A 72,089-nucleotide genomic window follows, 5' to 3' on the forward strand; every position below is an offset into this window, starting at 1 on the left:
GCTGGATGGATGGCTTGATGGATGGATGGCTGGATGGATGGCTGGCTGGAGGGACGGATGGATGGCTGGATGGATGGTGGGATGGATGGATGGCTGGATGGATGGTTGGCAGGAGGGATAGATGGATGGATGGATGGCTGGATGGATGGTGGATGGATGGATGGCTGGATGGAGGGATGGCTGGTTGGTTGGCTGGCTGGAGGGATGGATGGATGGATGGATGGCTGGATGTAAGGCTGGCTGGAGAGATGGATGTATGGTTGGATGGCTGGATGGATGTCTGGATGGAGGGCTGGCAGGATGAATGTCTGGCTGGAGGGATGGATGGATGGATGGATGGCTGGATGGGTGGCTGGATGGATGGATGGCTGGATGGATGGCTGGCTGCAGGGAAGGATGGATGGATGGATGGCTGGATGGATGGCTGTATGGATGGATGGCTGAATGGATGGCTGGCTGGAGGGAAGGATGGATGGATGGATGGCTGGATGGATGGTTGGATGGATGGATGGCTGGATGGATGGCTTGCAGGAGGGATAGATGGATGGATGGATGGCTGGATGGATGGCTGGATGGATGGATGGCTGGATGGATGGCTGGCAGGAGGGATGGATGGATGGATGTCTGGATGGATGGCCGAATGGATGGATGGCTGAAGGGATGGATGGATGGATGGATGGCTGAATGGATGGCTGGATGGACGGATGGCTGGATTAGTGGCTGGCTGGAGGGATGGATGAATGGATGGATGGCTGGATGGATGACTGGATGGCTGGATGGCTGGATGGATGGCTGGCTGGGCGGGTGGATTGATGGATGGATGGCTGGATGGATGGATGGCTGGATGGATGGCTGGCTGGAGGGATGGATGGATGGATGGATGCATGGATGAATGGCTGGATGGATGGATGGATGGCTGGATGGATGGCTGGATGAATGGCTGGATGGATGGATGGGCGGATGGATGGATGGCTGGATGGATGGCGGATGGATGGATGGCTGGATGGATGGCTGGCTGGAGGGATGGATGGATGGATGGCTGGCTGGAGGGATGGATGGATGGATGGCTTGATGGATGGCTGGATAGTTGGATGGCTGGATGGCTGGCTGGCTGGAGAGATGGATGAATGGATGGGTGGCTGAATGGATGGCTGGATGGATGGATGTCCGGATGGATGGCTGGCTGGAGGGTTAGATGGTTGGATGGATGGCTGGATGGATGTCTGGATGGATGGATGGCTGGATGGATGGCTGGCTGAAGGGATGGATGGATGGATGGATGGCTGGATGGATGGCTGGCTGGAGGGATGGATGGATGGATGGCTGGATGGATGGCTGGATGGATGGCTGGATGGATTGCTGGCTGGAGGAATGGATGGATTAATGAATGGCTGGACGGATGGCTGGATGGATGGAAAGCTGGATGGATGACTGGCTGGAGGGATAGATGGTTGGATGGATGGCTGGATGGATGTCTGGATGGATGGATGGCTGGATGGATGGCTGGCTGAAGGGATGGATGGATGGATGGATGGCTGGATGGATGGCTGGCTGGAGGGATGGATGGATGGATGGCTGGATGGATGGCTGGATGGATGGCTGGATGGATTGCTGGCTGGTGGAATGGATGGATTAATGAATGGCTGGACGGATGGCTGGATGGATGGAAAGCTGGATGGCTGGCTGGCTGGAGGAATGGATGGATGTCTGGCTGAATGGATGGCAAGATCGATGGCTGGCTGGATGGATGGCTGGCTGGAGGAATGGAGTCATGGATGGATGGCCGGATGGACGGCTGGATGGAAGGATGGCTGGATGCATGGCTGGCTGGAGGGATGGATTGATGGATGGTTGTCTGGATGGCTGGCTGGATGGATGGATGGATCGATGGATGGCTGGATGGAGGGATGGCTGGATGGTTGGCTGGCTGGAGGGATGGATGGATGGCTGGATGGATGGCTGGATGGAGGGATGGCTGGATGGATGGCTGGCTGGAGGGATGGATGGATGGATTATTGGCTGGATGGATGGCTGGATGGAGGGATGGCTGGATGGGCGGCTGGCTGGAGGGATGGTTGGATGGCTGGATGGATGGCTGGATGGAGGGATGACTGGCTGGAGTGACGGATGGATGGATGGCTGGATGGATGGCTGTATGGAGGGATGGCTGGATGGAAGGCTGGCTGGATGGATGGATGGCTGGATGGATGGATGGATGGACGGATGGATGGAGGGATGGCCTGATGGATATCTGGCTGGAGGGATGGATGGATGGATGGCTGGATGGATGGCTGCATGGAGGAATGGTTGGATGGGTGGATTGCTGGAGGGATGGATGGCTGGATGGATGGCTGGATGGATGGCTGGATGGATGGACGGCTGGATGGGCGATTGGCTGGAGGGATGGATGGATGGATGGCTGGATGGATGGCTGGATGGATGGCTGGATGGATGGATGGCTGGATGGATGGATGGCTGGAGTGATGGATGGGTGGATGGTTCGATGGATGGGTAGCTGGATGGATGGCTGGATGGATGGCTGGCTGGAGGGATTGAAGGATGGTTGGATGGCTGGATGGATGGCTGGATGGATGGCTGGATGGACGGATGGATTGATGGATGGCTGGATGGATGGATGGATGGATGGATGGATGGATGGATGGATGGCTGGATGGATGGCTGGATGTATGGATGGCTGGATGGATGGCTGGCTGGAGGGATAGATGGATGGATGGCTGGCTGGAGGGATGGCTGAATGGATGGCTGGATGGATGGCTAGATAGATGGATGGCTGGCTGGCTGGCTGGAGAAATGGATGGATGGGTGGGTGGCGGGGTGGATGGCTGGATGGATGGATGTCCGGATGGTTGGCTGGCTGGAGGGATGGATGGATGGATGGATGGCTGGATGGATGTCTGGATGGATGGATGGCTGGATGGATGGCTGGCTGGTGGGATGGATGGATGGATGGATGGCTGGATGGATGGCTGGATGGATGGATGGCTGGATGGATGGCTGGCTGGAGGGATGGATGGATGGATGGCTGGATGGATGGCTGGATGGATGGCTGGATGGATTGTTTGCTGGAGGAATGGATGGATTAATGAATGGCTGGACGGATGGCTTGATGGATGGAAGGCTGGATGGATGGCTGGCTGGAGGGATGGATGGATGGCTGGCTGAATGGATGGCTAGATCGAAGGATGGTTGGATGGATGGCTGGCTGGAGGAATGGAGTCATGGATGGATGGCCGGATGGACGGCTGGATGGAAGGATGGCTGGATGCATGGCTGGCTGGAGGGATGGATTGATGGATGGATGGCTGGATGGCTGGCTGCATGGATGGATGGCTCGATGGACGGCTGGCTGGAGGGATGGATGGATGGCTGGATGTATGGCTGGATGGAGGGATGGCTGGATGGTTGGCTGGCTGGAGGGATGGATGGATGGCTGGACTGATGGCTGGATGGTGGGGTGGCTGGATGGATGGCTGGCTGGAGGGATGGATGGATGGATTATTGGCTGGATGGATGGCTGGATGGAGGGATGGCTGTATGGGTGGCTGGCTGTAGCGATGGATGGATGGCTGGATGGACGGCTGGATGGAGGGATGGCTGGCTGGATGGCTGGCTGGAGGGATGGATGGATGGATGGATGGCTGGATGGATGGCTGGATGGAGGGATGGCTGGATGGATGGCTGGCTGGAGGGATGGATGGATGGATGAATGGCCGAATGGATGGCTGGATGGATGGCTGGCTGGAGGGATGGAAGGATGGATGGAAGGCTGGATGGACGGCTGGATGGATGGCTGGATGTCTGGATGGCTGGCTGGATGGATGGATGGCTGGTTGGCTGGATGGATGGATGGAAGGCTGGATGGATGGATGGATGGACGGATGGATGGAGGGATGAATGGATGGATGGATGGCTGGATGGATGGCTGGATGGATGGATGGCTGGATGGATGGATGGATGGATGGATGCATGGATATATGGCTGGCTGGATGGATGGATGGATGGCTGGATGGATGGCTGGATGGATGGCAGGATGGATGGATGGACGGATGGATGGATGGCTGGATGGATGGCGGGATGGATGGATGGCTGGATGGATGGATGGCTGGCTGGAGGAATGGATGGATGGATGGCTGGCTGGAGGGATGGATGGATGGATGGCTGGATGGATGGCTGGATAGATGGATGGCTGGATGGCTGGCTGGCTGGAGAGATGGATGGATGGATGGGTGGCTGAATGGATGGCTGAATGGATGGATGCCCGGAGGGATGGCTGGCTGGAGGGATAGATGGATGGACGGATGGCTGGATGGATGGCTGGCTGGAGGGATGGATGGATGGATGGATGGCTGGATGGATGGCTGGATGGATGGCTGGATGGATTGCTGGCTGGAGGAATGGATGGATTAATGAATGGCTGGACGGATGGCTGGATGGATGGAAGGCTGGATGGATGGCTGGCTGGAGGGATGGATGGATGGCTGGCTGAATGGATGGCTAGATCGATGGATGGCTGGATGGATGGCTGGCTGGAGGAATGGAGTCATGGATGGATGGCCGGATGGACGGCTGGATGGAAGGATGGCTGGATGCATGGCTGGCTGGAGGGATGGATTGATGGATGGTTGTCTGGATGGCTGGCTGGATGGATGGATGGCTCGATGGATGGCTGGCTGGAGGGATGGATGGATGGATGGATGGCTGGATGGATGGCTGGATGGAGGGATGGCTGGATGGTTGGCTGGCTGGAGGGATGAATGGATGGCTGGATGGATGGCTGGATGGAGGGATGGCTGGAGGAATGGCTGGCTGGAGGGATGGATGGATGGATTATTGGCTGGATGGATGGCTGGATGGAGGGATGGCTGGATGGGTGGCTGGCTGGAGGGATGGATGGATGGCTGGATGGATGGCTGGATGGAGGGATGACTGGCTGGAGTGACGGATGGATGGATGGTTGGATGGATGGCTGTATGGAGGGATGGCTGGATGGAAGGCTGGCTGGATGGATGGATGGCTGGATGGATGGATGGATGGACGGATGGATGGAGGGATGGCTGGATGGATATCTGGCTGGAGGGATGGATGGAATGATGGATGGCTGGATGGATGGCTGGATGGAGGAATGGTTGGATGGATGGATTGCTGGAGGGATGGATGGCTGGATGGATGGATTGATGGATGGATGGCTGGATGGATGGCTGGATGGATGGATGGCTGGATGGATGGCAGGCTGAAGGGATGGATGGATGGATCGATGGCTGGATGGACGGCTGGTTGGATAGATGGCTGGATGGAAGGATGGCTGGATGTATGAGTGGCTGGAGAGATGGATGAATGGTTGGATGGCTGGATGGATGGCTGGATGGAGGGATGGCAGGATGGATGACTGGCTGGAGGGTTGGATGGATGGATGGTTGGCTGGATGGGTGGCTGGATGGATGGATGGCTGGATGGATGGCTGGCTGGAGCGAAGGATGGATGGATGGATGGCTGGATGGATGGCTTGATGGATGGATGGCTGGATGGATGGCTGGCTGGAGGGACGGATGGATGGCTGGATGGATGGTTGGATGGATGGATGGCTGGATGGATGGCTGGCAGGAGGGATAGATGGATGGATGGATGGCTGGATGGATGGCTGGATGGATGGATGGCTGGATTGAGGGAAGGCTGGTTGGTTGGCTGGCTGGAGGGATGGATGGATGGATGGCTGGATTTAAGGCTGGCTGGAGAGATGTCTGGATGGAGGGCTGGCAGGATGAATGTCTGGCTGGAGGGATGGATGGATGGATGGCTGGATGGGTGGCTGGATGGATGGATGGCTGGATGGATGGCTGGCTGCAGGGAAGGATGGATGGATGGATGGCTGAATGGATGGCTGGCTGTATGGATGGATGGCTGAATGGATGGCTGGCTGGAGGGAAGGATGGATGGATGGATGGCTGGATGGATGGTTGAATGGATGGCTGGATGGATGGCTGGCAGGAGGGATAGATGGATGGATTGATGGCTGGATGGATGGCTGGATGGATGGATGGCTGGATGGAGGGATGGATGGATGTCTGGATGGATGGCCGAATGGATGGCTGGCGGAAAGGATGGATGGATGGATGGATGGCTGAATGGATGGCTGGATGGATGGATGGCTGGATTGGTGGCTGGCTGGAGGGATGGATGAATGGATGGATGGCTGGATGGATGACTGGATGGCTGGATGGCTGGATGGATGGCTGGCTGGGCGGGTGGATTGATGGATGGATGGCTGGATGGATGGATGGCTGGATGGATGGCTGGCTGGAGGGATGGATGGATGGATGGATGCATGGATGAATGGTTGGATGGATGGATGGATGGCTGGATGGATGGCTGGATGGATGGATGGATGGATGGATGGACGGATGGATGGATGGCTGGATGGATGGCGGATGGATGGATGGCTGGATGGATGGCTGGCTGGAGGGATGGATGGATGGATGGCTGGCTGGAGGGATGGATGGATGGATGGCTGGATGGATGGATGGATAGATGGATGGCTGGATGGCTGGCTGGCTGGAGAGATGGATGAATGGATGGGTGGCTGAATGGATGGCTGGATGGATGGATGTCCGGATGGATGGCTGGCTGGAGGGATAGATGGTTGGATGGATGGCTGGCTGGATGTCTGGATGGATGGATGGCTGGATGGATGCTGGCTGAAGGGATGGATGGATGGATGGATGGCTGGATGGATGGCTGGCTGGAGGGATGGATGGATGGATGGCTGGATGGATGGCTGGATGGATGGCTGGATGGATTGCTGGCTGGAGGAATGGATGGATTAATGAATGGCTGGACGGATGGCTGGATGGATGGAAGGCTGGATGGATGGCTGGCTGGAGGGATGGATGGATGTCTGGCTGAATGGATGGCAAGATCGATGGATGGCTGGATGGATGGCTGGCTGGAGGAATGGAGTCATGGATGGATGGCCGGATGGACGGCTGGATGGAAGGATGGCTGGATGCATGGCTGGCTGGAGGGATGGATTGATGGATGGTTGTCTGGATGGCTGGCTGGATGGATGGATGGGTCGATGGATGGCTGGCTGGAGGGATGGATGGATGGATGGATGGATGGCTGGATGGATGGCTGGATGGAGGGATGGCTGGATGGTTGGCTGGCTGGAGGGATGGATGGATGGCTGGAGGGATGGCTGGTTGGATGGCTGGCTGGAGGGATGGATGGATGGATTATTGGCTGGATGGATGGCTGGATGGAGGGATGGCTGGATGGGCGGCTGGCTGGAGGGATGGATGGATGGCTGGATGGATGGCTGGATGGAGGGATGACTGGCTGGAGTGACGGATGGATGGATGGCTGGATGAATGGCTGTATGGAGGGATGGCTGGATGGAAGGCTGGCTGGATGGATGGATGGCTGGATGGATGGATGGATGGACGGATGGATGGAGGGATGGCTTGATGGATATCTGGCTGGAGGGATGGATGGATGGATGGATGGCTGGATGGATGGCTGCATGGAGGAATGGTTGGATGGGTGGATTGCTGGAGGGATGGATGGCTGGATGGATGGCTGGATGGATGGCTGGATGGATGGACGGCTGGATGGGCGATTGGCTGGAGGGATGGATGGATGGATGGTTGGATGGATGGCTGGCTGGAGTAATGGACGGATGGATGGATGGATGGCTGGATGGATGGCTGGATGGATGGATGGCTGGATGGATGGATGGCTGGAGTGATGGATGGGTGGATGGTTCGATGGATGGCTGGCTGGTTGGATGGCTGGATGGATGGCTGGCTGGAGGGATTGAAGGATGGATGGATGGCTGGATGGATGGCTGGATGGATGGCTGGATGGACGGATGGATGGATGGATGGATGGCTGGATGGACGGATGGCTGGATGGATGGAAGGCTGGATGGATGGCTGGCTGGAGGGATGGATGGATGGATGGCTGAATGGATGGCTAGATCGAAGGATGGTTGGATGGATGGCTGGCTGGAGGAATGGAGTCATGGATGGATGGCTGGATGGCCGGCTGCATGGATGGATGGCTCGATGGACGGCTGGCTGGAGGGATGGATGGGTGGCTGGATGGATGGCTGGATGGAGGGATGGCTGGATGGTTGGCTGGCTGGAGGGATGGATGGATGGCTGGATTGATGGCTGGATGGTGGGGTGGCTGGATGGATGGCTGGCTGGAGGGATGGATGGATGGATTATTGGCTGGATGGATGGCTGGATGGAGGGATGGCTGTATGGGTGGCTGGCTGGAGGGATGGATGGATGGCTGGATGGACGGCTGGATGGTGGGATGGCTGGCTGGATGGCTGGCTTAAGGGATGGATGGATGGATGGATAGCTGGATGGATGGCTGGATGGAGGGATGGCTGGATGGATGGCTGGCTGGAGGGATGGATGGATGGATGGATGGATGGATGGCTGGATGGACGGATGGCTGGATGGATGGAAGGCTGGATGGATGGCTGGCTGGAGGGATGGATGGATGGATGGCTGAATGGATGGCTAGATCGAAGGATGGTTGGATGGATGGCTGGCTGGAGGAATGGAGTCATGGATGGATGGCTGGATGGCTGGCTGCATGGATGGATGGCTCGATGGACGGCTGGCTGGAGGGATGGATGGATGGCTGGATGGATGGCTGGATGGAGGGATGGCTGGATGGATGGCTGGCTGGAGGGATTGAAGGATGGATGGATGGCTGGATGGACGGCTGGATGGATGGCTGGATGGACGGATGAATGGATGGATGGCTGGATGGATGGCTGGATGGATGGATGGATGGATGGATGGATGGCTGGATGGATGGCTGGATGGATGGATGGCTGGATGGATGGCTGGCTGGAGGGATAGATGGATGGATGGCTGGCTGGAGGGATGGCTGGATTGATGGCTGGATGGATGGCTAGATAGATGGATGGCTGGATGGCTGGCTGGCTGGAGAGATGGATGGATGGGTGGGTGGCTGGGTGGATGGCTGGATGGATGGATGTCCGGATGGTTGGCTGGCTGGAGGGATGGATGGATGGTTGGATGGCTGGATGGATGTCTGGATGGATGGATGGCTGGATGGATGGCTGGCTGGTGGGATGGATGGATGGATGGATGGCTGGATGGATGGCTGGATGGATGGATGGCTGGATGGATGGCTGGCTGGAGGGATGGATGGATGGATGGCTGGATGGATGGCTGGATGGATGGCTGGATGGATTGTTTGCTGGAGGAATGGATGGATTAATGAATGGCTGGACGGATGGCTGGATGGATGGAAGGCTGGATGGATGGCTGGCTGGAGGGATGGATGGATGGATGGCTCAATGGATGGCTAGATCGAAGGGTGGTTGGATGGATGGCTGGCTGGAGGAATGGAGTAATGGATGGATGGCCGGATGGACGGCTGGATGGAAGGATGGCTGGATGCATGGCTGGCTGGAGGGATGGCTGGATGGTTGGCTGGCTGGAGGGATGGATGGATGGATGGATGGCTCGATGGACGGCTGGCTGGAGGGATGGATGGGTGGCTGGATGGATGGATGGATTATTGGCTGGATGGTTGGCTGGCTGGAGGGATGGATGGATGGCTGGATTGATGGCTGGATGGTGGGGTGGCTGGATGGATGGCTGGCTGGAGGGATGGATGGATGGATTATTGGCTGGATGGATGGCTGGATGGAGGGATGGCTGTATGGGTGGCTGGCTGGAGGGATGGATGGATGGCTGGATGGACGGCTGGATGGAGGGATGGCTGGCTGGATGGCTGGCTTAAGGGATGGATGGATGGATGGATAGCTGGATGGATGGCTGGATGGAGGGATGGCTGGATGGATGGCTGGCTGGAGGGATGGATGGATGGATGAATGGCCGAATGGATGGTTGGATGGATGGCTGGCTGGAGGGATGGAAGGATGGATGGAACGCTGGATGGACGGCTGGGTGGATGGCTGGATGTCTGGATGGCTGGCTGGATGGATGGATGGCTGGTTGGCTGGATGGATGGATGGAAGGCTGGATGGATGGATGGATGGACGGAAGGATGGAGGGATGGATGGATGGATGGATGGCTGGATGGATGGCTGGATGGATGGATGGCTGGATGGATGGATGGATGGATGGATGCATGGATATATGGCTGGCTGGATGGATGGATGGATGGCTGGATGGATGACTGGATGGATGGCTGGATGGATGGATGGACGGATGGATGGATGGATGGCTGGATGGATGGCGGGATGGATGGATGGCTGGATGGATGGCTGGCTGGAGGGATGGATGGATGGATGGCTGGCTGGAGGGATGGATGGATGGATGGCTGGATGGATGGCTGGATAGATGGATGGCTGGATGGCTGGCTGGCTGGAGAGATGGATGGAAGGATGGGTGGCTGAATGGATGGCTGAATGGATGGATGTCCGGAGGGATGGCTGGCTGGAGGGATAGATGGTTGGATGGATGGCTGGATAGATGTCTAAATGGATGGATGGCTGGATGGATGGCTGGCTGGAGGGATGGATGGATGGATGGATGGCTGGATGGATGGCTGGCTGGAGGGATGGATGGATGGATGGATGGCTGGATGGATGGCTGGATGGATGGCTGGATGGATTGCTGGCTGGAGGAATGGATGGATTAATGAATGGCTGGACGGATGGCTGGATGGATGGAAGGCTGGATGGATGGCTGGCTGGAGGGATGGATGGATGGCTGGCTGAATGGATGGCTAGATCGATGGATGGCTGGATGGATGGCTGGCTGGAGGAATGGAGTCAAGGATGGATGGCCGGATGGACGGCTGGATGGAAGGATGGCTGGATGCATGGCTGGCTGGAGGGATGGATTGATGGATGGTTGTCTGGATGGCTGGCTGGATGGATGGATGGCTCGATGGATGGCTGGCTGGAGGGATGGATGGATGGATGGAAGGATGGCTGGATGGATGGCTGGATGGAGGGATGGCTGGATGGTTGGCTGGCTGGAGGGATGGATGGATGGCTGGATGGATGGCTGGATGGAGGGATGGCTGGATGGATGGCTGGCTGGAGGGATGGATGGATGGATTATTGGCTGGATGGATGGCTGGATGGAGGGATGGCTGGATGGGTGGCTGGCTGGAGGGATGGATGGATGGCTGGATGGATGGCTGGATGGAGGGATGACTGGCTGGAGTGACGGATGGATGGATGGCTGGATGGATGGCTGTATGGAGGGATGGCTGGATGGAAGGCTGGCTGGATGGATGGATGGCTGGATGGATGGATGGATGGACGGATGGATGGTGGGATGGCTGGATGGATATCTGGCTGGAGAGATGGATGGAATGATGGATGGCTGGATGGATGGCTGGATGTAGGAATGGTTGGATGGATGGATTGCTGGAGGGATGGATGGCTGGATGGATGGATTGATGGATGGATGGCTGCATGGATGGCTGGATGGATGGATGGCTGGATGGATGGCAGGCTGAAGGGATGGATGGATGGATCGATGGCTGGATGGACGGCTGGTTGGATAGATGGCTGGATGGATGGCTGGCTGGAGGGATTGATTGATGGATGGATGGCTGGATGGATAGCTGGATGGATGGCTGGATGGATGGCTGGCTGGTGGGATGGATGGATGGATGGATGGCTGGATGGAGGGAAGGCTGGTTGGTTGGCTGGCTGGAGGGATGGATGGATGGATGGATGGATGGATGGCTGGATGGATGGCTGGATGGAGGGATGGCTGGATGGATGGCTGGCTGGATGGATGGATGGCTGGATGGATGGCTGGATGGTTGGATGGATGCATGGATGGCTTAATGACTGGCTGGCTGGACGGATGGATGGATGGATGGATGGCTGGATGGATGGCTGGATGGAAGGATGGCTGGATGTATGGGTGGCTGGAGAGTTGGATGAATGGTTGGATGGCTGGATGGATGGCTGGATGCAGGGATGGCAGGATGGATGACTGGCTGGAGGGTTGGATGGATGGATGGTTGGCTGGATGGGTGGCTGGATGGATGGAAGGCTGGATGGATGGCTGGCTGGAGCGAAGGATGGATGGATGGATGGCTGGATGGATGGCTTGATGGATGGATGGCTGGATGGATGGCTGGCTGGAGGGACGGATGGATGGCTGGATGGATGGTTGGATGGATGGATGGCTGGATGGATGGCTGGCAGGAGGGATAGATGGATGGATGGATGGCTGGATGGATGGCTGGATGGATGGATGGCTGGATTGAGGGATGGCTGGTTGGTTGGCTGGCTGGAGGGATGGATGGATGGCTGGATTTAAGGCTGGCTGGAGAGATGGATGAATGGTTGGATGGCTGGATGGATGTCTGGATGGAGGGCTGGCAGGATGAATGTCTGGCTGGAGGGATGGATGGATGGATGGATGGCTGGATGGGTGGCTGGATGGATGGATGGCTGGATGGATGGCTGGCTGCAGGGAAGGATGGATGAATGGATGGCTGAATGGATGGCTGTATGGATGGATGGCTGAATGGATGGCTGGCTGGAGGGAAGGATGGATGGATGGATGGCTGGATGGATGGTTGGATGGATGGCTGGATGGATGGCTGGCAGGAGGGATTGATGGATGGATGGCTGGATGGATGGATGGCTGGATGGTTGGCTGGCTGGAGGGATGGATGGATGGATGTCTGGATGGATGGCCGAATGGATGGCTGGCTGAAGGGATGGATGGATGGATGGATGGCTGAATGGATGGCTGGATGGATGGATGGCTGGATTGGTGGCTGGCTGGAGGGATGGATAAATGGATGGATGGCTGGATGGATGACTGGATGGCTGGATGGCTGGATGGTTGGCTGGCTGGGCGGGTGGATTGATGGATGGATGGCTGGATGGATGGATGGCTGGATGGATGGCTGGCTGGAGGGATGGATGGATGGATGCATGGATGAATGGCTGGATGGATGGATGGATGGCTGGATGGATGGCTGGATGGATGGATGGATGGATGGACGGATGGATGGATGGCTGGATGGATGGCGGATGGATGGATGGCTGGATGGATGGCTGGCTGGAGGGATGGATGGATGGATGGCTGGCTGGAGGGATGGATGGATGGATGGCTGGATGGATGGCTGGATAGATGGATGGCTGGATGGCTGGCTGGCTGGAGAGATGGATGAATGGATGGGTGGCTGAATGGATGGCTGGATGGATGGATGTCCGGATGGATGGCTGGCTGGAGGGATAGATGGTTGGATGGATGGCTGGATGGATGTCTGGATGGATTGATGGCTGGATGGATGGCTGGCTGAAGGGATGGATGGATGGATGGATGGATGGCTGGATGGATGGCTGGCTGGAGGGATGGATGGATGGATGGCTGGATGGATGGCTGGATGGATGGCTGGATGGATTGCTGGCTGGAGGAATGGATGGATTAATGAATGGCTGGACGGATGGCTGGATGGATGGAAGGCTGGATGGATGGCTGGCTGGAGGGATGGATGGATGTCTGGCTGAATGGATGGCAAGATCGATGGATGGCTGGATGGATGGCTGGCTGGAGGAATGGAGTCATGGATGGATGGCCGGATGGACGGCTGGATGGAAGGATGGCTGGATGCATGGCTGGCTGGAGGTATGGATTGATGGATGGTTGTCTGGATGGCTGGCTGGATGGATGAATGGATCGATGGATGGCTGGCTGGAGGGATGGATGGATGGATGGATGGCTGGATGGATGGCTGGATGGAGGGATGGCTGGATGGTTGGCTGGCTGGAGGGATGGATGGATGGCTGGATGGATGGCTGGATGGAGGGATGGCTGGATGGATGGCTGGCTGGAGGGATGGATGGATGGATTATTGGCTGGATGGATGGCTGGATGGAGGGATGGCTGGATGGGCGGCTGGCTGGAGGGATGGATGGATGGCTGGATGGATGGCTGGATGGAGGGATGACTGGCTGGAGTGACGGATGGATGGATGGCTGGATGGATGGCTGTATGGAGGGATGGCTGGATGGAAGGCTGGCTGGATGGATGGATGGCTGGATGGATGGATGGATGGACGGATGGATGGAGGGATGGCTTGATGGATATCTGGCTGGAGGGATGGATGGATGGATGGATGGCTGGATGGATGGCTGCATGGAGGAATGGTTGGATGGGTGGATTGCTGGAGGGATGGATGGCTGGATGGATGGCTGGATGGATGGCTGGATGGATGGACGGCTGGATGGGCGATTGGCTGGAGGGATGGATGGATGGATGGCTGGATGGATGGCTGGCTGGAGGGATGGATGGATGGATGGATGGATGGCTGGATGGATGGCTGGATGGATGGATGGCTAGATGGATGGCTGGCTGAAGGGATGGATGGATGGATGGATGGATGGCTGGATGGATGGCTGGCTGGAGGGATGGATGGATGGATGGCTGGATGGATGGCTGGATGGATGGCTGGATGGATTGCTGGCTGGAGGAATGGATGGATTAATGAATGGCTGGACGGATGGCTGGATGGATGGAAGGCTGGATGGATGGCTGGCTGGAGGGATGGATGGATATCTGGCTGAATGGACGGCAAGATCGATGGATGGCTGGATGGATGGCTGGCTGGAGGAATGGAGTCATGGATGGATGGCCGGATGTACGGCTGGATGGAAGGATGGCTGGATGCATGGCTGGCTGGAGGGATGGATTGATGGATGGTTGTCTAGATGGCTGGCTGGATGGATGGATGGATCGATGGATGGCTGGCTGGAGGGATGGATGGATGGATGGATGGATGGCTGGATGGATGGCTGGATGGAGGGATGGCTGGATGGTTGGCTGGCTGGAGGGATGGATGGATGGCTGGATGGATGGCTGGATGGAGGGATGGCTGGATGGATGGCTGGCTGGAGGGATGGATGGATGGATTATTGGCTGGATGGATGGCTGGATGGAGGGATGGCTGGATGGGCGGCTGGCTGGAGGGATGGATGGATGGCTGGATGGATGGCTGGATGGAGGGATGACTGGCTGGAGTGACGGATGGATGGATGGCTGGATGGATGGCTGTATGGAGGGATGGCTGGATGGAAGGCTGGCTGGATGGATGGATGGCTGGATGGATGGATGGATGGACGGATGGATGGAGGGATGGCTTGATGGATATCTGGCTGGAGGGATGGATGGATGGATGGATGGCTGGATGGATGGCTGCATGGAGGAATGGTTGGATGGGTGGATTGCTGGAGGGATGGATGGCTGGATGGATGGCTGGATGGATGGCTGGATGGATGGACGGCTGGATGGGCGATTAGCTGGAGGGATGGATGGATGGATGGCTGGATGGATGGCTGGCTGGAGGGATGGATGGATGGATGGATGGATGGCTGGATGGATGGCTGGATGAATGGATGGCTGGAAGGATGGATGGCTGGAGGGATTGAAGGATGGATGGATGGCTGGATGGATGGCTGGATGGATGGCTGGATGGACGGATGGATGGATGGATGGCTGGATGGATGGCTGGATGGATGGATGGATGGATGGATGGATGGCTGGATGGATGGCTGGATGGATGGATGGCTGGATGGATGGCTGGCTGGAGGGATAGATGGATGGATGGCTGGCTGGAGGGATGGCTGGATGGATGGCTGGATGGATGGCTAGATAGATGGATGGCTGGATGGCTGGCTGGCTGGAGAGATGGATGGATGGGTGGGTGGCTGGGTGGATGGCTGGATGGATGGATGTCCGGATGGTTGGCTGGCTGGAGGGATGGATGGATGGATGGGTGGCTGGATGGATGTCTGGATGGATGGATGGCTTGATGGATGGATGGCTGGATGGATGGCTGGCTGGAGGGATGGATGGATGGATGGCTGGATGGATGGCTGGATGGATGGCTGGATGGATTGTTTGCTGGAGGAATGGTTGGATTAATGAATGGCTGGACGGATGGCTGGATGGATGGAAGGCTGGATGGATGGCTGGCTGGAGGGATGGATGGATGGATGGCTGAATGGATGGCTAGATCGAAGGATGGTTTGATGGATGGCTGGCTGGAGGAATGGAGTCATGGATGGATGGCCGGATGGACGGCTGGATGGAAGGATGGCTGTATGCATGGCTGGCTGGAGGGATGGATTGATGGATGGATGGCTGGATGGCTGGCTGCATGGATGGATGGCTCGATGGACGGCTGGCTGGAGGGATGGATGGATGGCTGGATGGATGGCTGGATGGAGGGATGGCTGGATGGTTGGCAGGCTGGAGGGATGGATGGATGGCTGGATTGATGGCTGGATCGTGGGGTGGCTGGATGGATGGCTGGCTGGAGGGATGGATGGATGGATTATTGGCTGGATGGATGGCTGGATGGAGGGATGGCTGTATGGGTGGCTGGCTGGAGGGATGGATGGATGGCTGGATGGACGGCTGGATGGAGGGATGGCTGGCTGGATGGCTGGCTGGAGGGATGGATGGATGGATGGATGGCTGGATGGATGGCTGGTTGGAGGGATGGCTGGATGGATGGCTGGCTGGAGGGATGGATGGATGGATGAATGGCCGAATGGATGGCTGGATGGATGGCTGGCTGGAGGGATGGAAGGATGGATGGAAGGCTGAATGGACGGCTGGATGGATGGCTGGATATCTGGATGGCTGGCTGGATGGATGGATGGCTGGTTGGCTGGATGGATGGATGGAAGGCTGGATGGATGGATGGATGGACGGATGGATGGAGGGATGGATGGATGGATGGCTGGATGGATGGCTGGATGGATGGATGGCTGGATGGATGGATGGATGGATGGATGCATGGATATATGGCTGGCTGGATGGATGGATGGATGGCTGGATGGATGGCTGGATGGATAGCTGGATGGATGGATGGACGGATGGATGGATGGCTGGATGGATGGCGGGATGGATGGATGGCTGGATGGATGGCTGGCTGGAGGGATGGATGGATGGATGGCTGGCTGGAGGGATGGATGGATGGATGGCTGGATGGATGGCTGGATAGATGGATGGCTGGATGGCTGGCTGGCTGGAGAGATGGATGGATGGATGGGTGGCTGAATGGATGGCTGAATGGATGGATGTCCGGAGGGATGGCTGGCTGGAGGGATAGATGGTTGGATGGATGGCTGGATGGATGTCTGAATGGATGGATGGCTGGATGGATGGCTGGCTGGAGGGATGGATGGATGGATGGATGGCTGGATGGATGGCTGGCTGGAGGGATGGATGGATGGATGGATGGCTGGATGGATGGCTGGATGGATGGCTGGATGGATTGCTGGCTGGAGGAATGGATGGATTAATGAATGGCTGGACGGATGGCTGGATGGATGGAAATCTGGATGGATGGCTGACTGGAGGGATGGATGGATGGCTGGCTGAATGGATGGCTAGATCGATGGATGGCTGGATGGATGGCTGGCTGGAGGAATGGAGTCATGGATGGATGGCCGGATGGACGGCTGGATGGAAGGATGGCTGGATGCATGGCTGGCTGGAGGGATGGATTGATGGATGGTTGTCTGGATGGCTGGCTGGATGGATGGATGGCTCGATGGATGGCTGGATGGAGGGATGGCTGGATGGTTGGCTGGCTGGAGGGATGGATGGATGGCTGGATGGATGGCTGGATGGAGGGATGGCTGGATGGATGGCTGGCTGGAGGGATGGATGGATGGATTATTGGCTGGATGGATGGCTGGATGGAGGGATGGCTGGATGGGTGGCTGGCTGGAGGGATGGATGGATGGCTGGATGGATGGCTGGATGGAGGGATGACTGGCTGGAGTGACGGATGGATGATTGGCTGGATGGATGGCTGTATGGAGGGATGGCTGGATGGAAGGCTGGCTGGATGGATCGATGGCTGGATGGATGGATGGATGGACGGATGGATGGAGGGATGGCTGGATGGATATCTGGCTGGAGGGATGGATGGAATGCTGGATGGCTGGATGGATGGCTGGATGGAGGAATGGTTGGATGGATGGATTGCTGGAGGGATGGATGGCTGGATGGATGGCTGGATGGATGGCTGGATGGATGGACGGCTGGATGGGCGATTGGCTGGAGGGTTGGATGGATGGAAGACTGAATGGATGGCTGGCTAAAGGGATAGATGGATGGATGGATGGATGGCTGGATCGATGGCTGGATGGATGGATGGCTGGATGGATGGATGGCTGGAGTGATGGATGGGTGGATGGTTCGATGGATGGCGGGTTGGATGGATGGCTGGATGGATGGCTGGCTGGAGGGATTGAAGGTTGGATGGATGGCTGGATGGATGGCTGGATGGATGGCTGGATGGACGGATGGATGGATGGATGGCTGGATGGATGGCTGGATGGATGGATGGATGGATGGCTGGCTGGAGGGATAGATGGATGGATGGCTGGCTGGAGGGATGGCTGGATGGATGGCTGGATGGATGGCTGGATAGATGGATGGCTGGATGGCTGGCTGGCTGGAGAGATGGATGGATGGATGGGTGGCTGGGTGGATGGCTGGATGGATGGATGTCCGGATAGTTGGCTGGCTGGAAGGATGGATGGATGGATTGCTGGATTGGTGTCTGGATGGATGGATGGCTGGATGGATGGCTGGCTGGAGGGATGGATGGATGGATGGATGGCTGGATGGATGGCTGGATGGATGGATGGATTGGTGGATGGCTGGCTGGAGGGATGGATGGATGGATGGATGGATGGATGGCTGGATGGATGGCTTGCTGGAGGGATGGATGGATGGATGGATGGATGGCTGGATGGATGGCTGGATGGATGGCTGGATGGATGGATGGCAGGATGAATGGCTGGCTGGAGGGATGGATGGATGGCTGAATGGATGGCTGGATGGATGGATGGCTGGATGGATGACTCGCTGGATGGATGGGTTAATGGATGGATGGCTGGATGGATGGCTGGATGGTTGGATGGATGGATGGATGGATGGATGGATGGATGGATGGATGGATGGATGGCTGGATGGCTGGAAGTCTGGATGGATGGATGGCTGGATGGATGGCTGGATGGATGGACGGATGGATGGAGGGATGGCTGGATGGATGGCTGGCTGGAGGGATGGATGGATGGCTGGATGGATGTCTGGATGGAGGAATGGCTGGATGGATGGCTGGCTGGAGAGATGGATCGATGGATGGATGGCTGGATGGATGGCTGGATGGATGGCTGGCTGGATGGACGATTGGCTGGAGGGATGTATGGATGGATGGCTGGATGGATGGCTGGCTGGAGGGAAGGATGGATGGTTGGATGGATGGCTGTATGGATGGCTGGATGGATGACTCGCTGGATGGATGACTCGCTGGATGGATGGCTTAAAGTGTGGATGGCTGGATGGATGGCTGGATGGTTGGATGGATGGATGGATGGATGGATGGCTGGATGTATGGATGGCTGGATGGCTGGAAGTCTGGATGGATGGATGGCTGGATGGATGGCTGGATGGATGGCTGGCTGGAGGGATGGATTGATGGATGGATGGCTGGATGGATGGCTGGATGGATGGATGGCTGGATGGATGGCTGGCTGGAGGGATGGATGGATGGATGGCTGGATGGAGGGATGTCTGGATGGTTGGCTGGCTAGAGGGAGGGATGAATGAATGGATGGCTGGATGGATGGCTGGCTGGAGGGATGCATGGATGGATGGATGGCTGGATGGACGGCTGGTTTGGATGGATGGCTGGATGGACGGCTGGCTGGAGGGATGGATTGATGGATGGATGAATGGTTGGATGGCTGGATGGATGGATTGCTGGATGGATAGCTGGCTGGAGGGATGGATGGATGGGTGGATGGCTGGATGGAGGGATGGCTGGATGGTTGGCTGGCTGGATGGATGGATGGATGGATGGCTGGATGGATGGCTGGATGGAGGGATTGCTGAATGGATGGCTGGCTGGAGCGATGGATGGATGGCTGGATGGATGGCTGGATGGATGGATGGCTTAATGGCTGGCTGGCTGGAGGGATGGATGGCTGGATGGATGGCTGGATGGATGGATGGATGGATGGCTGGCTGGAGGTATGGATGGATGGATGTTTGGCTGGATGGATGGCTGGATGGAGAGATGGATGAATGCATGGATGGCTGGATGGATGGCTGGATGGAGGGATGGCTGGATGGATGGCTTGCTGGAGGGATGGATGGATGGATGGTTGGCTGGATTGATGGCTGGATGGCTGGATGGCTGGATGGATGGCTTGCTGGAGGGATGGATGGATGGCTGAATGGATGGCTGGATGGATGGATGGCTGGATGGATGACTCGCCGAATGGATGGCTTAATGGATGGATGGCTGGATGGATGGCTGGATGGTTGGATGGATGGATGGATGGATGGATGGATGGATGGATGGATGGCTGGATGGATGGCTGGATGGATGGATGGCTGGATGAATGGCTGGCTGGAGGGATGGATGGATGGCTGAATGGATGGCTGGATGGATGGATGGCTGGATGGATGACTCGCCGAATGGATGGCTTAATGGATGGATGGCTGGATGGATGGCTGGATGGTTGGATGGATGGATGGATGGATGGATGGCTGGATGGATGGATGGCTGGATGGCTGGAAGTCTGGATGGATGGATGGCTGGATGGATGGCTGGATAGATGGACGGATGGATGGAGGGATGGCTGGATGGATGGCTGGCTGGAGGGATGGATGGATGGCTGGATGGATGTCTGGATGGAGGAATGGCTGGATGGATGGCTGGCTGGAGAGATGGATCGATGGATGGATGGCTGGATGGATGGCTGGATGGATGGATGGCTGGATGGACGATTGGCTGGAGGGATGTATGGATGGATGGCTGGATGGATGGCTGGCTGGAGTGAAGGATGGATGGATGGATGGATGGCTGTATGGATGGCTGGATGGATAGATGGCTGGATGGATGGCTGGCTGGAGTGATGGATGCGTGTATGGTTGGATGGATGGCTAGTTGGATTGATGGCTGGATGGATGGCTGGCTGGAGGGATGGAAGGATGGATGGATGGCTGGATGGATGGCTGGATGGATGGCTGGATGTCTTGATGGCTGGCTGGATGGATGGATGACTGGTTGGCTGGATGTATGGATGTATGGCTGGATGGATGGCTGGATGGATGGATGGATGAATGGATGGATGGCTGGATGGATGGATGGATGGATGTATGGCTGGATGGATGGCTGGCTGGAGGGATGGATGGATGTCTGGCTGAATGGATGGCAAGATCGATGGATGGCTGGATGGATGGCTGGCTGGAGGAATGGAGTCATGGATGGATGGCCGGATGGACGGCTGGATGGAATGCTGGCTGGATGCATGGCTGGCTGGAGGGATGGATTGATGGATGGTTGTCTGGATGGCTGGCTGGATGGATGGATGGATCGATGGATGGCTGGCTGGAGGGATGGATGGATGGATGGATGGATGGCTGGATGGATGGCTGGATGGAGGGATGGCTGGATGGTTGGCTGGCTGGAGGGATGGATGGATGGCTGGATGGATGGCTGGATGGAGGGATGGCTGGATGGATAGCTGGCTGGAGGGATGGATGGATGGATTATTGGCTGGATGGATGGCTGGATGGAGGGATGGCTGGATGGGCGGCTGGCTGGAGGGATGGATGGATGGCTGGATGGATGGCTGGATGGAGGGATGACTGGCTGGAGTGACGGATGGATGGATGGCTGGATGGATGGCTGTATGGAGGGATGGCTGGATGGAAGGCTGGCTGGATGGATGGATGGCTGGATGGATGGATGGATGGACGGATGGATGGAGGGATGGCTTGATGGATATCTGGCTGGAGGGATGGATGGATGGATGGATGGCTGGATGGATGGCTGCATGGAGGAATGGTTGGATGGGTGGATTGCTGGAGGGATGGATGGCTGGATGGATGGCTGGATGGATGGCTGGATGGATGGACGGCTGGATGGGCGATTGGCTGGAGGGATGGATGGATGGATGGCTGGATGGATGGCTGGCTGGAGGGATGGATGGATGGATGGATGGATGGCTGGATGGATGGCTGGATGGATGGATGGCTGGAAGGATGGATGGCTGGAGGGATTGAAGGATGGATGGATGGCTGGATGGATGGCTGGATGGATGGCTGGATGGACGGATGGATGGATGGATGGCTGGATGGATGGCTGGATGGATGGATGGATGGATGGATGGATGGCTGGATGGATGGCTGGATGGATGGTTGGCTGGATGGATGGCTGGCTGGAGGGATAGATGGATGGATGGCTGGCTGGAGGGATGGCTGGATGGATGGCTGGATGGATGGCTAGATAGATGGATGGCTGGATGGCTGGCTGGCTGGAGAGATGGATGAATGTGTGGGTGGCTGGGTGGATGGCTGGATGGATGGATGTCCGGATGGTTGGCTGGCTGGAGGGATGGATGGATGGATGGGTGGCTGGATGGATGTCTGGATGGATGGATGGCTTGATGGATGGCTGGCTGGTGGGATGGATGGATGGATGGATGGCTGCATGGATGGCTGGCTGGAGGGATGGATGGATGGATGGCTGGATGGATGGCTGGATGGATGGCTGGATGGATTGTTTGCTGGAGGAATGGTTGGATTAATGAATGGCTGGACGGATGGCTGGATGGATGGAAGGCTGGATGCATGGCTGGCTGGAGGGATGGATGGATGGATGGCTGAATGGATGGCTAGATCGAAGGATGGTTTGATGGATGGCTGGCTGGAGGAATGGAGTCATGGATGGATGGCCGGATGGACGGCTGGATGGAAGGATGGCTGGATGCATGGCTGGCTGGAGGGATGGATTGATGGATGGATGGCTGGATGGCTGGCAGGCTGGAGGGATGGATGGATGGCTGGATTGATGGCTGGATGGTGGGGTGGCTGGATGGATAGCTGGCTGGAGGGATGGATGGATGGATTATTGGCTGGATGGATGGCTGGATAGAGGGATGGCTGTATGGGTGGCTGGCTGGAGGGATGGATGGATGGCTGGATGGACGGCTGGCTGGAGGGATGTCTGGCTGGATGGCTGGCTGGAGGGATGGATGGATGAATGGATGGCTGGATGGATGGCTGGATGGAGGGATGGCTGGATGGATGGCTGGCTGGAGGGATGGATGGATGGATGAATGGCCGAATGGATGGCTGGATGGATGGCTGGCTGGAGGGATGGAAGGATGGATGGAAGGCTGGATGGACGGCTGGATGGATGGCTGGATGTCTGGATGCCTGGCTGGATGGATGGATGGCTGGTTGGCTGGATGGATGGATGGAAGGCTGGATGGATGGATGGATGGACGGATGGATGGAGGGATGGATGGATGGATGGCTGGATGGATGGCTGGATGGATGGATGGCTGGATTGATGGATGGATGGATGGATGCATGGATATATGGCTGGCTGGATGGATGGATGGATGGCTGGATGGATGGCTGGATGGATGGCTGGATGGATGGATGGACGGATGGATGGATGGCTGGATGGATGGCGGGATGGATGGATGGCTGGATGGATGGCTGAGTGGAGGGATGGATGGATGGATGGCTGTCTGGAGGGATGGATGGATGGATGGCTAGATGGATGGCTGGATAGATGGATGGCTGGATGGCTGGCTGGCTGGAGAGATGGATGGATGGATGGGTGGCTGAATGGATGGCTGAATGGATGGATGTCCGGAGGGATGGCTGGCTGGAGGGATAGATGGTTGGATGGATGGCTGGATGGATGTCTGAATGGATGGATGGCTGGATGGATGGCTGGCTGGAGGGATGGATGGATGGATGGATGGCTGGATGGATGGCTGGCTGGAGGGATGGATGGATGGATGGATGGCTGGATGGATGGCTGGATGGATGGCTGGATGGATTGCTGGCTGGTGGAATGGATGGATTAATGAATGGCTGGACGGATGGCTGGATGGATGGAAGGCTGGATGGATGGCTGACTGGAGTGATGGATGGATGGCTGGCTGAATGGATGGCTAGATCGATGGATGGCTGGATGGATGGCTGGCTGGAGGAATGGAGTCATGGATGGATGGCCGGATGGACGGCTGGATGGAATGATGGCTGGATGCATGGCTGGCTGGAGGGATGGATTGATGGATGGTTGTCTGGATGGCTGGCTGGATGGATGGATGGCTCGATGGATGGCTGGCTGGAGGGATGGATGGATGGATGGATGGATGGCTGGATGGATGGCTGGATGGAGGGATGGCTGGATGGTTGGCTGGCTGGAGGGATGGATGGATGGCTGGTTGGATGGCTGGATGGAGGGATGGCTGGATGGATGGCTGGCTGGAGGGATGGATGGATGGATTATTGGCTGGATGGATGGCTGGATGGAGGGATGGCTGGATGAGTGGCTGGCTGGAGGGATGGATGGATGGCTGGATGGATGGCTGGATGGAGGGATGACTGGCTGGAGTGACGGATGGATGAATGGCTGGATGGATGGCTGTATGGAGGGATGGCTGGATGGAAGGCTGGCTGGATGGATGGATGGCTGGATGGATGGATGGATGGACGGATGGATGGAGGGATGGCTGGATGGATATCTGGCTGGAGGGATGGATGGAATGCTGGATGGCTGGATGGATGGCTGGATGGAGGAATGGTTGGATGGATGGATTGCTGGAGGGATGGATGGCTGGATGGATGGCTGGATGGATGGCTGGATGGATGGACGGCTGGATGGGCGATTGGCTGGAGGGTTGGATGGATGGAAGACTGGATGGATGGCTGGCTGGAGGGATGGATGGATGGATGGATGGATGGCTGGATGGATGGCTGGATGGATGGATGGCTGGATGGATGGATGGCTGGAGTGATGGATGGGTGGATGGTTCGATGGATGGCGGGTTGGATGGATGGCTGGATGGATGGCTGGCTGGAGGGATTGAAGGTTGGATGGATGGCTGGATGGATGGCTGGATGGATGGCTGGATCTACGGATGGATGGATGGATGGCTGGATGGATGGCTGGATGGATGGATGGATGAATGGCTGGCTGGAGGGATAGATGGATGGATGGCTGGCTGGAGGGATGGCTGGATGGATGGCTGGATGGATGGATGGCTGGATGGATGGCTGGCTGGATGGATGGCTGGCTGGAGGGATGGATGGATGGATGTCTGGATGGATGGATGGCCGAATGGATGGCTGGCTGAAGGGATGGATGGATGGCTGAAAGGATGGCTGGATGGATGGATGGCTGGATGGATGGCTGGCTGGAGGGATGGATGAATGGATGGATGGCAGGATGGATGGCTGGATGGCAGGATGACTGGATGGATGGCTGGCTGGGCGGGTGGATTAATGGATGGATGGCTGGATGGATGGCTGGATGGATGGATGGATGGATGGCTGGCTGGCTGGAGGTATGGTTGGATGGATGAATGGCAGGATGGATGGCTGGATGGAGAGATGGATGAATGCATGGATGGTTGGATGGATGGCTAGTTGGATTGATGGCTGGATGGATGGCTGGCTGGAGGGATGGAAGGATGGATGGATGGCTGGATGGATGGCTGGATGGATGGCTGGATGTCTTGATGGCTGGCTGGATGGATGGATGACTGGTTGGCTGGATGTATGGATGTATGGCTGGATGGATGGCTGGATGGATGGATGGATGAATGGATGGATGGCTGGATGGATGGATGGATGGATGTATGGCTGGATGGATGGCTGGCTGGAGGTATGGATGGATGTCTGGCTGAATGGATGGCAAGATCGATGGATGGCTGGATGGATGGCTGGCTGGAGGAATGGAGTCATGGATGGATGGCCGGATGGACGGCTGGATGGAATGCTGGCTGGATGCATGGCTGGCTGGAGGGATGGATTGATGGATGGTTGTCTGGATGGCTGGCTGGCTGGATGGATGGATCGATGGATGGCTGGCTGGAGGGATGGATGGATGGATGGATGGATGGCTGGATGGATGGCTGGATGGAGGGATGGCTGGATGGTTGGCTGGCTGGAGGGATGGATGGATGGCTGGATGGATGGCTGGATGGAGGGATGGCTGGATGGATAGCTGGCTGGAGGGATGGATGGATGGATTATTGGCTGGATGGATGGCTGGATGGAGGGATGGCTGGATGGGCGGCTGGCTGGAGGGATGGATGGATGGCTGGATGGATGGCTGGATGGAGGGATGACTGGCTGGAGTAACGGATGGATGGATGGCTGGATGGATGGCTGTATGGAGGGATGGCTGGATGGAAGGCTGGCTGGATGGATGGATGGCTGGATGGATGGATGGATGGACGGATGGATGGAGGGATGGCTTGATGGATATCTGGCTGGAGGGATGGATGGATGGATGGATGGCTGGATGGATGGCTGCATGGAGGAATGGTTGGATGGGTGGATTGCTGGAGGGATGGATGGCTGGATGGATGGCTGGATGGTTGGCTGGATGGATGGACGGCTGGATGGGCGATTGGCTGGAGGGATGGATGGATGGATGGCTGGATGGATGGCTGGCTGGAGGGATGGATGGATGGATGGATGGATGGCTGGATGGATGGCTGGATGGATGGATGGCTGGAAGGATGGATGGCTGGAGGGATTGAAGGATGGATGGATGGCTGGATGGATGGCTGGATGGATGGCTGGATGGACGGATGGATGGATGGATGGCTGGATGGATGGCTGGATGGATGGATGGATGGATGGATGGATGGCTGGATGGATGGCTGGATGGATGGTTGGCTGGATGGATGGCTGGCTGGAGGGATAGATGGATGGATGGCTGGCTGGAGGGATGGCTGGAAGGATGGCTGGATGGATGGCTAGATAGATGGATGGCTGGATGGCTGGCTGGCTGGAGAGATGGATGAATGTGTGGGTGGCTGGTTGGATGGCTGGATGGATGGATGTCCGGATGGTTGGCTGGCTGGAGGGATGAATGGATGGATGGGTGGCTGGATGGATGTCTGGATGGATGGATGGCTTGATGGATGGCTGGCTGGTGGGATGGATGGATGGATGGATGGCTGCATGGATGGCTGGCTGGAGGGATGGATGGATGGATGGCTGGATGGATGGCTGGATGGATGGCTGGATGGATTGTTTGCTGGAGGAATGGTTGGATTAATGAATGGCTGGACGGATGGCTGGATGGATGGAAGGCTGGATGGATGGCTGGCTGGAGGGATGGATGGATGGATGGCTGAATGGATGGCTAGATCGAAGGATGGTTTGATGGATGGCTGGCTGGAGGAATGGAGTCATGGATGGATGGCCGGATGGACGGCTGGATGGAAGGATGGCTGGATGCATGGCTGGCTGGAGGGATGGATTGATGGATGGATGGCTGGATGGCTGGCAGGCTGGAGGGATGGATGGATGGCTGGATTGATGGCTGGATGGTGGGGTGGCTGGATGGATGGCTGGCTGGAGGGATGGATGGATGGATTATTGGCTGGATGGATGGCTGGATGGAGGGATGGCTGTATGCGTGGCTGGCTGGAGGGGTGGATGGATGGCTGGATGGACGGCTGGATGGAGGGATGGCTGGCTGGATGGCTGGCTGGAGGGATGGAAGGATGAATGGATGGCTGGATGGATGGCTGGATGGAGGGATGGCTGGATGGATGGCTGGCTGGAGGGATGGATGGATGGATGAATGGCCGAATGGATGGCTGGATGGATGGCTGGCTGGAGGGATGGAAGGATGGATGGAAGGCTGGATGGACGGCTGGATGGATGGCTGGATGTCTGGATGGCTGGCTGGATGGATTGATGGCTGGTTGGCTGGATGGATGGATGGAAGGCTGGATGGATGGATGGATGGACGGATGGATGGAGGGATGGATGGATGGATGGCTGGATGGATGGCTGGATGGATGGATGGCTGGATGGATGGATGGATGCATGGATGCATGGATATATGGCTGGCTGGATGGATGGATGGATGGCTGGATGGATGGCTGGATGGATGGATGGACGGATGGATGGATGGCTGGATGGATGGCGGGATGGATGGATGGCTGGTTGGATGGCTGGCTGGAGGGATGGATGGATGGATGGCTGGCTGGAGGGATGGATGGATGGATGGCTAGATGGATGGCTGGATAGATGGATGGCTGGATGGCTGGCTGGCTGGAGAGATGGATGGTTGGATGGGTGGCTGAATGGATGGCTGAATGGATGGATGTCCGGAGGGATGGCTGGCTGGAGGGATAGATGGTTGGATGGATGGCTGGATGGATGTCTGAATGGATGGATGGATGGATGGATGGATGGCTGGATGGATGGCTGGCTGGAGGGATGGATGGATGGATGGATGGCTGGATGGATGGCTGGATGGATGGCTGGATGGATTGCTGGCTGGAGGGATGGATGGATGGATGGATGGCTGGATGGATGGCTGGCTGGAGGGATGGATGGATGGATGGATGGCTGGATGGATGGCTGGATGGATGGCTGGATGGATTGCTGGCTGGAGGAATGGATGGATTAATGAATGGCTGGACGGATGGCTGGATGGATGGAAGGCTGGATGGATGGCTGACTGGAGGGATGGATGGATGGCTGGCTGAATGGATGGCTAGATCGATGGATGGCTGGATGGATGGCTGGCTGGAGGAATGGAGTCATGGATGGATGGCCGGATGGACGGCTGGATGGAAGGATGGCTGGATGCATGGCTGGCTGGAGGGATGGATTGATGGATGGTTGTCTGGATGGCTGGCTGGATGGATGGATGGCTCGATGGATGGCTGGCTGGAGGGATGGATGGATGGATGGATGTATGGCTGGATGGATGGCTGGATGGAGGGATGGCTGGATGGTTGGCTGGCTGGAGGGATGGATGGATGGCTGGATGGATGGCTGGATGGAGGGATGGCTGGATGGATGGCTGGCTGGAGGGATGGATGGATGGATTATTGGCTGGATGGATGGCTGGATGGAGGGATGGCTGGATGGGTGGCTGGCTGGAGGGATGGATGGATGGCTGGATGGATGGCTGGATGGAGGGATGACTGGCTGGAGTGACGGATGGATGAATGGCTGGATGGATGGCTGTATGGAGGGATGGCTGGATGGAAGGCTGGCTGGATGGATGGATGGCTGGATGGATGGATGGATGGACGGATGGATGGAGGGATGGCTGGATGGATATCTGGCTGGAGGGATGGATGGAATGCTGGATGGCTGGATGGATGGCTGGATGGAGGAATGGTTGGATGGATGGATTGCTGGAGGGATGGATGGCTGGATGGATGGCTGGATGGATGGCTGGATGGATGGACGGCTGGATGGGCGATTGGCTGGAGGGTTGGATGGATGGAAGACTGGATGGATGGCTGGCTGGAGGGATGGATGGATGGATGGATGGATGGCTGGATGGATGGCTGGATGGATGGATGGCTGGATGGATGGATGGCTGGAGTGATGGATGGGTGGATGGTTCGATGGATGGCGGGTTGGATGGATGGCTGGATGGATGGCTGGCTGGAGGGATTGAAGGTTGGATGGATGGCTGGATGGATGGCTGGATGGATGGCTGGATCTACGGATGGATGGATGGATGGCTGGATGGATGGCTGGATGGATGGATGGATGGATGGCTGGCTGGAGGGATAGATGGATGGATGGCTGGCTGGAGGGATGGCTGGATGGATGGCTGGATGGATGGATGGCTGGATGGATGGCTGGCTGGATGGATGGCTGGCTGGAGGGATGGATGGATGGATGTCTGGATGGATGGATGGCCGAATGGATGGCTGGCTGAAGGGATGGATGGATGGCTGAAAGGATGGCTGGATGGATGGATGGCTGGATGGATGGCTGGCTGGAGGGATGGATGAATGGATGGATGGCAGGATGGATGGCTGGATGGCAGGATGACTGGATGGATGGCTGGCTGGGCGGGTGGATTAATGGATGGATGGCTGGATGGATGGCTGGCTGGATGGATGGATGGATGGCTGGCTGGCTGGAGGTATGGTTGGATGGATGAATGGCAGGATGGATGGCTGGATGGAGAGATGGATGAATGCATGGATGGCTGGATGGATGGCTGGATGGAGGGATGGCTGGATGGATGGCTGGCTGGAGGGATGGATGGATGGACGGGTGGCTGGATGGCTGGCTGAATGGATGGATGGCTTGCTGGAGGGATGGATGGATGGATGGATGGATGGCTGGATGGATGGCTGGATGGATGGATGGCTGGATGAATGGCTGGCTGGATGGATGGCTGGAAGGATGGATGGCTGGATGGATGACTCGCTGGCGGGATGGATGGATGGATGGACGGCTGAATGGATGGCTGGATGGATGGATGCCTGGATGGATGGCTGGATGGATGGATGGATGGATGGATTGCTGGATGGATGGATGGCTGTATGGATGGATGGCTGGATGGATGGCTGGATGGATGGATGGATGGATGGATGGATGGCTGGATGGATGGCTGGATGGAGAGATGGATGAATGCATGGATGGCTGGATGGATGGCTGGATGGAGGGATAGCTGGAGGGACGGATGGATGGCTGGATGGATGGATGGCTGGATGGATTGCTGGCTGAAGGAATGGATGTATGGATGGATGGCTGAATGGATGGCTGGATGGATGGATGGCTGGATGGATGGCTGGCTGGAGGGATGGATGGAAGGATGGCTGGATGGACGGCTGGATGGATGGAGGGCTGGATGGATGGCTGGATGGAGGGATGGATTGATGGATGGATGTCTGGATGGATGGCTGGATGGATGGATGGCTGGATGGATGGCTGGCTGGAGGGATGGATGGATGGATGGCTGGATGGATGGATGGCTGGATGGATGGCTGGCTGGAGGGATGGATGGATGGATGGATGGATGGCTGGATGGATGGATGGCTTAATGACTGGCTGGCTGGAGGGATGGATGGATGGATGGATGGATGGCTGGATGGATGGCTGGATCGATGGATGGGTGGATATATGGCTGGCTGGAGGGATGGATGGATGGATGGATGGCTGGATGGATAGCTGGATAGAGGGATGGATTGATGGATGGCTGGCTGGAGGGATGGATGGATGGATGGCTGGATGGATGGCTGAATGGATGGATGGCTGGATGGGTGGTTGGCTGGAGGGATGGATGGATGAATGGATGGATGGATGGATGGCTGAATGGATGGATGGCTGGATGAATGGCTGGCTGGAGGATGGATGGATGGCTGGATGGCTGGATGGATGGCTGGATGGATGGATGGCTGGATGGATGGCTGGATGGATGACTGGCTGGAAGGATGGGTGGATGAATGGATGGCTGGATGGATGGCTGGATGGATGGATGGCTGGATGGATGGCTGGCTGGAGGGATGGATGGATGGATGGATGGCTGGATGGATGGCTGGATGGATGGATGCCTGGATGGATGTCTGGCTGGAGGGATGGATGAGTGGATGGATGGCTGGATGGATGGCTGGATGGATGGATGGCTGGATGGATGGCTGGCAGGAGGGATGGATGTATGGATGGCTGGATGGATGGCTGGATGGATGGCTGGCTGGAGCGATGGATGAATGGATGGCTGGATGGATGGATGGCCGAATGGTTGGCTGGCTGGAGGGATGGATGAATGGATGGATGCCTGAATGGATGGCTGGATGGATGGCAGGATGGATGGATGGCTGGATGGTTGGCTGGCTGGATGGATGGATTGATGGATGGATGGCTGGATGGATGGATGGCTGGATGGATGACAGGCTGAAGGGATGAATGGATTGATGGATGGCTGGATGGACGGCTGGATGGATGGATGGCTGGATGGATGGCTGGCTGGAGGGATGGATTGATGGATGGATGGTTGGATGGCTGGATGGATAGCTGGATGGATGGCTGGATGGATGGATGGATGGCTGGATGGAGGGATGGCTGGATGGAGGGATAGCTGGAGGGATGGATGGATGGCTGGATGGATGGCAGGATGGATGGATGGCCGGATGGATGGCTGGCTGGAGGGATGGATGGGTGGATGGATGGCCGAATGGATGGCTGGATGGATGGATGGCTGGATGGATGGCTGGCTGGAGGGATGGATGGATGGACGGCTGGATGGATGGAGGGCTGGATGGATGGCTGGCTGGAGGGATGGATTGATGGATCGATGGCTGGATGGATGGCTGGATGGATGGATGGCTGAATGGATGGCTGGCTGGAGGGATGGATGGATGGATGGGTGGCTGGATGGAGGGATGGCTGGATGGTTGGCTGGCTGGTGGGATGGATGGATGGATGGCTGGATGGATGTCTGGATGGAGGGATGGCTGGATGGATGGCTGGATGGATGGATGGCTTAATGACTGGCTGGCTGGAGGGATGGATGGATGGATGGATGGATGGCTGGTTGGACGGCTGGATCGATGGATGGCTGGATATATGGCTGCCTGGAGGGATGGATGGATGAATGGATGGCTGGATGGATATCTGGATAGAGGGATGGCTGGATGGATGGCTGAATGGATGGATGGCTGGATGGATGGCTGGCTGGAGGGATGGATGGATGGATGGATGGATGGCTGAATGGATGGATGGCTGGATGAATGGCAGGCTGGAGGATGGATGGATGGCTGGATGGCTGGATGGCTGGATGGATGGCTGGATGGATGGATGGCTGGATGGATGGCTGGATGAATGGATGGCTGGATGGATGACTGTCTGGAGGGATGGAGGGATGGATGGATGGCTGGATGGATGGCTCGATGGATGGATGGCTGGATGGATGGCTGGCTGGAGGGATGGATGGACGGATGGATGGCTGGATGGATGCTGGATGGATGGATGCCTGGATGGATGGCTGGCTGGAGGGATGGATGGGTGGATGGATGGCTGGATGGATGCCTGGATGGATGGATGGCTGGATGGATGGCTGGCAGGAGGGATGGATGGATGGATGGCTGGATGGATGGCTGGATGGATGGCTGGCTGGAGCGATGGATGAATGGATGGCTGGATGGATGGATGGCCGAATGTTTGGCTGGCTGGAGGGATGGATGGATGGATGGATGGCTGAATGGATGGCTGGATGGATGGCAGGATGGATGGATGGCTGGATGGATGGCTCGCTGGATGGATGGATTGATGGATGGATGGCTGGATGGATGGCTGGATGGATGGATGGCTAGATGGATGGCAGGCTGAAGGGATGAATGGATGGATGGATGGCTGGATGGACGGCTGGATGGATGGATGGCTGGATGGATGGCTGGCTGGAGGGATGGATTGATGGATGGATGGCTGGATGGATAGCTGGATGGATGGCTGGATGGATGGATGGATGGATGGCTGGATGGAGGGATGGCTGGATGGAGGGATAGCTGGAGGGATGGATGGATGGCTGGATGGATGGCAGGATGGGTGGATGGCTGGATGGATGGCTGGCTGGAGGGATGGATGGATGGATGGATAGCTGAATGGATGGCTGGATGGATGGATGGCTGGATGGTTGGCTGGCTGTAGGGATGGATGGATGGATGGCTGGATGGACGGCTGGATGGATGGAGGGCTGGATGTATGGCTGGCTGGAGGGATTGGTTGATGGATGCATGGCTGGATGGATGGCTGGATGGATGGATGGCTGAATGGATGGCTGGCTTGAGGGATGGATGTATGGATGGGTGGCTGGATGGAGGGATGGCTGGATGGTTGACTGGCTGGAGGGATGGATGGATGGATGGCTGGATGGATGTCTGGATGGGGGGATGGCTGGATGGATGGCTGGCTGGAGGGATGGATGGATGGATGGATGGCTGGATGGATGGCTGGATGGATGGATGGCTTAATGGCTGGCTGGCTGGAGGGATGGATGGATGGATGAATGGATGGCTGGTTGGATGGCTGGATCGATGGATGTCTGGATGTATGGCTGGCTTGAGGGATGGATGGATGGATGGATGGCTTGATGGATAGCTGGATAGAGGAATGGCTGGATGGATGGCTGGCTGGAGGGATGGATGGATGGATGGCTGGATGGATGGCTGAATGGATGGATGGCTGGATGGATGGCTGGCTGTAGGGATGGATGGATGGATGGATGGATGGATGGATGGCTGAATGAATGGATGGCTGGATGAATGGCTGGCTCGAGGGATGGGTGGATGGATGGATGGCTGGATGGATGGATGGCTGGATGGATGGCTGGATGGATGACTGGCTGGAGGGATGGATGGATGGATGGATGGCTGGATGGATGGCTGGATGGATGGCTGGATGGATGCCTGGATTGATGGCTGGCTGGAGGGATGGATGGATGGATGGATGGCTGGATGGATGGCTGGATGGATGGATGGCTGGATGGATGGCTGGCAGGAGGGATGGGTGGATGGATAGATGGCTGGATGGATAACTGGATGGATGGATGCCTGGATGGATGGCTGGCTGGAGGGATGGATTGATGGATGGATGGCTGGATGGATGGCTGGATGGATGGATGGCTGGATGGATGGCAGGCTGATGGGATGAATGGATGGATGGATGGCTGGATGGACGGCTGGATGGATGGATGGCTGGATGGATGTCTGTCTGGAGGGATGGATTGATGGATGGATGGCTAGATGGATAGCTGGATGGATGGCTGGATGGATGGCTGGCTGGTGGGATGGATGGATGGATGGATGGCTGGATGGAGGGATGGCTGGATGTTTGGCTGGCTGGAGGGATGGATGGATGGCTGGATGGATGGCTGGATGGAGGGATGGCTGGATGGATGGCTGGTTGGAGGGATGGATGGCTGGATGGATGGCTGGATGGATGGATGGATGGCTTAATGACTGGCTGGCTGGAGGGATGGATGGATGGATGGATGGCGGGATGGATGGCTGGATGGATGGATGGCTGGATGTATGGCTGGCTGGAGAGATGGATGAATGGTTGGATGGCTGGATGGATGGCTGGATGGAGGGATGGCTGGGTGGATGGCTGGCTGGAGTGACGGATGGATGCATGGCTGGATGGATGGCTGTATTGAGGGATGGCAGGATGGAAGGCTGGCTGGATGGATGGATGGCTGGATGGATGGATGGATGGACGGATGGATGGAGGGATGGCTGGATGGATGGCTGGCTGGAGTGATGGATCGATGGATGGCTGGATGGATGGCTGGATGGAGGAATGGCTTGATGGATGGCTGGCTGGAGGGATGGATGGATGGCTGGATGGATTGCTTGATGGATGGATGGCTGGATGGACGATTGGCTGGAGGGATGGATGGATGGATGGCTGGATCGATGGCTGGATGGATGAATGGCTGGATGGATGACTGGCTGGCTGGATGGATGGATGGCTGTATGGATGGCTGGCTTGAAGAATGGATAGATGGCTGGATGGATGGCTGGACGGATGGATTTCTGGATGGATGGATGGCTGGAGGGATGGTGGATGGCTGGATGGATGGCTGGATGGATGGATGGCTGGATGGATGGCTGGCTGGAGGAATGGATGGATGGATGGATGGCTGGATCGATGGCTGGATGGATGGATGGCTGGATGGATGGCTGGCTGGAGGGATGGATGGATGAATGGATGGCTGAATGGATGGCTGGATGGCTGGATGGCTGGATGGATGGCTGGCTGTAGGGATGGATGGATGGATGGATGGCTGGATGGACGGCTGGATGGATGGATGGCTGGATGGATGGCTGGCTGGAGGGATGGATTGATGGATGGATGGCTGGATGGATGGCTGGATGGATGGATGGCTGGAAGGATGGCTGGCTGGAGGGATGGATGGATGGATGGATGGCTGGATGGAGGGATGGCTGCATGGTTGGCTGGCTGGAGGGATGGATGGATGGATGGATGGCTGGATGGATGTCTGGATGGAGGGATGGCTGGATGGATGGCTGGCTGGTGGGATGGATGGATGGATGGATGGCTGGATGGAGGAATGGCTCGATGTTTGGCTGGCTGGAGGGATGGATGGATGGCTGGATGGATGGCTGGATGGAGGGATGGCTGGATGGATGGCTGGCTGGAGGGATGGATGGCTGGATGGATGGCTGGATGGATGGATGGATGGATGGATGGCTTAATGACTGGCTGGCTGGAGGGATGGATGGATGGATGGATGGCGGGATGGATGGCTGGATGGATGGATGGCTGGATGTATGGCTGGCTGGAGAGATGGATGAATGGTTGGATGGCTGGATGGATGGCTGGATGGAGGGATGGCTGGACGGATGGCTGTCTGGAGTGACGGATTGATGCATGGCTGGATGGATGGCTGTATTGAGGGATGGCTGGATGGAAGGCTGGCTGGATGGATGGATGGCTGGATGGATGGATATATGGACGGATGGATGGAGGGATGGCTGGATGGATGGCTGGCTGGAGGGATGGATGGATGGATGGATGGCTGGATGGATGGCTGGATGGAGGAATGGCTTGATGGATGGCTGGCTGGAGGGATGGATGGATGGCTGGATGGATTGCTTGATGGATGGATGGCTGGATGGACGATTGGCTGAATGATGGATGGATGGATGGCTGGATCGATGGCTGGATGGATGAATGGCTGGATGGATGACTGGCTGGCTGGATGGATGGATGGCTGGATGGATGGCTGGCTTGAAGAATGGATGGATGGCTGGATGGATGGCTGGACGGATGGATTGCTGGATGGATGGCTGGCTGGAGGGATGAATGGATGGCTGGATGGATGGCTGGGTGGATGGCTGGATGGATGGGTGGCTGGAGGAATGGATGGATAGATGGATGGCTGGATCGATGGCTCGATGGATGGATGGCTGGATGGATGCCTGGCTGGAGGGATGGATGGATGAATGGATGGCTGAATGGATGGCTGGATGGATGGCTGGCTGTAGGTATGGATGGATGGATGGATGGCTGGATGGACGGCTGGATGGATGGATGGCTGGATGGATGGCTGGCTGGAGGGATGGATTGATGGATGGATGGCTGGATGGATGGCTGGATGGATGGATGGCTGGATGGATGGCTGGCTGGAGGGATGGATGGATGGCTGGATGGAGGGATGGCTGGATGGTTGGCTGGCTGGAGGGATGGATGGATGGATGGATGGCTGGATGGATGTCTGGATGGAGGGATGGCTGGATGGATGGCTGGCTGGAGGGATGGATGGATGGATGGATGGCTGGATGAATGGCTGGATGGATGGATGGCTTAATGACTGGCTGGCTGGAGGGATGGATGTATGGATGGATGGCTGGATGGATGGCTGGATCGATGGATGGCTGGATGTACGGCTGGCTGGAGGGATGGATGGATGGATGGATGGCTTGATAAATGGCTGGATAGAGGGATGGCTGGATGGATGGATGGCTGGAGGGATGGATGGATGGATGGATGGCTGGATGGATGGCTGAATGGATGGATGGCCGAATGGAAGGCTGGCTGGAGGGATGGATGGATGGATGGATGGCTGGATGGATGGCTGAATGGATGGATGGCTGGATGAATGGCTGGCTGGAGGGATGGATGGATGGATGGATGGATGGCTGGATGGATGGATGGATGGATGGCTGGATGGATGACTGGCTGGAGGGATGGATGGATGGATGGATGGATGGCTGGATGGATGGCTGAATGGATGGATGGCTGGATGGATGGCTGGCTGGAGGGATGGATGGATGGATGGATGGCTGGATGGAGGGATGAATGGATGGATGGATGGCTGGATGGATGGATGGATGGATGGATGGCTGGATGGATGGCTGGCAGGAGGGATGGATGGATGGATGGATGGCTGGATGGATGGCTGGATCGATGGATGGCTGGATGTACGGCTGGCTGGAGGGATGGATGGATGGATGGATGGCTTGATGAATGGCTGGATAGAGGGATGGCTGGATGGATGGATGGCAGGAGGGATGGATGGATGGATGGCTGGATGGATGGCTGAATGGATGGATGGCCGAATGGAAGGCTGGCTGGAGGGATGGATGGATGGATGGATGGCTGGATGGATGGCTGAATGGATGGATGGCTGGATGAATGGCTGGCTGGAGGGATGGATGGATGGATGGATGGATGGCTGGATGGATTGATGGATGGATGACTGGATGGATGACTGGCTGGAGGAATGGATGGATGGATGGATGGATGGCTGGATGGATGGCTGAATGGATGGATGGCTGGATGGATGGCTGGCTGGAGGCATGGATGGATGGATGGATGGCTGGATGGAGGGATGAATGGATGGATGGATGGCTGGATGGATGGCTGGATGGATGGATGGCTGAATGAATGGCTGGATGGAAGGCAGGATGGATGGATGGCTGGATGGATGGCTGGCTGGCTGGATTGATGGATTGATGGATGGATGGCTGGATGGATGGCTGGATGGATGGATGGCTGGATGGATGGCAGACTGAAGGGATGGATGGATGGATGGATGGCTGGATGGACGTCTGGATGGATGGATAGCTGGATGGATGGCTGGAGGTATTGATGGATGGATGATTGGCTGGATGGATGGCTGGATGGAGAGATGGATGAATGGATGGATGGCTGGATGGATGGCTGGATGGAGGGATGGCTGGATGGATGGCTTGCTGGAGGGATGGATGGATGGATGGTTGGCTGGATTGATGGCTGGATGGCTGGATGGCTGGATGGATGGCTTGCTGGAGGGATGGATGGATGGATGGATGAATGGCTGGATGGATGGCTGGATGGATGGATGGCTGGATGAATGGCTGGCTGGAGGGATGGATGGATGGCTGGATGGATGGCTGGATGGATGGATGGCTGGATGGATGACTCGCTGGCGGGATGGATGGATGGATGGATGGCTGGATGGATGGCTTAATGGATGGATGGCTGGATGGATGGCTGGATGGTTGGATGGATGGATGGCTGGATGGATGGATGGCTGGATGGATGGATGGCTGGATGGCTGCAGGTCTGGATGGATGGATGGCTGGATGGATGGCTGGATGGATGGACGGATGGATGGAGGGATGGCTGGATGGATGGCTGGCTGGAGGGATGGATTGATGGCTGGATGGATACCTGGTTGGAGGAATGGCTGGATGGATGGCTGGCTGGAGGGATGGATGGATGGATGGATGGCTGGATGGATGGCTGGATGGATGGATGGCTGTATGGACGATTGGCTGGAGGGATGGATGGATGGATGGCTGGATGGATGGCTGGCTGGAGGGATGGATGGATGGATGGATGGATGGCTGTATGGATGGCTGGATGGATGGATGGCTGGATGGATGGCTGGCTGGAGTGATGGATACGTGGATGGTTGGATGGATGGCTAGTTGGATTAATGGCTGGATGGATGGCAGGCTGGAGGGATGGAAGGATGGATGGTTGGCTGGATGGCTGGCTGGATGGATGGCTGGATGTCTGGATGGCTGGCTGGATGGATGGATGACTGGTTGGCTGGCTGGATGGATGGATGGATGGATGGATGGATGGCTGGATGGATGAATGGCTGGATGGATGACTAGCTGGAGGGAAGGATGGATGGATGGATGGCTGGATGGATTGCTGGATGGATGGATGGACGGATGGCTGGATGGATGGCTGGCTGGAGGGATGGATGGATGGATGGCTGGCTGGATGGATGGATGGCTGGATGGAGGTGTGGCTGGATGGTTGGCTGGCTGGAGGGATGGATGAATGGATGGCTGGCTGGAGGGACGCATGGATGGATGGCTGGATGGACGACTGATTTGGATGGATGGCTGGATGGACGGCTGGCTGGAGGGATGGATTGATGGATGGATGGCTGGATGGATGGCTGGATGGATGGATGGCTGGATGGATGGCTGGCTGGAGGGATGGATTGATGGGTGGATAGCTGGGTCGAGGGATGGCTGGATAGTTGGCTGGCTGGATGGATGGATGAATGGCTGGATGGATGGCTGAATGGATGGCTGGATGAATGGATGGCTGGAAAGATAGTTGGCTGGAGGGATGGATGGCTGGATGGATGGCTGGCTGGAGGGATGGATTGATGGATGGATGGCTGGATGGGTTGCTGGATGGATGGATGGCTGGATGGATGGCTGGCTGCAGGGATGGATGGATGGATGGCTGGATGGAGGGATGGCTGGATGGCTGGATGGATGGTTGGATGGATGGATGTCTGGATGGATGGCTTGCTGGAGGGATGGTTGGATGGATGGGTGGCTGGATGGATGGCTGGATGGATGGCTGGATGGATTGCTGGCTGGAGGAATGGATGGATTAATGGATGGCTGGACGGATGGCTGGATGGATGGAAGGCTGGATGGATGGCTGGCTGGAGGGATGGATGGATGGATGGCTGAATGGATGGCTAGATCGATGGATGGCTGGATGGATGGCTGGCTGGAGGGATGGAGTCATGGATGGATGGCTGGATGGATGGCTGGATGGAAGGATGACTGGATGCATGGCTGGCTGGAGGGATGGATTGAATGATGGATGGCTGGATGGCTGGCTGGATGGATGGCTGGCTGGAGCGATGGATGGATGGCAGGATGGATGGCTGGAAGGATGGATGGCTGGATGGATGGCTTGCTGGAGGGATGGATGGATGGATGGATGGCTGGATGGATGGTTGGACGAATGGATGGCTGGATGGATGGCTGGCTGGAGGGATGGATGGATGGAGGGATGGATGGATGAATGGATGGCTGAATGGATGGCTAGATCGATGGATGGCTGTAGGAATGGATGGATGGATGGCTGGATGCATGGCTGGATGGATTGATGGCTGGATGGATGGCTGAATGGATGACTGGATGGATAGATGGCTGGGTGGATAGCTGGCTGGAGGGATGGATGGACGGATGTCTGGATGGATGGCTGGATGGATGGATGGCTGGATGGATGGCTGTCTGGAGGGATGGCTGGATGGATGGATGGCTGGATGGGTGGCCTCCATACCAGGCAACATTCTGGTAAATCTCTTCTGCACCCTCTCTAAAGCCTCCACATCCTTCTGGTAGTGTGGCGACCAGAATTGAACACTATACTCCAAGTGTGGCCTAACTAAGGTTCTATACAGCTGCAACATGACTTGCCAATTCTTATACTCAATGCCCCGGCCAATGAAGGCAAGCATGCCGTATGCCTTCTTGACTACCTTCTCCACCTGTGTTGCCCCTTTCAATGACCTGTGGACCTGTACTCCTAGATCTCTTTGACTTTCAATACTCTTGAGGGTTCTACCATTCACTGTATATTCCCTACCTGCATTAGCCCTTCCAAAATGCATTACCACACATTTGTCCGGATTAAACTCCATCTGCCATCTCTCCGCCCAAGTCTCCAGACAATCTAAATCCTGCTGTATCCTCAGACAGTCCTCATCGCTATCCGCAATTCCACCAACCTTTGTGTCGTCTGCAAACTTACTAATCAGACCAGTTACATTTTCCTCCAAATCATTTATATATACTACAAAGAGCAAAGGTCCCAGCACTGATCCCTGTGGAACACCACTGGTCACAGCCCTTCAATGAGAAAAGCATCCCTCCATTGCTACCCTCTGCCTTCTATGGCCTAGCCAGTTCTGTATCCACCTTGCCAGTTCACCCCTGATCCCGTGTGGCTTCACCTTTTGTACTAGTCTACCATGAGGGACCTTGTCAAAGGCCTTACTGAAGTCCATATAGACAACATCTACTGCCCTACCTGCATCAATCATCTTAGTGACCTCCTCGAAAAACTCTATCAAGTTAGTGAGACACGACCTTCCCTTCACAAAACCGTGCTGCCTCTCACTAATACGTCCATTTGCTTCCAAATGGGAGTAGATCCTGTCTCGAAGAATTCTCACCAGTAATTTCCCTACCACTGAAGTCAGGCTCACCGGCCTGTAGTTCCCGGGATTATCCTTGCTACCCTTCTTAAACAGAGGAACAACATTGGCTATTCTCCAGTCCTCCGGGACATACCCTGAAGACAGCGAGGATCCAAAGATTTCTGTCAAGGCCTCAGCAATTTCCTCTCCAGCCTCCTTCAGTATTCTGGGGTAGATCCCATAAATGGGGTAGATCCCATTGATGGATGGATGGCTGGATGGATTGCTGGATGGATGGACGATTGGCTGGAGGGATGGATGGATGGATGGCTGGATGGATGGGAGGATGGAGGGATGGATGGATGGATGGGTGGCTGGATGGATGGCTGGCTGGATGGATGGCTGGATGGATGGCTGGCTGGAGTGATGGATGGGTGGATGGTTGGATGGATGGCTGGTTGGATGGATGGCTGGATGGATGGCTGGCTGGAGGGATGGAAGGATGGTGGATGGCTGGATGGATGGCTGGATGGTTGGCTAGATGTCTGGATGGCTGGCTGGATGGATGGATGGATGGATGGCTCGTTGGCTGGATGGATGGATGGGTGGCTGGTAGAATGGCTGGATGGATGGATGGATTGATGGATGGCTGGATGGATGGATGAATGGATGGCTGAATGGATGGCTGAATGGATGGCTGGATGGATGGCTGGATGGATGGATTGATGGATGGATGGCTGGATGGATTGCTGGATGGATGGATGGCTGGATGGATGGCTGGCTGGAGTGATGGATGGTTGGATGGCTGACTGGAGGGATGGATGAATGGTTGGCGGTTTGAACGCTGGATAGATGGATGGCTGGATGGATGGGTGGCTGGAGGGATGGATGGATGGATGGGTGGCTGGATGGATGGCTGTATGGATGGATGTCCGGATGGATGGCTGGCTGGAGGGATGGATGGATGGATGGATGGATGGGTGGCTGGATGGATGGATGGCTGGATGGATGGCTGGCTGGAGGGATGGATGGATGGATGGATGGCTCGATGGATGGCTGGATGGATGGATGGCTGGATGGATGGCTGGATGAAGTGATGGATGGATGACTGGATGGATGGCTGGATGGATGGCTGGATGGATTGCTGGCTGGAGGAATGGATGGATTAATGGATGGCTGGACGGATGGCTGGATGGATGGAAGGCTGGATGGATGGCTGGCTGCAGGGATGGATGGATGGATGGATGGCTGAATGGATGGCTAGATCGATGGATGGATGGATGGCTGGCTGGAGGGATGGAGTCATGGATGGATGTCTGGATGGATGGCTTAATGGAAGGATGGCTGGATGCATGGCTGGCTGGAGGGATGGGTTGATGGATGGATGGCTGGATGGCTGACTGGATGGATGGCTGGCTGGAGGGATGGATGGATGGATGAATGGCTGGATGGATGGCTGGAAGGATGGATGGCTGGATGGATGGCTGGCTGGAGGGATGGATGTACGGATGGATGGCTGGATGGATGGCTGGACGGATGGATGGCTGGCTGAATGGCTGGCTGGAGGGATGGATGGATGGATGGATGGCTGGATGGTTGGCTGGATGGATGGATGGCTGGATGGATGGCTGGCTGAAGGAATGGATGGATGGTTGGCTGGCTGGAGTGATGGATGGATGGATGGATGACTGGACGGATGGCTGGCTGGAGGGATGCATGGATGGATGGATGGCTGGATCGATGGCTGGATGGATGAATGGCTGGATGGATGACTGGCTGGCTGGATGGATGGATGGCTGTATGGATGGCTGGCTTGAAGAATGGATAGATGGCTGGATGGATGGCTGGACGGATGGATTTCTGGATGGATGGATGGCTGGAGGGATGGTGGATGGCTGGATGGATGGCTGGATGGATGGATGGCTGGATGGATGGCTGGCTGGAGGAATGGATGGTTGGATGGATGGCTGGATCGATGGCTGGATGGATGGATGGCTGGATGGATGGCTGGCTGGAGGGATGGATGGATGAATGGATGGCTGAATGGATGGCTGGATGGCTGGATGGCTGGATGGATGGCTGGCTGTAGGGATGGATGGATGGATGGATGGCTGGATGGACGGCTGGATGGATGGATGGCTGGATGGATGGCTGGCTGGAGGGATGGATTGATGGATGGATGGCTGGATGGATGGCTGGATGGATGGATGGCTGGATGGATGGCTGGCTGGAGGGATGGATGGATGGATGGATGGCTGGATGGAGGGATGGCTGCATGGTTGGCTGGCTGGAGGGATGGATGGATGGATGGATGGCTGGATGGATGTCTGGATGGAGGGATGGCTGGATGGATGGCTGGCTGGTGGGATGGATGGATGGATGGATGGCTGGATGGAGGAATGGCTCGATGTTTGGCTGGCTGGAGGGATGGATGGATGGCTGGATGGATGGCTGGATGGAGGGATGGCTGGATGGATGGCTGGCTGGAGGGATGGATGGCTGGATGGATGGCTGGATGGATGGATGGATGGATGGATGGCTTAATGACTGGCTGGCTGGAGGGATGGATGGATGGATGGATGGCGGGATGGATGGCTGGATGGATGGATGGCTGGATGTATGGCTGGCTGGAGAGATGGATGAATGGTTGGATGGCTGGATGGATGGCTGGATGGAGGGATGGCTGGACGGATGGCTGGCTGGAGTGACGGATTGATGCATGGCTGGATGGATGGCTGTATTGAGGGATGGCTGGATGGAAGGCTGGCTGGATGGATGGATGGCTGGATGGATGGATATATGGACGGATGGATGGAGGGATGGCTGGATGGATGGCTGGCTGGAGGGATGGATGGATGGATGGATGGCTGGATGGATGGCTGGATGGAGGAATGGCTTGATGGATGGCTGGCTGGAGGGATGGATGGATGGCTGGATGGATTGCTTGATGGATGGATGGCTGGATGGACGATTGGCTGGAATGATGGATGGATGGATGGCTGGATCGATGGCTGGATGGATGAATGGCTGGATGGATGACTGGCTGGCTGGATGGATGGATGGCTGGATGGATGGCTGGCTTGAAGAATGGATGGATGGCTGGATGGATGGCTGGACGGATGGATTGCTGGATGGATGGCTGGCTGGAGGGATGAATGGATGGCTGGATGGATGGCTGGGTGGATGGCTGGATGGATGGGTGGCTGGAGGAATGGATGGATAGATGGATGGCTGGATCGATGGCTCGATGGATGGATGGCTGGATGGATGCCTGGCTGGAGGGATGGATGGATGAATGGATGGCTGAATGGATGGCTGGATGGATGGATGGCTGGATGGATGGCTGGCTGTAGGTATGGATGGATGGATGGATGGCTGGATGGACGGCTGGATGGATGGATGGCTGGATGGATGGCTGGCTGGAGGGATGGATTGATGGATGGATGGCTGGATGGATGGCTGGATGGATGGATGGCTGGATGGATGGCTGGCTGGAGGGATGGATGGATGGCTGGATGGAGGGATGGCTGGATGGTTGGCTGGCTGGAGGGATGGATGGATGGATGGATGGCTGGATGGATGTCTGGATGGAGGGATGGCTGGATGGATGGCTGGCTGGAGGGATGGATGGATGGATGGATGGCTGGATGAATGGCTGGATGGATGGATGGCTTAATGACTGGCTGGCTGGAGGGATGGATGTATGGATGGATGGCTGGATGGATGGCTGGATCGATGGATGGCTGGATGTACGGCTGGCTGGAGGGATGGATGGATGGATGGATGGCTTGATAAATGGCTGGATAGAGGGATGGCTGGATGGATGGATGGCTGGAGGGATGGATGGATGGATGGATGGCTGGATGGATGGCTGAATGGATGGATGGCCGAATGGAAGGCTGGCTGGAGGGATGGATGGATGGATGGATGGCTGGATGGATGGCTGAATGGATGGATGGCTGGATGAATGGCTGGCTGGAGGGATGGATGGATGGATGGATGGATGGCTGGATGGATGGATGGATGGATGGCTGGATGGATGACTGGCTGGAGGGATGGATGGATGGATGGATGGATGGCTGGATGGATGGCTGAATGGATGGATGGCTGGATGGATGGCTGGCTGGAGGGATGGATGGATGGATGGATGGCTGGATGGAGGGATGAATGGATGGATGGATGGCTGGATGGATGGATGGATGGATGGATGGCTGGATGGATGGCTGGCAGGAGGGATGGATGGATGGATGGATGGCTGGATGGATGGCTGGATCGATGGATGGCTGGATGTACGGCTGGCTGGAGGGATGGATGGATGGATGGATGGCTTGATGAATGGCTGGATAGAGGGATGGCTGGATGGATGGATGGCAGGAGGGATGGATGGATGGATGGCTGGATGGATGGCTGAATGGATGGATGGCCGAATGGAAGGCTGGCTGGAGGGATGGATGGATGGATGGATGGCTGGATGGATGGCTGAATGGATGGATGGCTGGATGAATGGCTGGCTGGAGGGATGGATGGATGGATGGATGGATGGCTGGATGGATTGATGGATGGATGACTGGATGGATGACTGGCTGGAGGAATGGATGGATGGATGGATGGATGGCTGGATGGATGGCTGAATGGATGGATGGCTGGATGGATGGCTGGCTGGAGGCATGGATGGATGGATGGATGGCTGGATGGAGGGATGAATGGATGGATGGATGGCTGGATGGATGGCTGGATGGATGGATGGCTGAATGAATGGCTGGATGGAAGGCAGGATGGATGGATGGCTGGATGGATGGCTGGCTGGCTGGATTGATGGATTGATGGATGGATGGCTGGATGGATGGCTGGATGGATGGATGGCTGGATGGATGGCAGACTGAAGGGATGGATGGATGGATGGATGGCTGGATGGACGTCTGGATGGATGGATAGCTGGATGGATGGCTGGAGGTATTGATGGATGGATGATTGGCTGGATGGATGGCTGGATGGAGAGATGGATGAATGGATGGATGGCTGGATGGATGGCTGGATGGAGGGATGGCTGGATGGATGGCTTGCTGGAGGGATGGATGGATGGATGGTTGGCTGGATTGATGGCTGGATGGCTGGATGGCTGGATGGATGGCTTGCTGGAGGGATGGATGGATGGATGGATGAATGGCTGGATGGATGGCTGGATGGATGGATGGCTGGATGAATGGCTGGCTGGAGGGATGGATGGATGGCTGGATGGATGGCTGGATGGATGGATGGCTGGATGGATGACTCGCTGGCGGGATGGATGGATGGATGGATGGCTGGATGGATGGCTTAATGGATGGATGGCTGGATGGATGGCTGGATGGTTGGATGGATGGATGGCTGGATGGATGGATGGCTGGATGGATGGATGGCTGGATGGCTGCAGGTCTGGATGGATGGATGGCTGGATGGATGGCTGGATGGATGGACGGATGGATGGAGGGATGGCTGGATGGATGGCTGGCTGGAGGGATGGATTGATGGCTGGATGGATACCTGGTTGGAGGAATGGCTGGATGGATGGCTGGCTGGAGGGATGGATGGATGGATGGATGGCTGGATGGATGGCTGGATGGATGGATGGCTGTATGGACGATTGGCTGGAGGGATGGATGGATGGATGGCTGGATGGATGGCTGGCTGGAGGGATGGATGGATGGATGGATGGATGGCTGTATGGATGGCTGGATGGATGGATGGCTGGATGGATGGCTGGCTGGAGTGATGGATACGTGGATGGTTGGATGGATGGCTAGTTGGATTAATGGCTGGATGGATGGCAGGCTGGAGGGATGGAAGGATGGATGGTTGGCTGGATGGCTGGCTGGATGGATGGCTGGATGTCTGGATGGCTGGCTGGATGGATGGATGACTGGTTGGCTGGCTGGATGGATGGATGGATGGATGGATGGATGGCTGGATGGATGGCTGGATGGAGGCATTGCTGGATGGATGGCTGGCTGGAGGGATGGATGGATGGCTGGATGGCTGGCTGGAGGGATGGATGGATGGATGGAAGGCTGGATGGATGGATGGACGAATGGATGGCTGGATGGATGGCTGGCTGGAGGGACGGATGGATGGAGGGATGGATGGATGGATGGATGGCTGAATGGATGGCTAGATCGATGGATGGCTGTAGGAATGGATGGATGGATGGCTGGATGGATGGCTGGATGGATTGATGGCTGGATGGATGGCTGAATGGATGGCTGGATGGATGGATGGCTGGGAGGATAGCTGGCTGGAGGGATGGATGGATGGATGGATGGCTGGATGGATGACTGGATGGATGGATGGCTGGATGGATGGTTTCCTGGCTGGAGGGATGGATTGATGGATGGATGGCTGGATGGGTGGCTGGATGAATGGATGGCTGGATGGATGGCTGGCTGGAGGGATGGATGGATGGCTGGATGGAGGGATGGCTGGATGGATGGCTGGCTGGAGGAAAGGATGGATGGATGGATGGCTGGATTGATGGCTTGATCGATGGATGGCGGAATGGATGGCTGAATGTATGGCTGGATGGATGGATGGATGGTTGGATGGACGGCTGGATGGATGGATGGCTGGATGGAGGGATGGATTGATGGATGGATGGCTAGATGGATGGCTGGATGGATGGATGGCTGGATGGATGGCTGGCTGGAGGGATGGATGGATGGATGGATGGCTGGATGGAGGGATGGCTGGATGTAGGGTTGGCTGAATGGTTGGCTGGCTGGACGGATGGGTGGATGGATGGATGGCTGGATGGATGTCTGGCTGGAGGGATGGATGGATGGCGGGATGGACGGCTGGATGGATTGATGGCTGGATGGATGGCTGGCTGGAGGGATGGATTGATGTTTGGATGGCTGCATGGATGGCTGGATGGATGGATGGCTGGATGGATGGCTGGCTGGACGGATGGATGGATGGATGGCTGGATGGAGGGATGGCTGGATGGTTGGCTGGCTGGAGGGATGGATGGATGGATGGATGGCTGGATGGATGGCTGGCTGGAGAGATGCATGGATGGATGGATGGCTGGATGGACGAATGGTTTGGATGGATTGCTGGATGGATGGCTGGCTGGAGGGATGGATTGATGGATGGATGGCTGGATGGATGGCTGGATGGATGGATGGCTGGATGGATGGCTGGCTGGAGGGATGGATGGATGGGTGGATGGCTGGATGGAGGGACGGCTGGATGGTTGGCTGGCTGGATGGATGGATGGATGGATGGATGGTTTGGTGGATGGCTGGATGAAGGGATGGGTGGCTGGCTGGAGGGATGGATGGATGGCTGGATGGATGGCTGGATGGGTGGATGGCTTACTGGCTGGCTGGCTGGAGGGATGGATGGCTGGATGGATGGCTGGATGAATGGCTGAATGGATGGATGGCTGGATGTATGGCTGGCTGGAGAGATGGATGGATGGATGGATGGCTGGATGGATGGCTGGATGGAGGAATGGCTGTATGGATGGCTGGCTAGAGGGATGGATGGATGGATGGATGGCTGGATGGATGGCTTAATGCATGGATGGCTGGATGAAAGGCTGACTGGAGGGATGGATGGATGGATGGCTGGATGGATGAATGGCTGGATGGATGACTGGCTGGAGGGATGGATGGATGGATGGATAGCTGGATGGATTGCTGGATGGATGGATGGATGGACGGATGGCTGGATGGATGGCTGGCTGGAGGGCTGGATGGATGGATGGCTGGCAGGATGGATGGATGGCTGGATGGCTGGATGGAGGTGTGGCTGGATGGTTGGCTGGCTGGAGGGATGGATGGATGGATGGCTGGCTGGAGGGATGCATGGATGGATGGCTGGATGGACGGCTGGTTTGGATGGATGGCTGGATGGACGGCTGGCTGGAGGGATGGATTGATGGATGGATGGCTGGATGGATGGCTGGATGGATGGATGGCTGGATGGATGGCTGGCTGGAGGGATGGATTGATGGGTGGATGGCTGGGTCGAGGGATGGCTGGATGGATGGCTGAATGGATGGCTGGATGGATGGATGGCTGGAAAGATAGTTGGATGGAGGGATGGATGGATGGATGGATGGATGGCTGGATGGATGGCTGGCTGGAGGGATGGATTGGTGGATGGATGGCTGGATGGGTTGCTGGATGGATGGATCGCTGGATGGATGGCTGGCAGCAGAGATGGATGGATGGATGGATGGCTGGATGGCGGGATGGCTTGATGGTTGGCTGGCTGGTTGGCTGGACGGTTGGATAGCTGGATGGCTGGCTGGAGGGATGGATGGATGGATGGATGGATGGCTGGATGGAGGGATGGCTGGATGGTTGGCTGGCTGGATGGATGGATGGATGGATGGATGGTTGGATGGATGGCTGGATGAAGGGATGGCTGGATGGATGGCTGGCTGGAGGGATGGATGGATGGCTGGATGGATGGCTGGATGGATGGATGGCTTAATGGCTGGCTGGCTGGAGGGATGGATGGATGGATGGATGGCTGGATGAATGGCTGAATGGATGGATGGCTGGATGTATGGCTGGCTGGAGAGATGGGTGGATGGATGGCTGGATGGAGGAATGGCTGTATGGATGGCTGGCTAGAGGGATGGATGGATGGATGGATGGCTGGATGGATGGCTTAATGGATGGATGGCTCGATGAAAGGCTGACTGGAAGGATGGATGGATGGATGGCTGGATGGATGGCTGGATGGATGAATGGCTGGATGGATGACTAGCTGGAGGGAAGGATGGATGGATGGATGGCTGGATGGATTGCTGGATGGATGGATGGACGGATGGCTGGATGGATGGCTGGCTGGAGGGATGGATGGATGGATGGCTGGCTGGATGGATGGATGGCTGGATGGAGGTGTGGCTGGATGGTTGGCTGGCTGGAGGGATGGATGAATGGATGGCTGGCTGGAGGGACGCATGGATGGATGGCTGGATGGACGACTGATTTGGATGGATGGCTGGATGGACGGCTGGCTGGAGGGATGGATTGATGGATGGATGGCTGGATGGATGGCTGGATGGATGGATGGCTGGATGGATGGCTGGCTGGAGGGATGGATTGATGGGTGGATAGCTGGGTCGAGGGATGGCTGGATAGTTGGCTGGCTGGATGGATGGATGAATGGCTGGATGGATGGCTGAATGGATGGCTGGATGAATGGATGGCTGGAAAGATAGTTGGCTGGAGGGATGGATGGCTGGATGGATGGCTGGCTGGAGGGATGGATTGATGGATGGATGGCTGGATGGGTTGCTGGATGGATGGATGGCTGGATGGATGGCTGGCTGCAGGGATGGATGGATGGATGGCTGGATGGAGGGATGGCTGGATGGCTGGATGGATGGTTGGATGGATGGATGTCTGGATGGATGGCTTGCTGGAGGGATGGTTGGATGGATGGGTGGCTGGATGGATGGCTGGATGGATGGCTGGATGGATTGCTGGCTGGAGGAATGGATGGATTAATGGATGGCTGGACGGATGGCTGGATGGATGGAAGGCTGGATGGATGGCTGGCTGGAGGGATGGATGGATGGATGGCTGAATGGATGGCTAGATCGATGGATGGCTGGATGGATGGCTGGCTGGAGGGATGGAGTCATGGATGGATGGCTGGATGGATGGCTGGATGGAAGGATGACTGGATGCATGGCTGGCTGGAGGGATGGATTGAATGATGGATGGCTGGATGGCTGGCTGGATGGATGGCTGGCTGGAGCGATGGATGGATGGCAGGATGGATGGCTGGAAGGATGGATGGCTGGATGGATGGCTTGCTGGAGGGATGGATGGATGGATGGATGGCTGGATGGATGGTTGGACGAATGGATGGCTGGATGGATGGCTGGCTGGAGGGATGGATGGATGGAGGGATGGATGGATGAATGGATGGCTGAATGGATGGCTAGATCGATGGATGGCTGTAGGAATGGATGGATGGATGGCTGGATGCATGGCTGGATGGATTGATGGCTGGATGGATGGCTGAATGGATGACTGGATGGATAGATGGCTGGGTGGATAGCTGGCTGGAGGGATGGATGGACGGATGTCTGGATGGATGGCTGGATGGATGGATGGCTGGATGGATGGCTGTCTGGAGGGATGGCTGGATGGATGGATGGCTGGATGGGTGGCCTCCATACCAGGCAACATTCTGGTAAATCTCTTCTGCACCCTCTCTAAAGCCTCCACATCCTTCTGGTAGTGTGGCGACCAGAATTGAACACTATACTCCAAGTGTGGCCTAACTAAGGTTCTATACAGCTGCAACATGACTTGCCAATTCTTATACTCAATGCCCCGGCCAATGAAGGCAAGCATGCCGTATGCCTTCTTGACTACCTTCTCCACCTGTGTTGCCCCTTTCAATGACCTGTGGACCTGTACTCCTAGATCTCTTTGACTTTCAATACTCTTGAGGGTTCTACCATTCACTGTATATTCCCTACCTGCATTAGCCCTTCCAAAATGCATTACCACACATTTGTCCGGATTAAACTCCATCTGCCATCTCTCCGCCCAAGTCTCCAGACAATCTAAATCCTGCTGTATCCTCAGACAGTCCTCATCGCTATCCGCAATTCCACCAACCTTTGTGTCGTCTGCAAACTTACTAATCAGACCAGTTACATTTTCCTCCAAATCATTTATATATACTACAAAGAGCAAAGGTCCCAGCACTGATCCCTGTGGAACACCACTGGTCACAGCCCTTCAATGAGAAAAGCATCCCTCCATTGCTACCCTCTGCCTTCTATGGCCTAGCCAGTTCTGTATCCACCTTGCCAGTTCACCCCTGATCCCGTGTGGCTTCACCTTTTGTACTAGTCTACCATGAGGGACCTTGTCAAAGGCCTTACTGAAGTCCATATAGACAACATCTACTGCCCTACCTGCATCAATCATCTTAGTGACCTCCTCGAAAAACTCTATCAAGTTAGTGAGACACGACCTTCCCTTCACAAAACCGTGCTGCCTCTCACTAATACGTCCATTTGCTTCCAAATGGGAGTAGATCCTGTCTCGAAGAATTCTCACCAGTAATTTCCCTACCACTGAAGTCAGGCTCACCGGCCTGTAGTTCCCGGGATTATCCTTGCTACCCTTCTTAAACAGAGGAACAACATTGGCTATTCTCCAGTCCTCCGGGACATACCCTGAAGACAGCGAGGATCCAAAGATTTCTGTCAAGGCCTCAGCAATTTCCTCTCCAGCCTCCTTCAGTATTCTGGGGTAGATCCCATAAATGGGGTAGATCCCATTGATGGATGGATGGCTGGATGGATTGCTGGATGGATGGACGATTGGCTGGAGGGATGGATGGATGGATGGCTGGATGGATGGGAGGATGGAGGGATGGATGGATGGATGGGTGGCTGGATGGATGGCTGGCTGGATGGATGGCTGGATGGATGGCTGGCTGGAGTGATGGATGGGTGGATGGTTGGATGGATGGCTGGTTGGATGGATGGCTGGATGGATGGCTGGCTGGAGGGATGGAAGGATGGTGGATGGCTGGATGGATGGCTGGATGGTTGGCTAGATGTCTGGATGGCTGGCTGGATGGATGGATGGATGGATGGCTCGTTGGCTGGATGGATGGATGGGTGGCTGGTAGAATGGCTGGATGGATGGATGGATTGATGGATGGCTGGATGGATGGATGAATGGATGGCTGAATGGATGGCTGAATGGATGGCTGGATGGATGGCTGGATGGATGGATTGATGGATGGATGGCTGGATGGATTGCTGGATGGATGGATGGCTGGATGGATGGCTGGCTGGAGTGATGGATGGTTGGATGGCTGACTGGAGGGATGGATGAATGGTTGGCGGTTTGAACGCTGGATAGATGGATGGCTGGATGGATGGGTGGCTGGAGGGATGGATGGATGGATGGGTGGCTGGATGGATGGCTGTATGGATGGATGTCCGGATGGATGGCTGGCTGGAGGGATGGATGGATGGATGGATGGATGGGTGGCTGGATGGATGGATGGCTGGATGGATGGCTGGCTGGAGGGATGGATGGATGGATGGATGGCTCGATGGATGGCTGGATGGATGGATGGCTGGATGGATGGCTGGATGAAGTGATGGATGGATGACTGGATGGATGGCTGGATGGATGGCTGGATGGATTGCTGGCTGGAGGAATGGATGGATTAATGGATGGCTGGACGGATGGCTGGATGGATGGAAGGCTGGATGGATGGCTGGCTGCAGAGATGGATGGATGGATGGATGGCTGAATGGATGGCTAGATCGATGGATGGATGGATGGCTGGCTGGAGGGATGGAGTCATGGATGGATGTCTGGATGGATGGCTTAATGGAAGGATGGCTGGATGCATGGCTGGCTGGAGGGATGGGTTGATGGATGGATGGCTGGATGGCTGGCTGGATGGATGGCTGGCTGGAGGGATGGATGGATGGATGAATGGCTGGATGGATGGCTGGAAGGATGGATGGCTGGATGGATGGCTGGCTGGAGGGATGGATGTATGGATGGATGGCTGGATGGATGGCTGGACGGATGGATGGCTGGATGAATGGCTGGCTGGAGGGATGGATGGATGGATGGATGGCTGGATGGTTGGCTGGATGGATGGATGGCTGGATGGATGGCTGGCTGAAGGAATGGATGGATGGTTGGCTGGCTGGAGTGATGGATGGATGGATGGATGACTGGACGGATGGCTGGCTGGAGGGATGCATGGATGGATGGATGGCTGGATGGACGGCTGGTTTGGATGGATGGCTTGATGGATGGCTGGCTGGAGGGATGGATTGATGGATGGATGGCTGGATGGATGGCTGGATAGATAGATGTCAGGGTGGATGAATGGCTGGAGGGATGGATGGATGGATGGATGGCTGTATGGGGGGATGGCTGGATGGTTGGCTGGCTGGTTGGATGGATGGATGGATGGATGGCTGGATGGATGGCTGGATGGAGGGATGGCTGGATGGATGGCTGGCTGGAGGGATGGATGGATGGCTGGATGGATGGCTGAATGGATGGTTGGCGTAATGGCTGGCTGGCTGGAGGGATGGATGGATGGATGGATGGCTGGATGAATGGCTGAATGGATGGATGGCTGGATGTATGGCTGGCTGGAGAGATGGATGGATGGATGGATGGCTGGATGGATGGCTGGATGGAGGAATGGATGGATGGATGGCTGGCAAGAAGGGTGGATGGATGGATGGATGGCTGGATGGATGGCTGGATGGATGGACGGCTGGATGGATGGCTGGCTGGAAGGTTGGATGGATGGATGGATGGCTGGATGGATGGCTGGATGGATGGATGGCTGGATGATTGGCTGGCTGGAGGGATGGATGGATGGATGGATGGCTGGATGGATGGCTGGACGGATGGATGGCTGGATGGATGGCTCGCTGGAGGGATGGATGGATGGATGGATGGCTGGATGGATGGCTGGATGGATGGATGGCTGGATGGATGGCTGGCTGAAGGAATGGATGGATGGATCGATGGATGGCTGGATGGATGGCTGGATGGATGGATGGCTGGATGGGTGGCTGAATGGATGGCTGGATGGATGGATGGCTGGAATGATATCTGGCTGGAGGGATGGATGGATGGATCGATGGCTGGATGGATGGCTGGATGGATGGCTGGCTGGAGGGATGGATGGATGGATGGCTGGATGGATGGCTGGATGGATGGATGCCTGGATGGATGGCTGGCTGGAGGGATGGATGGGTGGATGGATGGCTGGATGGATGGCTGGATGGATGGATGGCTGGATGGATGGCTGGCAGGAGGGATGGATGGATGGATTGCTGAATGGTTGGCTGGATGGATGGCTGGCTGGAGCGATGGATGAATGGATGGCTGGATGGATGGATGGCCGAATGGTTGGCTGGCTGGAGGGATGGCTGAATGGATGGCTGGATGGATGGCAGCATGGATGGATGGCTGGATGGATGGCTGGATGGATGGATTGATTGATGGATGGATGGCTGGATGGATGGCTGGATGGTTGGATGGCTGGATGGATGACAGGCTGAAGGGATGGATGGATGGCTGGATGGACGGCTGGATGGATGGATGGCTGGATGGATGGCTGGCTGGAGGGATGGATTGATGGATGGATGGCTGGATGGATAGCTGGATGGATGGCTGGATGGATGGATGGATGGACGGCTGGATGGAGGGATGGCTGGATGGAGGGATAGCTGGAGGGATGGATGGATGGCTGGATGGATGGAAGGATGGATGGATGGCTGGATGGATGGCTGGCTGGAGGGATGGATGGATGGATGGATGGCCGAATGGATGGCTGGATGGATGGATGGATGGCTGGATGGATGGCTGGCTGGAGGGATGGATGGATGGATGGCTGGATGGACGGCTGGATGGATGGAGGGATGGATGTATGGCTGGCTGGAGGGATGGATGGATGGATGGATGGCTGGATGGATGGCTGGATGGTGGAATGGCTGGATGGATGGCTGGCTGGAGGGATGGATGGATGGATGGCTGGATGGATGGCTGAATGGATGGATGGCTGGATGGATGGCTGGCTGGAGGGATGGATGGATGGATGGATGGATGGATGAATGGATGGCTGAATGGATGGATGGCTGGATGAATGGCTGGCTGGAGGGATGGGTGGATGGATGGATGGATGGATGACTGGCTGGAGGGATGGATGGATGAATGGATGGCTGGATGGATGGCTGGATGGATGGCTGGATGGATGCCTGGATGGATGGCTGGCTGGAGGGATGGATGGATGGATGGATGGATGGCTGGATGGATGGCTGGATGGATGAATGGCTGGATGGATGGCTGGCAGGAGGGATGGGTGGATGGATGGATGGCTGGATGGATGACTGGATGGATGGATGCCTGGATGGATGGCTGGCTGGAGGGATGGATTGATGGATGGATGGCGGGATGGATGGCTGGATGGATGGATGGCTGGATGGATGGCAGGCTGAAGGGATGAATGGATGGATGGATGGCTGGATGGACGACAGGATGGATGGATGGCTGGATGGATGGCTGGCTGGAGGGATGGATTGATGGATGGATGGCTAGATGGATAGCTGGATGGATGGCTGGATGGATGGCTGGCTGGTGGGATGGATGGATGGCTGGATGGAGGGATGGCTGGATATTTGGCTGGCTGGAGGGATGGATGGATGGCTGGATGGATGGCTGGATGGAGGGATGGCTGGATGGATGGCTGGATGGATGGATGGATGGATGGATGGCATAATGACTGGCTGGCTGGAGGGATGGATGGATGGATGGCGGGATGGATGGCTGGTTGGATGGATGGCTGGATGTATGGCTGGCTGGAGAGATGGATGAATTGTTGGATGGCTGGATGGATGGCTGGATGGAGGGATGGCTGGATGGATGGCTGGCTGGAGTGACGGATGGATGCATGGCTGGATGGATGGCTGTATTGAGGGATGGCTGGATGGAAGGCTGGCTGGATGGATGGATGGCTGAATGGATGGATGGATGGACGGATGGATGGAGGGATGGCTGGATGGATGGCTGGCTGGAGGGATGGATGGATGGATGGATGGCTGGATGGATGGCTGGATGGAGGAATGGCTTGATGGATGGCAGGCTGGAGGGATGGATGGATGGCTGGATGGATTGCTTGATGGATGGATGGCTGGATGGACGATAGGCTGGAGGGATGGATGGATGGATGGCTGGATCGATGGCTGGATGGATGAATGGCTGGATGGATGACTGGCTGGCTGGATGGCTGGTGGATGGCTGGCTTGAAGAATGGATGGATGGCTGGATGGATGGCTGGACGGATGGATTGCTGGATGGATGGCTGGCTGGAGGCATGGATGGATGGCTGGATGGATGGCTGGATGGATGGATGGCTGGATGGATGGCTGGCTGGAGGAATGGATGGATGGATGGATGGCTGGATCGATGGCTGGATGAATGGATGGCTAGATGGATGGCTGGCTGGAGGGATGGATGGATGAATGGATGGCTGGATGGATGGATGGCTGGATGGATGGCTTGCTGTAGGGATGGATGGATGGATGGATGGCTGGCTGGCTGGCTGGCTGGAGGGATGCATGGATGGATGGATGGCTGGATGGACGGATGGTTTGGATGGATTGCTGGATGAATGGCTGGCTGGAGGGATGGATTGTTGGATGGATGGCTGGATGGATTGCTGGATGGATGGATGGCTGGATGGATGGCTGGCTGGATGGATGGATGGATGGATGGATGGCTGGATGGAGTGATGGCTGGATGGTTGGCTGGCTGGCTGGATGGATGGATGGATGGATGGCTGGAAGGATGGCTGGATGGAGGGATTGCTGGATGGATGGCTGGCTGGAGGGATGGATGGATGGCTGGATGGATGGCTGGATGGATGGATGGCTTAATGGCTGTATGGCTGGCTGGAGGGATGGATGGATGGATGGATGGATGGCTGGATGAATAGCTGAATGGATGGATGGCTGGATGTATGGCTGGCTGGAGAGATGGATGGATGGATGGATGGCTGGATAGATGACTGGATGGAGGAATGGCTGGATGGATGGCTGGCTAGAGGGATGGATGGATGGCTGGTTGGCTGGATGGATGGATGGAAGGCTGGATGGATGGATGAATGGACGGATGGATGGAGGGATGGATAGATGGATGGATGGCTGGATGGATGGCTGGATGGATGGATGGCTGGATGGATGGATGGCTGGATGGATGGCTGGCTGGAGGGATGGATGGATGGATGGATGCATGGATGAATGGCTGGCTGGATGGATGGATGGATGGCTGGATGGCTGGCTGGACGGATGGCTGGATGGATGGATCCATCCATCCCTCCAGCCAGCCATCCATCCAGCCATCCCTCCATCCAGCCATCCTTCCAGCCATCCATCCATCCATCCATCCAGCCAGCCAGCCAACCATCCAGCCATCACTCCATCCAGCCATCCATCCATCCATCCATCCAGCCAGCCAGCCATCCATCCAGCCATCCATCCATCCAGCCATCCATCCACCCATCCATCCATCCCTCCAGCCAGCCACCCATCCAGCCATCCCTCCATCCAGCCATCCATCCAGCCAATAATCCATCCATCCATCCCTCCAGCCAGCCATCCATCCAGCCATCCCTCCATCCAGCCATCCATCCAGCCATCCATCGATCCCTCCAGCTAGCCAACCATCCAGCCATCCCTCCATCCAGCCATCCATCCAGCCAATAATCCATCCATCCATCCCTCCAGCCAGCCATCCATCCAACCATCCCTCCATCCAGCCATCCATCCAGCCATCCATCGATCCCTCCTGCCAGCCAACCATCCAGCCATCCCTCCATCCAGCCATCCATCCAGCCATCCATCCATCCATCCATCCCTCCAGCCAGCCATCCATCCAGCCATCCCTCCATCCATCCGTCCATCCATCCATCCATCCAGCCATTTATCCATCCAGCCATCCTTCCATCCAGCTATCCCTCCATACAGCCATCCATCCAGCCATCCATCCATCCGTCACTCCAGCCAGTCATCCGTCCATCCAGCCATCCATCCAGCCATCCATCCATCACTCCAGCCAGCCACCCATCCAGCCATCCCTCCATCCAGACATCCATCCAGCCATTAATCCATCCATCCATCCCTCCAGCCAGCCATCCATCCAGCCATCCCTCCATCCAGCCATCCATCCAGCCATCCATCGATCCCTCCAGCCAGCCAACCATCCAGCCATCCCTCCATCCAGCCATCCATCCAGCTATCCATCCATCCATCCATCCCTCCAGCCAGCCATCCATCCAGCCATCCAGCCAGCCAATCATCTGGACATCCATCCATCCAGCCATCCACCCAGCCACCCATCCATCCATCCATCTCTCCAGCCAGCCAGCCATCCAGCCATCCATCTATCCAGCCATCCAGCCAGCCATCCATCCATCCATCCCTCCAGCCAGCCAACCATCCATCTATCCCTCCAGCCAGCCATCCATCCATCCATCCATCCATCCAGCCATCCATCCAGCCATCCATCCATCCATCCGTCCATCCAGCCATCCATCCAGCCATCCATCCAGCCATCCATCCATCCTTCAATCCCTCCAGCCAGCCATCCATCCAGCCATCCATTCAACCAGCCATCCATCGAACCATCCACCCATCCATCACTCCAGCCATCCATCCATCCAGCCATCCATCCATCCAGCCATCCATCCAGCCATCCATCCATCCATCCATCCATCCTTCCATCCCTCCAGCCAGCCATCCATCCAGCCATCCATCCATCCATCCCTCCAGCCAATCGCCCATCCAGCCGCCCATCCATCCAGCCATCCATCCAGCCATCCATCCAGCCATCCATCCCTCCAGCAATCCATCCATCCAACCAGTCCTCCATCCAGCCATCCATCCAGCCATCCATCCATCCATCCATCCCTCCAGCCAGATCTCCATCCAGCCATCCCTCCATCCATCCGTCCATCCATCCATCCATCCAGCCATCCATCCATCCAGCCTTCCATCCAGCCATCCCTCCATACAGCCATCCATCCAGCCATCCATCAATCCGTCACTACAGCCAGTCATCCCTCCATCCAGCCATCCATCCAGCCATCCATCCATCCCTCCAGCCAGCCACCCATCCAGCCATCCCTCCATCCAGCCATCCATCCAGCCAATAATCCATCCATCCATCCCTCCAGCCAGCCATCCATCCAGCCATCCCTCCATCCATCCATTCCTCCAGCCAGCCAACCATCCATCTATCCCTCCATCCATCCATCCCTCCAGCAATCCATTCATCCAGCCATCCATCCATCCAGCCATCCATCCAGCCATCCATCCATTCATCCATCCCGCCAGCCATCAATCCAGCCATCCGTCCATCAAGCCATCCATCCAGCCATCCATGCATTCATCCATCTCTCCATCCAGCCATCCATCCAGCCATTCATCCATCCATCCATACCTCCAGCCGGCCAGCCATCCATTCATCCATCCATCCAGCCATCCATCCAGCCATCCATCCATCAATCCATCCTCCCAGCCAGCCACCCATCCAGCCAACCAGCCATCCCGCCATCCATCCGGCCATCTATCCATTCATCCATCCCTCCAGCGAACCATCCATCCAGCCATCCATCCATCCAGCCATCCATTTAGCCATTCATCCATCCATCCATCCCATCAGCCAGACATACATTCGGCCATCCATCCATCCAGACATACATTCATCCATCCCTCCAGCCAGCCATCCATCCAGCCATCCATCCATCCAGCCATCCATCCAGCCATCCATCCATCCATCCATCCCTCCTGCCAGCCATCCATCCAGCCATCCATCCATCCAACCATCCATCCAGCCATCCATCCGTCCCTCCAGCCAGCCATCCATCCAGCCAACCATCCATCCAGCCATCGATCCAGCCATCCATCCATCCATCCTTCCCTCCAGCCAGCCATGCATCCAGCCATCCATCCATACAGCCACCCATCCAGCCATCCATCCATCCATTCATCCCTCCAGCCAGTCATCCATCCAGCCATCCCTCCATCCAACCATCCATTCAGTCATCCATCCATCCATCCATCCCTCCAGCCAGCCATCCATCCAGCCATCCATCCATCGAGACATCCATCCAGCCACCCCTCCATCCCTCCATCTCTCCAGCCAGCCAGCCATCCAGCCATCCACCTATCCAGCCATCCATCCAGCCATCCATCCATCCATCCCTCCAGCCAGCCATCCATCCATCCATCCCTCCAGCCAGCCATCCATCCAGCCATCCATCCATCCCGCCATCCATCCAGCCATCCATTCATCCGTCCATCCATCCATCCAGCCATCCATCCAGCCATCAATCCAGCCATCCATCCATCCATTCAGCCAGCCATTCATCCATGCATCCATCCATCCATCCATCCCTCCAGCCAGCAATCCATCCAGCCATCTATCCATCCAGCCATCCATCCATCCAGCCATCCATCCAGCCATCCATCCATCCATCCATCCCTCCATCCATCCGTCCATCCATCCATCCATCCAGCCTTCCATCCATCCATCCAGCCAACCAGCCATCCATCCATCCAGCCAGCCAACCAGACATCCAGCCATCCATCCAGCCGTCCATCCAGCCTTCCATCCATCCTTCCATCCCTCCAGCCAGCCATCCATCCATCCATCCATCCCTCCAGCCAGCCATCCATCCAGCCATCCATCCATACAGCCACCCATACAGCCATCCATCCAGCCTTCCATCCATCCAGCCATCCGTCCAGCCATTCATTAATCCATCCATTCCTCCAGCCAGCAATCCATCCAGCCATCCATCCAGCCATCCATCCAGCTATCCATCCATCCATCCATCCCTCCAGCCAGCCATCCATCCAGCCATCCATCCATCCATCCATCCCTCCAGCCAGCCATCCATCCAGCCATCCCTCCAGCCAGCCATGCATCCAGCCATCCTTCCATCCAGCCGTCCATCCGGCCATCCATCCATGACTCCATTCCTCCAGCAAGCCATCCATCCAGCCATCCATCGATCTAGCCATCCATTCAGCCAGCCTTCCATCCATCCCTCCAGCCAGCCATCCATCCAGCCTTCCATCCATCCAGCCATCCGTCCAGCCATTCATTAATCCATCCATTCCTCCAGCCAGCAATCCATCCAGCCATCCATCCAGCCATCCATCCAGCCATCCATCCATCCATCCATCCCTCCAGCCAGCCATCCATCCAGCCATCCATCCATTCGTCCATCCCTCCAGCCAGCCATCCATCCAGCCATCCATCCATCCAGACATCCATCCAGCCATCCATCCAACCATCTATCCCTCCAGCCAGCCATCCATCCGGACATCCATCCATCCAGCCATCCATTCAGCCACCCATCCATCCATCCATCTCTCCAGCCAGCCAGCCATCCAGCCATCCATTTATCCAGCCATCCATCCAGCCATCCATCCATCCATCCCTCCAGCCAGCCATCCATCCATCCATCCCTCCAGCCAGCCATCCATCCAGCCATCCATCCATCCCGCCATCCATCCAACCATCCATCCATCCGTCCATCCATCCATCCAGCCATTCATCCAGCCATCCATCCAGCCATCCATCCATCCATCCAGCCAGCCATTCATCCATGCATCCATCCATCCATCCTTCCCTCCAGCCAGCCATCCATCCAGCCATCCATCCATCCAGCCATCCATCCATCCAGCCATCCCTCCAGCCATCCATCCATCTATCCATCCCTCCATCCATCCGTCCATCCATCCATCCATCCAGCCTTCCATCCATCCATGCAGCCAACCATCCATCCATCCATCCAGCCAGCCATCCAGACATCCAGCCATCCATCCAGCCGTCCATCCAGCCTTCCATCCATCCTTCCATCCCTCCAGCCAGCCATCCATCCAGCCATCCATTCGGCCATTCATCCATCCATCCATCCATCCATCCCTCCAGCCAGCCATCCATCCAGCCATCCCTCCATCCAGCCATCCATCCAGCCATCCATCCATCCATCCATCCCTCCAGCCAGCCATCCAGCCAGCCATCCCTCCATCGAGCCGTCCATCCAGCCATCCATCCATCCCTCCAGCCAGCCAACCATCCGGACATCCATCCATCCAGCCATCCACCCAGCCACCCATCCATCCATCCATCTCTCCAGCCAGCCAGCCATCCAGCCATCCATCTATCCAGCCATCCAGCCAGCCATCCATCCATCCATCCCTCCAGCCAGCCATCCATCCATCTATCCCTCCAGCCAGCCATCCATCCATCCATCCATCCATCCATCCAGCCATCCATCCAGCCATCCATCCATCCATCCGTCCATCCAGCCATCCATCCAGCCATCCATCCAGCCATCCATCCATCCTTCAATCCCTCCAGCCAGCCATCCATCCAGCCATCCATTCAACCAGCCATCCATCGAACCATCCACCCATCCATCACTCCAGCCATCCATCCATCCAGCCATCCATCCATCCAGCCATCCATCCAGCCATCCATCCATCCATCCATCCATCCATCCATCCATCCCTCCAGCCAGCCATCCATCCAGCCATCCATCCATCCATCCCTCCAGCCAATCGCCCATCCAGCCGCCCATCCATCCAGCCATCCATCCAGCCATCCATCCAGCCATCCATCCCTCCAGCAATCCATCCATCCAACCATTCCTCCATCCAGCCATCCATCCAGCCATCCATCCCTCCAGCCAGATATCCATCCAGCCATCCCTCCATCCATCCGTCCATCCATCCATCCATCCAGCCATCCATCCATCCAGCCTTCCATCCAGCCATCCCTCCATACAGCCATCCATCCAGCCATCCATCCATCCGTAACTCCAGCCAGTCATCCCTCCATCCAGCCATCCATCCAGCCATCCATCCATCCCTCCAGCCTGCCACCCATCCAGCCATCCCTCCATCCAGCCATCCATCCAGCCAATAATCCATCCATCCATCCCTCCAGCCAGCCATCCATCCAGCCATCCCTCCATCCAGCCATCCATCCAGCCATCCATCCATTCCTCCAGCCAGCCAACCATCCATCTATCCCTCCATCCATCCATCCCTCCAGCAAGCCATTCATCCAGCCATCCATCCATCCAGTCATCCATCCAGCCATCCATCCATTCATCCATCCCGCCAGCCATCAATCCAGCCATCCGTCCATCAAGCCATCCATCCAGCCATCCATGCATTCATCCATCTCTCCATCCAGCCATCCATCCAGCCATTCATCCATCCATCCATACCTCCAGCCGGCCAGCCATCCATTCATCCATCCATCCAGCCATCCATCCAGCCATCCATCCATCAATCCATCCGCCCAGCCAGCCACCCATCCAGCCAACCAGCCATCCCGCCATCCATCCAGCCATCTATCCATTCATCCATCCCTCCAGCGAACCATGCATCCAGCCATCCATCCATCCAGCCATCCATTTAGCCATCCATCCATCCATCCATCCCATCAGCCAGACATACATTCGGCCATCCATCCATCCAGACATACATTCATCCATCCCTCCAGCCAGCCATCCATCCAGCCATCCATCCATCCAGCCATCCATCCAGCCAGCCATCCATCCATCCATCCCTCCTGCCAGCCATCCATCCAGCCATCCATCCATCCAACCATCCATCCAGCCATCCATCCGTCCCTCCAGCCAGCCATCCATCCAGCCAACCATCCATCCAGCCATCGATCCAGCCATCCATCCATCCATCCTTCCCTCCAGCCAGCCATGCATCCAGCCATCCATCCATACAGCCACCCATCCAGCCATCCATCCATCCATTCATCCCTCCAGCCAGTCATCCATCCAGCCATCCCTCCATCCAACCATCCATCCAGTCATCCATCCATCCATCCATCCCTCCAGCCAGCCATCCATCCAGCCATCCATCCATCCAGACATCCATCCAGCCACCCCTCCATCCCTCCATCTCTCCAGCCAGCCAGCCATCCACCTATCCAGCCATCCATCCAGCCATCCATCCATCCATCCCTCCAGCCAGCCATCCATCCATCCATCCCTCCAGCCAGCCATCCATCCAGCCATCCATCCATCCCGCCATCCTTCCAGCCATCCATCCATCCGTCCATCCATCCATCCAGCCATCCATCCAGCCATCCATCCAGCCATCCATCCATCCATTCAGCCAGCCATTCATCCATGCATCCATCCATCCATCCATCCCTCCAGCCAGCAATCCATCCAGCCGTCTATCCATCCAGCCATCCATCCATCCAGCCATCCATCCAGCCATCCATCCATCCATCCATCCCTCCATCCATCCGTCCATCCATCCATCCATCCAGTCTTCCATCCATCCATCCAGCCAACCAGCCATCCATCCATCCAGCCAGCCAACCAGACATCCAGCCATCCATCCAGCCGTCCATCCAGCCTTCCATCCATCCTTCCATCCCTCCAGCCAGCCATCCATCCATCCATCCATCCCTCCAGCCAGCCATCCATCCAGCCATCCATCCATACAGCCACCCATCCAGCCATCCATCTATCCATCCATCCCTCCAGCCAGTCATCCATCCAGCCATCCCTCCATCCAACCATCCATCTAGCCATCCAACCATTCATCCATCTCTCCAGCCAGCCACACATTCAGCCATCCATTCTTCCAGCCATTCATCCAGTCATCCATCCAGCCAGCCATCCCTCCATCCAGCCGTCCATCCAGCCATCCATCCATCCCTCCAGCAAGCCACCCATACAGACATCCCTCCATCCAGCCATCCATCCAGCCAATAATCCATCCATCCATCCCTCCAGCCAGCCATCCATCCAGCCATCCATCTATCCAGCCATCCAGCCAGCCATCCATCCAGCCATCCCTCCAGCCAGCCATCCATCCATCTATCCCTCCAGCCAGCCATCCATCCATCCATCCATCCATCCATCCATCCATCCATCCAGCCATCCATCCATCCATCCGTCCATCCAGCCATCCATCCAGCCATCCATCCAGCCATCCATCCATCCTTCAATCCCTCCAGCCAGCCATCCATCCAGCCATCCATTCAACCAGCCATCCATCGAACCATCCACCCATCCATCACTCCAGCCATCCATCCATCCAGCCATCCATCCATCCAGCCATCCATCCAGCCATCCATCCATCCATCCATCCATCCATCCCTCCAGCCAGCCATCCATCCAGCCATCCATCCATCCATCCCTCCAGATAATCGGCCATCCAGCCGCCCATCCATCCAGCCATCCATCCAGCCATCCATCCAGCCATCCATCCCTCCAGCAATCCATCCATCCATCCATTCCTCCATCCAGCCATCCATCCAGCCATCCATCCATCCATCCATCCCTCCAGCCAGATATCCATCCAGCCATCCCTCCATCCATCCGTCCATCCATCCATCCATCCAGCCATCCATCCATCCAGCCTTCCATCCAGCCATCCCTCCATACAGCCATCCGTCCAGCCATCCATCCATCCGTCACTCCAGCCAGTCATCCCTCCATCCAGCCATCCATCCAGCCATCCATCCATCCCTCCAGCCAGCCACCCATCCTCCCATCCCTCCATCCAGCCATCCATCCAGCCAATAATCCATCCATCCATCCCTCCAGCCAGCCATCCATCCAGCCATCCCTCCATTCCTCCAGCCAGCCAACCATCCATCCATCCCTCCATCCATCCATCCCTCGAGCAAGCCATTCATCCAGCCATCCATCCATCCAGCCATCCATCCAGCCATCCATCCATTCATCCCTCCCGCCAGCCATCAATCCAGCCACCCGTCCATCCAGCCATCCATCCAGCCATCCATGCATTCATCCATCTCTCCATCCAGCCATCCATCCAGCCATTCATCCATCCATCCATACCTCCAGCCGGCCAGCCATCCATTCATCCATCCATCCAGCCATCCATCCAGCCATCCCTCCATCCAACCATCCATCCAGTCATCCATCCATCCATCCATCCCTCCAGCCAGCCATCCATCCAGCCATCCATCCATCCAGACATCCATCCAGCCACCCCTCCATCCCTCCATCTCTCCAGCCAGCCAGCCATCCAGCCATCCACCTATCCAGCCATCCATCCAGCCATCCATCCATCCATCCCTCCAGCCAGCCATCCATCCATCCATCCCTCCAGCCAGCCATCCATCCAGCCATCCATCCATCCCGCCATCCATCCAGCCATCCATCCATCCGTCCATCCATCCATCCAGCCATCCATCCAGCCATCCATCCAGCCATCCATCCATCCATTCAGCCAGCCATTCATCCATGCATCCATCCATCCATCCATCCCTCCAGCCAGCAATCCATCCAGCCGTCTATCCATCCAGCCATCCATCCATCCAGCCATCCATCCAGCCATCCATCCATCCATCCATCCCTCCATCCATCCGTCCATCCATCCATCCATCCAGTCTTCCATCCATCCATCCAGCCAACCAGCCATCCATCCATCCAGACAGCCAACCAGACATCCAGCCATCCATCCAGCCGTCCATCCAGCCTTCCATCCATCCTTCCATCCCTCCAGCCAGCCATCCATCCATCCATCCATCCCTCCAGCCAGCCATCCATCCAGCCATCCCTCCATCCAGCCATCCATCCAGCCAATAATCCATCCATCCATCCCTCCAGCCAGCCATCCATCCAGCCATCCATCTATCCAGCCATCCAGCCAGCCATCCATCCAGCCATCCCTCCAGCCAGCCATCCATCCATCTATCCCTCCAGCCAGCCATCCATCCATCCATCCATCCATCCATCCATCCATCCAGCCATCCATCCATCCATCCGTCCATCCAGCCATCCATCCAGCCATCCATCCAGCCATCCATCCATCCTTCAATCCCTCCAGCCAGCCATCCATCCAGCCATCCATTCAACCAGCCATCCATCGAACCATCCACCCATCCATCACTCCAGCCATCCATCCATCCAGCCATCCATCCATCCAGCCATCCATCCAGCCATCCATCCATCCATCCATCCATCCATCCCTCCAGCCAGCCATCCATCCAGCCATCCATCCATCCATCCCTCCAGATAATCGGCCATCCAGCCGCCCATCCATCCAGCCATCCATCCAGCCATCCATCCAGCCATCCATCCCTCCAGCAATCCATCCATCCATCCATTCCTCCATCCAGCCATCCATCCAGCCATCCATCCATCCATCCATCCCTCCAGCCAGATATCCATCCAGCCATCCCTCCATCCATCCGTCCATCCATCCATCCATCCAGCCATCCATCCATCCAGCCTTCCATCCAGCCATCCCTCCATACAGCCATCCGTCCAGCCATCCATCCATCCGTCACTCCAGCCAGTCATCCCTCCATCCAGCCATCCATCCAGCCATCCATCCATCCCTCCAGCCAGCCACCCATCCTCCCATCCCTCCATCCAGCCATCCATCCAGCCAATAATCCATCCATCCATCCCTCCAGCCAGCCATCCATCCAGCCATCCCTCCATTCCTCCAGCCAGCCAACCATCCATCCATTCCTCCATCCATCCATCCCTCGAGCAAGCCATTCATCCAGCCATCCATCCATCCAGCCATCCATCCAGCCATCCATCCATTCATCCCTCCCGCCAGCCATCAATCCAGCCACCCGTCCATCCAGCCATCCATCCAGCCATCCATGCATTCATCCATCTCTCCATCCAGCCATCCATCCAGCCATTCATCCATCCATCCATACCTCCAGCCGGCCAGCCATCCATTCATCCATCCATCCAGCCATCCATCCAGCCATCCATCCATCAATCCAGCCGCCCAGCCAGCCACCCATCCAGCCAACCAGCCATCCCGCCATCCATCCAGCCATCTATCCATTCATCCACCCCTCCAGCGAACCATCCATCCAGCCATCCATCCATCCAGCCATCCAGTTAGCCATCCATCCATCCATCCATCCCATCAGCCAGGCATCCATTCGGCCATCCATCCATCCAGACATACATTCATCCATCCCTCCAGCCAGCCATCCATCCAGCCATCCATCCATCCAGCCATCCATCCAGCCATCCATCCATCCATCCATCCCTCCTGCCAGCCATCCATCCAGCCATCCATCCATCCAACCATCCATCCAGCCATCCATCCGTCCCTCCAGCCAGCCATCCATCCAGCCAACCATCCATCCAGCCATCGATCCAGCCATCCATCCATCCATCCTTCCCTCCAGCCAGCCATCCATCCAGCCATCCATCCATACAGCCACCCATCCAGCCATCCATCCATCCATTCATCCCTCCAGCCAGTCATCCATCCAGCCATCCCTCCATCCAACCATCCATTCAGCCATCCAACCATTCATCCATCTCTCCAGCCAGCCATACATTCAGCCATCCATTCTTCCAGCCATCCATCCAGTCATCCATCCATCCATCCATCCCTCCAGCCAGCCATCCATCCAGCCATCCATCCATCCAGACATCCATCCAGCCACCCCTCCATCCCTCCATCTCTCCAGCCAGCCAGCCCTCCAGCCAGCCATCCATCCATCCGTCCATCCATCCATCCAGCCATCCATCCATCCATCCATCCAGCCATCCATCCATCCATCCAGCCAGCCATTCATCCATGCATCCATCCATCCATCCATCCCTCCAGCCAGCCATCCATCCAGCCATCCATCCATCCAGCCATCCATCCATCCATCCATCCCTCCATCCATCCGTCCATCCATCCATCCATCCAGCCTTCCATCCATCCATCCAGCCAGCCATTCATCCATGCATCCATCCATCCATCCATCCCTCCATCCATCCAGCCATCCATCCATCCCGCCATCCATCCAGCCATCCATCCATCCGTCCATCCATCCATCCAGCCATCCATCCATCCATCCATCCAGCCATCCATCCATCCATCCATCCAGCCAGCCATTCATCCATGCATCCATCCATCCATCCATCCCTCCAGCCAGCCATCCATCCAGCCATCCATCCATCCAGCCATCCATCCATCCAGCCATCGATCCAGCCATCCATCCATCCATCCATCCCTCCATCCATCCGTCCATCCATCCATCCATCCAGCCTTCCATCCATCCATCCAGCCAGCCATTCATCCATGCATCCATCCATCCATCCATCCCTCCAGCCAGCCATCCATCCAGCCAGACATCCATCCAGCCATCCATTCAACCAGCCATCCATCGAACCATCCACCCATCCATCACTCCAGCCATCCATCCATCCAGCCATCCATCCATCCAGCCATCCATCCATCCATCCATCCATCCATCCATCCATCCCTCCAGCCAGCCATCCATCCAGCCATCCATCCATCCATCCCTCCATCCAATCGCCCATCCAGCCGTCCATCCATCCAGCCATCCATCCAGCCATCCATCCAGCCATCCATCCCTCCAGCCAGATATCCATCCAGCCATCCCTCCATCCATCCGTCCATCCATCCATCCATCCAGCCATCCATCCATCCAGCCTTCCATCCAGCCATCCCTCCATACAGCCATCCATCCAGCCATCCATCCATCCGTCACTCCAGCCAGTCATCCCTCCATCCAGCCATCCATCCAGCCATCCATCCATCCCTCCAGCCAGCCACCCATCCAGCCATCCCTCCATCCAGCCATCCATCCAGCCAATAATCCATCCATCCATCCCTCCAGCCAGCCATCCATCCAGCCATCCCTCCATCCAGCCATCCATCCAGCCATCCATCCATTCCTCCAGCCAGCCAACCATCCAGCCATCCCTCCATCCAGCCATCCATCCAGCCATCCATCCATCCATCCATCCATCCCTCCAGCCAGCCATCCATCGAGCCATCCATCCATCCAGCCAGCCATCCAGACAACCATCCATCAATCCATCCCTCCAGCCAGCCATGCATCCAGCCATCCTTCCATCCAGCCGTCCATCCGGCCATCCATCCATGACTCCATTCCTCCAGCAAGCCATCCATCCAGCCATCCATCGATCTAGCCATCCATTCAGCCAGCCATCCATCCATCCCTCAAGCCAGCCATCCATCCAGCCTTCCATCCATCCAGCCATCCGTCCAGCCATTCATTAATCCATCCATTCCTCCAGCCAGCAATCCATCCAGCCATCCATCCAGCCATCCATCCAGCCATCCATCCATCCCTCCAGCCAGCCATCCATCCAGCCATCCATCCATCCATCCATCCCTCCAGCCAGCCATCCATCCAGCCATCCATCCATCCAGACATCCATCCAGCCATCCATCCAACCATCTATCCCTCCAGCCAGCCATCCATCCGGACATCCATCCAGCCATCCATTCAGCCACCCATCCATCCTTCCATCTCTCCAGCCAGCCAGCCATCCAGCCATCCATTTATCCAGACATCCATCCAGCCATCCATCCATCCATCCCTCCAGCCAGCCATCCATCCATCCATCCCTCCAGCCAGCCATCCATCCAGCCATCCATCCATCCCGCCATCCATCCAACCATCCATCCATCCGTCCATCCATCCACCAGCCATCCATCCAGCCATCCATCCAGCCATCCATCCATCCATCCAGCCAGCCATTCATCCATGCATCCATCCATCCATCCATCCCTCCAGCCAGCCATCCATCCAGCCATCCATCCAGCCATCCATCCATCCAGCCATCCCTCCAGCCATCCATCCATCCATCCATCCCTCCATCCATCCGTCCATCCATCCATCCATCCAGCCTTCCATCCATCCATCCAGCCAACCAGCCATCCATCCATCCAG

Source organism: Scyliorhinus torazame, chromosome 2 (assembly GCF_047496885.1).
Source record: "Scyliorhinus torazame isolate Kashiwa2021f chromosome 2, sScyTor2.1, whole genome shotgun sequence".
Taxonomy (NCBI): domain Eukaryota; kingdom Metazoa; phylum Chordata; class Chondrichthyes; order Carcharhiniformes; family Scyliorhinidae; genus Scyliorhinus; species Scyliorhinus torazame.